At 41.9% G+C, this 72,089-nt stretch overlaps 1 protein-coding gene across 2 annotated transcripts; it reads left to right on the top strand.

Annotated features, from left to right (window-relative positions):
- The first annotated feature begins 18,236 nt into the window (after window positions 1-18,236).
- Window positions 18,237-70,058, top strand: usp54b (ubiquitin specific peptidase 54b). Of its 2 annotated transcripts, XR_015104201.1 has the most exons (20): window positions 18,237-18,826; window positions 28,018-28,110; window positions 38,693-38,827; window positions 40,630-40,743; window positions 42,348-42,430; window positions 44,250-44,355; window positions 48,636-48,782; window positions 52,371-52,520; window positions 53,095-53,287; window positions 53,524-53,706; window positions 54,019-54,238; window positions 55,366-55,761; window positions 56,128-56,255; window positions 56,333-56,491; window positions 61,481-61,628; window positions 64,872-65,689; window positions 67,670-67,797; window positions 67,863-67,994; window positions 68,227-68,372; window positions 69,509-70,058. XR_015104201.1 is itself a non-coding variant. In XM_086139574.1 (19 exons), the coding sequence occupies exons 1-19, from the start codon at window positions 18,671-18,673 to the stop codon at window positions 69,590-69,592; spliced, it is 3,573 nt and encodes a 1,190-aa protein (XP_085995700.1). In that variant the 5' UTR covers window positions 18,237-18,670; the 3' UTR covers window positions 69,593-69,644. The 2 variants fall into 2 exon arrangements, 1 of the variants encoding a protein (XP_085995700.1); XM_086139574.1 differs by lacking the exon at window positions 68,227-68,372 and having other exon boundaries at window positions 69,509-69,644.
- Window positions 70,059-72,089: the final 2,031 nt, after the last annotated feature.

The raw sequence follows: 72,089 nt of genomic DNA, 5'->3' as shown, positions 1-72,089 counted from the left end.
TGAAGGTTAAAAGCTAAATTTAGGAAAAGAAAATTACATCAGATGTTTTCAAGACTAAGAGCTACCAGAAAGGAACTTTATAACAAATATTTTATTTGAAAACTGAGAAGTTCTTGATAAGGATAAGGACATGAGAACACACACATTAGTTTCATGAGTCAGGCTATTAGATGTAGAACTTCATCCCAAGAAATGTTCAAGAATAAATGAAAACAGGGAGAAAACAATCAAAGGGATATTTAAGTGACAGGTGCTTGTTTGACTCAACAATTCTGAGCATTGGGAGAGTGGGATACTCAACTTTGAAGAGTTGAAAAACTATTACCCCTTACGACAATCCATTTGTAATCATAGTTTTGTACATTTATGCAAAACCTTTTCAGAAATACAGATGCGTTGTAGAATTTGAAATATAAGGAGAAATACTTAGCCCTGTTGAGCAGCAGTGGTACATCCAGTTGTACATTCACTTTTTTCACATTCGCTTTTACTGAAATAAGTTATTATGGTAATATTCTAACCCCCCAAGTACAAAAGTAAATCTAAATATCCAGCTTATTTTCATAAAAACATTTACAATTTTAGGTTAACTTCGTACCGAAATACTCAACTCAATATTCAAGTAAAATTAGTGTTACATTTGTGCTTGAGTAAAATAGTGAATATATGTTTATATATATAATATATGTTTATATATTTGTGAGAACTTGTAACACTGAAATAACTGGGTCCTCATCACACTATTTTAGATATGACTCTTGATATTACCTTTCAATGCAGCTCATTTTTTCAGGATGTTGTTAAAAAGTATTTTTCAAAATAAAGACACAAAAGCCCATAAGCTACTTGTTTTAGCGAGCTTGTGTGTCGAATGTTTGCGCTAATGTGTCACATGACCGGAACAAGCCTCTTGATTGACACGTGTCAACCATCAAACCGGATATACTGACCGCGTTTCCTCTCTTTTCTTTTGACGTCCGGTACCGAACGGCGATCGCACCGGTGGCTGGAACAAACACTCGGAACGGCGACGATCGCCTCAAAAATATCGTTTCTCAGTTCTTTTAGATTCCACGGCCACGTCACGCCGAAACAGAACACGTGTGCGCGCATCCGCGGGTCACACAGGTTAGCCGCGGGATGACATCACCGGCATCACGACGAGTTCCGCCCGACGCCCGTTAGGCGGCGGCATCGCGCCGGGCACGCCGTCACACACACACACACACACACACACACACACACACACACGCACACACACTGGAGTAGGGGTGGGAGGGGGTTGGGTGGGGGTGAGGGGGGGCGAGCCGGAGCGGTCGGCTATGGTATCGCGAGAACGGCGTGCCGCGACCGCAGCGCTGGATGGCGCTGGATACGCCCACGGCTCGCCCTCGCTCCCGTTAAATCACACGGTGGGACAGGCGAGCGGACGGAGACCGGCGGGGACGGCGCCCGGGGTGAGTACACGCCTGCACGCCGCCGATCTCGGAGGGGGGTAATGCGCATGTCAGTGTGTGTGTGTGTGTGTGTGTGTGTGTGTGTGTGTGTGTGTGTGTGTGTGTGTGTGTGTGTGTGCGTGTGTGTCGGATGGGGGGGTCAGCCAGATGTGATCCACTCCAGAGGTGTTCGTCTCAGAGGATGTCTCCTCTTCATCATCATCATAATCATCAGCATCAGCGACCCCCCCCACCCACTCCCACGCACCCCCCTGCCGGTTGGCGTGTTCATTTTCAGTGTGTGTGTGTGTGTGTGTGTGTGTGTGTGTGTGTGTGTGTGTGTTCTGTCAGCTGGTCTGGGGTCAGTTAGCGTCCCCTCCCACGCCACGCATCAGCATCCTCCCTGGCAAGTTTTCTCCACCACCATCCCGTCTTGTCACATTATTTATTCCATGCGTGTTTTTTTTTTTTTTTTTGCGGGACAGGGGGTGGGGGGTGCGGGTTTGTTGTGGACTTGTTGACGGACGGCCGAAAGACCGCAGCGTTTTGCCGCGAGACAGATTCACGCTCACGCTGTCAGCGCTCCCGGCGGCCGCTATCGATCTAACGTTGCGGTTTCGATCTGCGTGATCGATGGCTTGTACCTCTCCCGCACGACCATACCGACCTGTGCCTCACGCGTGGACACGGAGGTGAATTCTTAAAAAAGAGCAGGTGTGCACGTGTATAAGTGTGTGCGTGTGCGCGGGGTCAAGGGGTCTTGGCCACGCTGGTCCCTCGGATGACGTCACTTCCTGGAGGTTTGGGTCCCATTGAGAGTATCAGGATGAATTTAACACTTTATGATCCACAGTGAGCAGCTTGTGTCCTATACATGCGCACATGCACGCGCACACGCACCCCTCTGCTGAAATGTCACCTTGACATTTAAGTTGAATTTTTCTTCTCCTCAAACTCAGTTTTTCCTGGATGGAAAAAAGGCAATGAAACCGCGCTTCCTAGTATTGTCGACTGGGCTAAAAGAACATTTTTTGCCATTTTCCACGTCCACTCCAAACCCGGTATGAACATTGAAACTCTTTAGTGAAAATGCAAACAGCATTCATCCAGACAAAAAAAAAAGCCACCCATATGACAAAAAGTCCCCCAAAAATATGTGAAACTAGTCACAGGGTGGTATCATGTGTTTAGAATAGAATTCAGATTTAACAGTGAAAATAATCAGTGTTAGTAAAAGTAAATTTTTCTTTATTTTGTTGAGTAAATGTATTGAATAATATATAGCACATTGATCAAGCAGTTGTCATAAATAATTCTGCTCTTATATGTTGGAGAGCCTGTCAAAATAAAGTTTAGAAAAAAAACTACAAGTTGTAAAAAAAAAGGATAAAAGAACATTAAAGTAGTGACTATTCTATCCTGTGTTGAAAATACACATTTATTTTATTTCATCAAGTAAAATCAAACCTTCTGAATAAAATATAGCAGATTGATTAAGTAGTTGCTATTAATAATTCTGCAATTATCCCAGTCGAAATAAAAGTATCATAAAAGGAAAACAAGTAATAAAAAAATACTTTGAAATATTGTGAAAGTAGTCACAATTGTATCCTGTGTTGAAATAAACTTTAGATTTACAATTAAATAGTCAGTGTTTCTAGAAGCAAATTTGTTTTATTTCGTTAAGTAATAAAAACTTTTAAATAATCTATAGCAGATTGATCAAGTTGTTGATAATAAAAATTTAGCAATTTAAAAACAAAGTTTAAAAAAAAATGTCCCAAAAAAATATAAAAAAAACATGAAAGTAGTCATTATTGTATCCTGTCTTGAAAATACACCAGTAAAAGTAAAATGTGTTTGTATTTCATCAAGTAATATCAAACCTTTTCAGTAATATATAGCAGATCGATCAAGCAGTCTTATTTTTCAACATAAACTGCAATTATTTGTGAAGGATCCTGTCAAAATAAACATTTTACAAAAATAAATAAATAAATAAATAAAATCTGTCGGAGGGAAAATGGTTATTATCAAACCCGTTATGAAAATATTTAATTTATAGTTTCATTCAAATGCTCGAGACAGCTATTGTCCTCAACTCGCTCTAGAATTATAATCCTTTGTTCAAATTCATGCGGGATTGATGATAAAGTTACGACACATGTTGATTCAAAGGGGACAGTTTTCCACTCCAGCGGAGGCGGAAAGTAATTTATTATTACTATTACTGTCAAGAAGTGTTTTGTTCTCCCCTTCTTCATGTTCCCTCGCAGCGCTTACCCTCCGGATTTGAGCAGCACTAGATGTCCTCCCCGACCCCCCCCTTTTTTTTTTTTTGATTTGATGGTAAACAACTGATGACCGCCATTTAATGGACGCAAACAGTCTATATTGGAGTTTAATAATAAAATCAATTCTTAAGTTTCAGTGGATTTAATAGACTCACGGTGTCTTTAGAGGCAGAGCTGATTAAAAACAGAGAGACCTCTGAGTTTGCTGTTATTTCTTCTAGCACAGCAATATATAGAATAGTATTTAATTTAGATAGGGACGATACAATTCAGTTTCATTACGAAGAATGCAACCGATGTCCTGAACAGAGTGTTATAGCTAGTGCTAAAGTTCAACTCTTGACCCCATTTAAATGTATTTGTGTTTTAATTTTTTTTTTATTTTACTGGTTTCAAATGGGTCCTTGGTCTTTGGCACACTTATCTTTTTCAAGTCATTATTTTATTTTAACTTGTTTTTTTTATTTATTTCAATCTTTTTCATAGTTGATGTATAAATAAATATAAAATATGTATATTAAAAAAAAGATCCCCCAAGTTTCGCTTTTGGAGCGGTCCACCAAGGTTTAACCTTTTGAAATAAAAGTTTCAAAAAAAGAAAAAAAATGTAATGAAAAATTTGTGAAAGTAGTCATGTTATTGTATCCTGTGTTGAAAAACACTCAGATTTAAAATATGAATAGATATAAAAAATATAATTTCATTTTTTTTCCCCCCCAAGTATCCCTTTTGAATTTGTTTTCAAATTTTATATTATTCCAACATTGATGCACATTGGTTATTTCTCTAATCCAAATAAAGAGGTGGTGTGTGTGTGTGTGTGTGTGTGTGTGTGTGTGTGTGTGTGTGTGTGTGTGTGTGTGTGTGTGTGTGTGTGTGTGTGTGTGTGTGTGTGTGTGTGTGTGTGTGTGTGTGTGTGTGTGTGTGTGTGTGTGTGTGTGTGTGTGTGTGTGTGTGTGTGTGTGTGTGTGTGTGTGTGTGTGTGTGAGAGGTGGCCAGCTGCTGTCTAAGTGCAGGGCAATAACACCCACACACATACAGAGTTTTGAATGACACGCCTCGATATATACTGCTTGCGTCATTTTGTTTTATCACCTGTCAGTAGAGCTGCGCTGCAATGTTTCCACAACCTTTTTTTTTTCCTGCGTACGGGGAAGGGAGATGCACTGGATGGCAAACTGGCGTGACCTTTACAGGGAACACACTTTGTTCTTTGCCCCTTGAGAAGAACGCGCTGCCAACAATCCCGCCTCCCCTCATCGGGGGCGGGGGGTTTATCCCGTTGCCAGTGGCTTGGGTTTTAAATACCGAACGACCGGTGGAGGCCGTTAATGTTTGGAAAAAAACAAAAACCCGCATGTGACGGGGGCCTCCATCCTCAGGATTGGACCTCGAGGAAGAACGCCGTTTTTAGCTAAGGCTTTGTCCAGCTAGCAGTTATTTTTGCTTGTTTTTTTTATATATACGTAAAAGCAGTAGCTAGAAATGATTGGTGCGGCCTTGACGTTGGAGAGAGCGGTTCATCTCAAGGTGACCCTGCCGCTGTTTGCCGAGATGAACCGTCCGAGCCTTGTTAACGCCTGGTCGCTGCGATTCTCCTGAAAGTCAGTATATTGGCTGGATTCCTCGGAGCCTCCTTCACAAGCGTGGCTCTTCCTGGCCACTGTCTCAGGTCCTGCCTGGGTTTTTGTTGACATTTCAGCCGAGGCGCTCACTCGCCGATCCGTGTTTGGGTGCGTGTGGGATCATAAAGCGGCTGTGGGTTGAGGAAGACCAGATTCGATGGCAGCAAAGATGAAGGCGGAGGAGAGGAAACTAAAGGTGTGCTCATATGTCTCCTTTGACCTTAAGTCTTTTTCTTTTGGAAGTTATCCTCCCTCCTTTCCTTCATTATTTTTTCCTTTTTCTTTCCAAGGTTCGGGGAAGAGCGGACTAAACTACATTTGTCACCTTTGACCTTTAGTCCTTTTTTTTTCTTGGAAGTTATTTCCTTTTCCTTTCCTTCCTTTCCTTTCCTTTCCCCTCCCTTCACCTTACTTTCCTTTTCTTTTACTTTTTCTTTCCATGGTTTCCATGGAAGAGCGGACAAACTACATGCCACCCTTGACCTTTAGTACTTTTTCTTCTCGGAAGTCCTTTCCTTTCCTTTCCTTTCCTTTCCTTTCCTTTCCTTTCCAACAATTCATTCTTGGCATGTACCCTCCTTTTCATCCCCCTTAAAGTCCTCCCCAGTCTCTCACTTTTTCTCTCTCGATCCCCTGACCCGAACCGTAAAAACATCCTCTTGTAACTCCCGGGCCTGCGTTGTAATTTATGATGGTTATGTAATAGCCTAAATATTAAACAAATACTTACACCTTTTTTTATATTTTTCCCCTTAACGGGATTGGATGAGTGCATGCGCCATGGCGATAATGGGCTGCATCTAGTTTATAGCAGGCATGTGTGTGTGTGTGTGTGTGTGTGTGTGTGTGTGTGTGTGTGTGTGTGTGTGTGTGTGTGTGTGTGTGTGTGTGTGTGTGTGTGTATGTGTGTATGTGTGTATGTGTGTATGTGTGTATGTGTGTGTGTGTGTGTGTGTGTGTGTGTGTGTGTGTGTGTGTGTGTGTGTGTCTCGCTTTAGTGTTTTGACGCGTATACTGTAAATCTGTGCAGCACGAGAAGGGAAATGACCTTGAAGGGTGGAAAAAAAAATCTTAATGTGAACACATGCACCTCCATGTGCGCCTACATTGTCCACAAAACACACACTCACACACACACACATGCAAAACACCCTAATATTCAGCGAGTATAACTTGTCCTGGGATGTTAAGTGGGAAAGAGAGGAAACAGTGAGAAGCACTGAGAGAAAGATGAACTCACGGCTCTCCTTATTGTCAACTCAAGGCTATTTGAAGTTACAAATAACCCAGTTAGAGTGGGAAAGCTCTCTTTCTCTATGTGTTTGTGGGTGCGTGCACGTGTGCGCGTGGACAAGGAGGGAAGTTTTTTTGGAAACCGAGTGGAATGAGACAGAGATGAATGGGGGTAAGAAGTGGAGAGTGAATGAGAATGGAAAATAGAGGTCAGTGGAAGAAAGTAGAAAGACAGAGAGCGGGGATGGAGTGAATGGGAGGAGGAATGTGCAGCCGAGAGCAGACTGTCAAAGAAAGGATCAAGTTTTTTTTTTTTCTTTCTTTCTATCTTTCCGGAAGGTATAAATAACACACTTTGCACCTTTATGTTTGCTTGAAAGGGACGGAGACAGTGTGAGAGACGGAGATTGTCCCCGGGGACGCCGTCAGCTCTTTGTTCGGCTCCCCTCACACTGGTGTCACTGTCTCCCGGCCACAGTGACCGTCGGGGAACAAAAACAAAAACAAAACTGTGACACAAACAATGGCCGCGTCTGAAATCGCGCATTACGTCGCCAGGCTTGCTCCTGATCTTACGACCAGCCGCGATGCAAGGCGGGATGTCGACAGCGTTCCCTTGTTACTTGTTCGCGTTTACACCTCCAGCAGTTGTTTGGGGAGAAAAAAAAAAATCGCTGAAATTATTTCAGCTTCTTAACAGAAAGGTCACATATTAAAAAAACAGCAGTTTTTTATCAACTACTTTTTTAAATTTACTATTTATTGCAGGGGCAGTTTGTTCATAAAAACGATCTGGGCCACGCACTGCCAAGCACAGAAAACGGAATTTTTGAAATCTACTGCCATGACAGCAGTTGTGACTATCAAGCATTATGATTTTATAATTCTATGGCAAATAATAATACAAATATAATCATAATGAAATCTACTGGGATAAAATCCGTTCTAAAACAATACTGGTAGTGAAATGTGCTGTGTTGGTATCAGTTGGGTTTCATAGCCTGCTTGCTGTCTGGTTTTCACAGTGAATTTGATATGAGAGAGCTGCAAACAGCTGTGTCTACAAGAAAGTTAATGTTCCTTGGTCTTTTTTTCTGTGAAAAACTTGAAAAGGGTTATTTGGTTATTATTTATTTCATTAATAGTGTTATTTATTTCATTAATAATGTTGTTATTTATTTTCTGTTTTTTTTTTTTTTCTCCTGTCAAGATCTCAGAAAGGGTTAATTTTTGGTTTTCTGGAAAACAATAAATGTTTACGTTTAGACACCTCTGTGATCATCACACTTTTTGTTACAAACTGGCCTGGCCCCCTTCAGTGAAGGGAAAAGTTATTTGGCCCTCGCAGGAAGAAGTTGGGGGACCCCTGGTGTAGCTTATGTAGCTAGAACATCTTTGTATTTATCTTGCCACCTATTGGTCACAAGTGGTACTACTTTGTGATTTTGACAAGACAAATGTAAATTGTGACAATTAGATCGTCACCCGGCAATTTACCTATTTAATGGGTCACCTTAGTTATCATCAAGCCGACGCTAAAATATTTGGGAGTTTAGAGCAATTGGCCCTGTCTGGGATGCGCTAATAGGCTTTTCTTTAAAATTGTTAAATAGCACATAGCTTCAAATCATCCATACTCAGCTGAGAACACCAAACAACAACATGTCTGACATGCAACCTAGTTGAAGTAGTTTGTCGCATCCGGCCTAATTCTAGTTGTATTGGAATCTGCTAGCAGTCCATGAAAAGAGATATTTTCAATTAATAGGAAGATATTTAGAGCCTTTATTTATATGAGATAAATATGTATTGACCTTTTTAGGTAATACTTTATACTTCCATATTTTATTTTATTTTATTTTATTTTTAGCTTGCACTGTTTGTTCCTTGTATTAGTGCTGCTGTTGCTGCCCAATAATTTCCCAGTCCTGGGATCAGTAAAGTACATCTTGTTTTATCTTATATTATCTTATCTTATCTTATATTAAATTGAGGAATATCCTTATCAGATTTTGGCCTTGTGAGTTTTAATTTATTGTTTATAAATATATGTAATATATAATATATACAAACTTCCAGCTATATTTTGCAGGAATTGGATTTTTCCAATTGGATATTTATTCAATACAAATATATTTATTCAATATAAATATATTTATTCAATATATGACATAGTGGCATATAAGCAAAAGAAAAATCCAATTCCTGCAAAATATGGCTGAGAGTTTGCAAATGTCAGTTGTAATAATAAACACCATTAAGTAGGAGGAGAGGCAGAGCAGGAGAGACAAGGGGAAGGGAGGGAGGAGTAAACAACACCAACCAGGAAGTGACCTCAGGAAGCTCACCTTTTTTCTGCTGAGCACGGATCGGAGCGTCAAGGTGCACATTGTGGGGGGGGATAGAGGGAGAAATCAATCCTCCTGCCACAGATTCTGTCCTCGGATGGCCCTTGGAAGTTATGCATGGTGACGGTAGTGAGAAGGGCGAGCTGGAAACGGTGAAAAAAGTAATAGGTGGGAGAAAAATGAAATCAGTGTGAGAAATATCTGGAGCCGGAGAAGCAGTTGGTTTTGAGTCGGGTAGCAGCGGCGGGTGAATTTGTACGTATTTCCATGACTGAGTGTGTGTGTGTGTGTGTGTGTGTGTGTAAGACTCTTCTTGGGACATTAGTGGTAATAATGCAGGGCTAAAAGCAGTTGGAGGAGCTGTGTGCCAGAGCATGAGAGCCACGAAAAAACAGATGTCTGTCCTCGCAACTCCCAGCTGTGCCCTCGCCGGCTCCCATCGATCCACAAGTAATCATCTGCTGTCATCCTGACACGCACACACACACACACACATAAACACAAACACACACACAGGGTCTAGATACAAGATCACCCAAACTCATACTCATCCATGTTAGCATTTTTGTTTGGTCTTAATCTATTTTTTAATTTGTTTTCCTTCCTAATTCCTTCATTTTCCGCTCTCTCTCCGTCTCTCCGCCTATTTAACATTCTTTATGATGGGATGTCATAAAGAATGTGAGTTGATCCTCCCAAGATTTAAAATTTTCCCCGTCGTGACCTAGGTCAGGACCTGCCCAGTTAGTTGCACACTATTTTTCAGGGAGAAGCCGGACGATGAAAAACCTTTTAATCGAAAAGCAGCCTCCGGGTCGCGGCTTCACGCCAGCAGTGAGTCACCCGGTGTGGTGCCAGGGTGGATGAACTTACTCCACATGCTCAGTGGCTTGAATGCTGGTTCTTACTTATTTTAGTATTATTATACTATATTGATGATATCAAAAGAGTCTATTTGTCAATAGAAATTCTGCTAATATTTGTTCAAAGATCCTGTCAAAATATAAATTTACTAAAAGAAAAAATAAAGTGATTTAAATCTGTCAGAGGGAAAAATGTTATGTTCCTCCTCAATGGCCGGTGAGTACAATGAATAGCAAACATATTTAGAAAGGTGGTAGGAAGAATTATAATAGTGATGCTAAGAATAACGACAATAATAATGGTAATAGTTGTATTTAGATAATTCTTCTTCTTCTTTTTCTTCTTGTTTTTGTCATTAAATAATTTAAAATGATCTTTTTTAATATGTAATCATAATTTGGTGACTTACATGAGTTGGGGTCGTTTTGGATTAAGTTTCTTTGTTTTTCTTCCTTCCTACTATCATTCTAAATAAGTTGAATTTTTATTGTCTTTATTTGTAAGGAACCATTTTTTTACTGGGGTAAAGGGAGGTTAATAGTCACAGTTTTCCCCTCAATGGATTTTTTTTGAAAAACTTTTCTTTTGACAAATAATTGTTGAATTTCTGTTGACAAAATAGACTAATACCCATTTCTCAAAAGGGTTAATAACTCATTGAAATATTTTTACAAACAGGTGTCCTAGTTAAAATGTGATTTTAATATTAAACATAGTTCCAGGTGCTTGAAAAATATCAGCGTGTAAGGCAGAAAATACAAATAAAGAGGTTCAAGTCCCCCAAATGTATCTGTCACATTTGAATTTCCCACAGGCACGATGTCGACAGATTTAGAAAGAAAAAAAAAAACAAGACGCAGTTCCAATGAAAATGCTTGACAGCGAGGTCTGAGGATTATCCAGAGTAAACAGGACACTGACTCAACTCCACTGAGTTTGTCAGACGCAAGAATCCCCCCCATCCCCCACCCCCTTGAGTTTTGAGTCTCTCAAAGTAAACAACATCCAGACATCCAAGGCAGACACATCCTGACACTTCGTGTGCTTAATTAATGAATTAATTTAGCTTATATCTATATTTTTTGTGTGCTCTAGCGTACATTCTTGACCTTAAATGTCCGTTTTCATTCGGAATTTGTTGTCGTGCACAGCGCCTGTGGCGTGAATTATACGCCTCACCGTGTTCTGTTTTTTTTTTTTTTGTTTTTTTTTCCACCGTCATAACGTTGTATGAAAGAGTCTGTGTACAAACATCCACAAAACAGAAATATCTACATGGGTAAAACAAATTAGTACTCAGACCCTCAACAGGATGTTATGATTAGCATTTTGCTACTTAGTTAGCGCGACGCATAGCTAATGTCCAGCTGGGTGTGATTTACACTGTGTTTATCTATACAAATCTATCTTTATATAAATAAATAACTCCCTGCCGGATGACAGGTTTCACAACTTTTTATTTTCTTGCAGAACTCAAGGGAAGCCGATCCTCTTACTAAAATATTACTAATAATATACAGTAAAATAAGTGGATGTTACCCACGAGAAATTTCTCTTCATGATGGCGTTGTCTTCTGGCGTCTTATTGTCAACAATGTCATCCCGGGCAAAAATGTTTTGTCGTATATGTGTTTGAGAACTAAACTGTGATTGGTCGGTACATGGAGGTGGGCGGGGCTAAAATTGCGTGTGGGCTGTTGTGTCTTTGTTCCAGCTTGAAGTATGAATAAACCAATGGAAAACATCTTTTAGCCAGGTAAACGCATGTAAAGAGGCCAGTAATTCTTCGTTAATTCTCCGTTGTGCACGAAGGAGGGCTTCCGTCGCAAAAGATGGCAACATACATTTGCGACAAATAAAGAAGAGCGATCTCCATTTTATGAAACATTGCAGCCTGACTCTGAGGCTGCTTTAGGGAAAGAGGAAACCCATTGATAAAGTTCCAAATAAACACAGTCATGTTTGTTCTTTTATATTTTTATTTTATTATTTATATACATTTTAAAGCTTTGTGACCCGCACTTTTATTAACCTTTCTCACACACTTCTTAATCTTTCCCATACTCTTGTAAACACTGTCTTTACTTTGTAAACGGGAAGCGATTGTACGTCGATGTGAAATGGCAAGCAAGATGCTGAATGTACGCTATTTGCAGGCGTCGTAAATAATAATGCGACGATCGGAGTCAATCTAAGTCCATGATACAGAACACCATGCTCTGTTTGGTTGCCACCCTCCAAAATTTTTATTTTACCCCCAAATAATTGAAACAATGAGTATATAAAGATATATGTATACCACAAAAAGCCGTGGTGTCATGAAAAATCCACAATATAACACTTCATTGCGGATTAGGAATCTGGATTTTTAAACCATGATTCTATTTTCTATCTGGCTTTTTCACTGTATCACAGGTTTTTGCAATTTTAAGGTGAATCGGTGGGGACTACTACTACTTTTTGTATTTGTGTGTGTATGTGTATATATATCTATTCAGTATATGGTGTATATGCTCATGCTGCTGAAGTGTAATGCTAAAATTTAGCCTCGCCAGATGGACATTTGCGTCTCAGCCCACAAATGTACAAGTGCTCCATCACCATATTTAGTAACATGGTTGTCAGAATGCACATCAGAGATCGCTGCTGCATAATTCAAGGCTCTAATGACTCAGAATCAGCAACCGACGCCGCAGTTTCTGGATGGATATGAGGATCCGATGAACATTTTTGTTTTTTTCTGCGGCCTCTGCGGGGGCTCCGCCGGCGTCAACATGAAATATTCAGAATTCAGAAGTGATCCCACCCCCTTCCTCCCCGCTCAGTCTGTCTCAAGTGCTGGACCCCGGACCAAGACACACAAAAAATAAAATGGTCGGTGTACAAGCGTTGCTTATTCGGGAAACAAGTATTTCTCCCCTTTCCCCTCCTCAAAAATCAGATTTCAAGCTTCCATTCTTCCATTGTCAAGTCGCTCGCGCACACGTCTAAGCTGCCGTGACTGTCATTATGTACAGCCATTACTCATGGATCCATAAAGTGCTTTTAACGACTATTGATGAAGGCGTATCAATCCGAGATTACATCACTATTATCTGTGACAGCGCCACAAAGGGTCTTTCTCGCAATATCAAATTGACAAATAGGGTCGTGCAAAGTGATGTCGCTAAAATCTCAGAGAAACTGAGGAGGATAATGCGGTGAAGTTGTTTTATTATATATATATTTTAATTTTTTTTATTTATGGATAGAAAGGTTGTTTTTTTTTTTTTTTTTTTTTTTTTTTTTTTTGAAATAGTTGATTCAAAAGACAAGGGGGGGAAAATAACAATGGTTAAGAGATACCCGGGTACCAAGACGTTATTGTCCTGTAGGATCAATTATTTGTACCAGCTACCTAAAAACAATAATAAAAATCTCTCAATATATCTAAATTTGCATAAAATTGTAAATTTTCACTTGTAGGCCGCCATTGTTTATGTTGCAATGCTGTCTGGGTCGTGACATCATGATGTTGAACTGGGATTGGTCCCATTTATTTTACACTACAGTTCAAAATCATTATCTGTGCAACCCTTCCCATTTGGACCATAGAAAGACATGGGTGAGGTGGATTACACTGAAGACAGAAGTCAAAATGTGCCTCAAAATTAAGATGCAAGGGTCGGCAAAGGTTGCTAGTGTTTGTGTGACAACTACGTTGCTATGCTAACCGCAACTTCCTCCGTGATCAGCCTTTGGCTGTCAGACGCTACCTCTGCAGTAGCGAATTGTTGACGTCCTCACAACCAACATCCAGCGTCTCTGTCCGTGGCGTTTTTCCATGTGGGCTTCACTCGTTTCCGAGGACCTTTTGTTTGCTTGTGAAAGAAAACCGTTGGCCTGGCGTTTGGGTTCAGTGCCCTTAAAGTTGCAGCACCTGTGAGCTCTCTCAGCAACTTAGCTCGGCTAAATGTGTCAAATGCATCTGGGGAAAAGTGGCAAGAACGCAGCTGAGAATCCTTAGGAAGTTGTGCACGTCCACGAGCAATTTCCCACTCCTTTCTTTTCTTCTTGACCCTTGCAAAGTTATGTAGACCAGCATCAGTCCCTTTGTTTCCTTTGGACAGGAAATCGCAACCAAAAGCAGCACAATGTGAAATGATTACCGTATATAGCATTCCTAGCAAAAGTTAGCGCTTAGCGGAAACATGAGAACACGAGCAACCGCCATACGTCATCAACCAAGCATACGTTGCGCTAGTAAAACAACAACAGTGCCCCAGGGTTAAAATATCTTATTCATTGTGATTTCTAAAGAAATAACAATTCTTTGTGTTTTTTTTTTTCAAATTCAAGTATGACAGTAAACAGATCTTATGCATGTTAGTCTTCCCTGGTGGGATTCCTTTTAAGCTTTATCCATGTGTGCAGGTGAACGTGTTTATGAAGGTGGGCCTTCACTGTCACCGTCGTGTTAGCGCTGGCTGATCCATGTGTGTTTTCTGCAGGAGGGAAAGCGGGTGACCACTGTCGCTGCCCGGTTGTCCTCACCCAAACACACACACACGTGGGGGAACGTCTGCGCCTGACCGCAGATGTCCACCGCTTTCCTTATGTCTGCCGATGCAGAGGGTCAGAGAGTTTGACTGACTTGTGCCTTGACTCACTCTGGCTTCCAGGAACTCTCCACCATCAATACACATCATCGTCACTTGCCGGCCCCGTGTGCGTGCGTGTTTCTGTGTGTTTCTGTGTGTGTGTGTGTGTTTCTGTGTGTCTCCCCAACCAGTGTCGCTTCTGTGTGTGTTTGTGTGTCTCTGAGTTAAATCACATGGTTCAGATTTTCCCCCCGCGTGCCTGCTGCTTGGCCTATTTCCATGGTAACTAGCTGAAGATGTGGACACACACACATACACAAAAACACACTCACACACAGGCGCAAAAGGACACAAACACACACAAGCCACATAACCAGCGCAATGGCTTGCCAGCGTGATCTCTGCCGTGTTTGTGTGTGTGTGTTTGTGTGTGTGTGTGTGTGTTTGTTTGTGTGTGTGGCTGTAGGGTGCAGTTAGAGAGAGGATGTGTGATCACACACTCAACACAGGCTCAGCGGGACACACACACACACACACATACACATAGACACACTCTTCCACAGACACACATTATGCTGAGACAGAAGCTCAGGATGCTGTTCTGTAGAGGAAAAATGGCAAACGGAGGGACGCCAGCCAAATCTCTTCATAAATCCTCCGGCAATTTGAATTTGTTTGTTTATGGGTGAATGAATATATTGAAGATATTTTATGTATATTTATATATTTTTGTGCTTATTGCAAAGATAATAATTACTAATAATAACACATTTTATTTAATGTGCCGTTCTCCACACTCCTATACATACACAAAATACAGATTTAAAAGTAACAATAAAAATAAAAACAGTATGTGGTAGTAAAAAAAAAGTGTGCAGAAAGATTAGGTTTTATTTTCATACATATGGTCATTAGCATTTAAATGCAAGCTATCTGGTCTTACTTAACATTAGTAATAATAATAATTACAATTAACACATAGCATAACATAATTAACACATTTTATTTAAGGTGATTTCCTTCATACTCATAAGTGATAGTGGTAAAAGAAAAAAAGATGGATATTTCATTCATATTTATGTCATTCGCATTTAAATACAAGCAATCCAGTCTTATGTGATATTAATAATGATAATTAATCATCATTTATTTTCTAGAGAATATTTTAAGACTGATATTTCACAAACTTTCTCACTATTTTCTTGTATTTATCATTTTGTAGTTACATAATGTCTCACCATGCCGTATATCGCCAGATATGCCTGTCACAAGGTCCGACACCTCCATCCCCGCCCCTCGTCGTCCCCACCTTGCCACTCAGATGGTCACCATAGTGACGGCCAAATAGTGGGGGTGTAGTGGCAACGCGACCAGGCAACCAGGCGAGGGGATAAGTGAGGGAGCTATAGGGGAAGTTGGGGGAGGGGAGGGCGGTGGGGGTGAGGGATGGAGGGGAGGCACTGCGGATGTGTTAGCTGCCCCGTGGTGTTATGCAACTTCATGTACACACGCTCAGGCACACATACTATAGGGTGACAAACAGTACACGCACGCGCACACACACACACACACACACACACATGCAGGCTTCCTCTTTTTCTCAGCTGTTCTGATGCTGCGCATAGTGATCCTCAAACCAGCATAAGCTCCAGATAACGTCCCTAAGCACTGATTATGAAATAGCATAACCGTTTTCTCCCAGTGCCCCCCCCCCGTGTCACGTCGCTGATGCAATGTTACCCGAACTGACACGCGCTCGCATGCCGATTCATACGTAAAAAAAAAAAAAAAAAAGGGGTGATGTTTTGAAATCACATCAGTCAGCGGGAGGTAAAGTAACACAATAATAAGCTGACGAATGAAACGGCTAGGAAGATAGCTTTTAAACAGCCGCCTAGGGGAACATGCCAGCAAACATTTGCCTGCTTAAATATCTGGTGTTTTATATTTGGTTTTGCTCCCCCAGGCCCGGTTGGGTCTCATTACCAAACACAGGAAAATAAACACTTGTTACTGGAACTGGGAGATTTTTTTAAAAGCGTGATCACGACACACAACGGCGGTAATAGATAAAAAAGTGCGATGCTCCTTTTTTGTGCTTTTGTTTGCAACGCTCGGTAGATATCTGCCTTTAGTCGTGCATTACCAATCATGCCAAGCAAGTCTCTAATGTCATCAATAATCTTTGCATTGTCATTCCTCAAAAATACTAGTCATCATTTGGTGCGGCCGCACCTTAGTTGGTAGAGTTGGTGGTTCAATTTCGCACACCGAAAAGTGTGCCGAAAAGACATCGAGCAAGACATTGAACTCCAACTTGCTCCTGATGTCCTGGTTAGCGCCTTTCACGACAGTGTTGCCGCGACGTGGACTTTCCGGTGTCGCCAGTTACAGCATGTTTCCATTGTTAAGCCCCGCTCCCTCAATTCAGAACTAGCGGTCGTTAACTTTATTTCATCGGCTACAACGAGACTTTACGATTATCTGATTTTACCGCAGTTGCACGATGAAGCCAACCAGGAAAAGCCCAGATCCCATTTTGCAGATCTTGACAAATCCTTTTTTTACCAGGGGACAGTTACTGACTTCACTCATAAATGGACCAATGGTAGTGGACCATTTTTGGGACCCTGTTACTGCACGTGCACCTTACCAAGCTCAGTAAAGCTCATTTTCTCTAGTTTATATTTTTTCACCAGCAAAAAAACAACTTTCACTTTGTGAGCTTGCACAGTCAGTCTGGAAGATGTGAAAAGGGCGGATTGACATTTTTATTTGTCGAGTTGATATACCTGATTACTTTTCAATTTGGAATTTCCAAATTTGCACACGGATACCGTCATATTTTACTTATTATTCTGGCTTCCAAAGTAAGACTTCATTTTATAATAGAACCTAGGCTTATGAAGTGAACTTGTTGTTTCACATCGCACGTGAACTGAATCAATTTTTCCCATTGAAATCAGTTTAAATCCCATTGTTCTGTTCTCCAGCCCCTAAAAGCACACTGCTCGCTTGCCCACTTAAATATCTGGTGTTTCATGTTTGGTTTTGCTCCCACAGGCCCGGTTCGGTCTCATTACCAAACACGGGAAAATAAACATTTGTTACTGGAACTGGGAGATTTTTTAAAAGTGTGATCATAACACATGACAGCGATAATAAATCAAAATAGTGGGATGTCTCCCTTACATAATAGCTACAATTTCTTCCCTCACTGTAATTCTTAAAATATTCTTAACACTACTAAAAACACAGATGAACAATGTAAACAACGCGTAGTAGCACACATGAGTGCCGCTACGCTAAAACGTCACAACGCGGAAAACCTGTGAGTTTGTTTGTGTGTGATTTCATACACCGAGGCTTGTTTGCAGGTCAGTTCAAAGTTTGATCCGAAACTCGGTTTGTGGGCGAATTTGTTTGTGATGAGTTGCGTGCGTAAGCTGAGGTTCTACCATACAGAGAAAAAAGGATATTACTAATAGGAACTACCAGTATACATTTATAAATTTTTAATGCTAATCAATGGGTTTCATCCATAACAATGGGAAAACCGGTAAATATTTTGATATGCTAAAATTTGACTAAACTGGGTGAAGCCAAAACTTTTGTTTTTTTTGGATTTTTTTTCCTTTTTTTTTTCATTTTGCCATTCCTTCTTGCCTTCAACGGCCGACTGTGTTAAGATAAAAGACGGTTTACTTTTAGCCCAAACCATGGCACCGTAAGGCAATTTTTAATTTTGGTTTTTGGGGAGGAAAATGCCAACGGGTGAGGAATTAATACCGCCCTTGTGACTGTTCTTGACCTGCCTGCTTATGTGGTCTAACAGGTTGGCCTTTGTGTGTTGCAGGGGAAGAAAAGGAGGAGACAAGAACATCTAAAAGAGGGCCCACATGGGAGCGGCACGGCTGACACATCAACATTTAGTTCTCGGTATCTACCAGAGGACGCTTTGGACGCGCTCTCGTGTCCTCAGACTTAAACCCTTAAATCCGAGGAGCTAAAAAAAATAAAAACAAAAACCCAACTTTGGCCCCGGCGGCGAGCGGACAGATTCTAAAGTTAAAGAAGGGCTGGAGAGGGGGAGGGTTGCATGGGTGCCAAATCCCCGTCCGAGACACACCACATCCCCTCGATTTTCCGCCGCCTTCCTCCTTCCATCTACGTCGCCGTTCCCTCATTCTCCCTCTCTCTCGCCCATGGGAGTGACATAGAACCCGTCGCCTCGTCCGCCTCTCCGGCTCCTTCTCACCTCGCCGGCGAAACGGGGGCACCCAGGTAGTGATGTCGTGGAAGAGGAACTACTTTGCGTCAGGCGGCGGAGCAGTAGGAGGGACGCAGGGGCTGGTGACCCCGAGAACCATGACCTCGATCGCGCCCAGCAAAGGCCTGAGCAACGAGCCGGGACAGAACAGCTGCTTCCTGAACAGCGCTCTGCAGGTCAGTCGGTTCGGCGGGGCGAGAATTAGGACGCCGCCGAGTTTTCGGCGCTCCCGGCATCATGTGGTTGTTTTGACCGCCCGCTCCTCGGTCACCTTGACGCTCGCAAGCTTTCAAATGCTTCAAATACATCTTTACATTTTATTCTCTGGTACCATAGAGATTTAAGGAAGACGTATGTTGCTGTCTTTTTTTTTTTCTCAATACTTGCCGAAGACCGGAATTAAATAAAACTCTCAGAGAGTACTGCTGCACTGCAGGTCCGTGGAGTGTCCCTGCGGTGCAAACGCTTAAAGTAATTAAATATATTTATTAGTCACAAAAAAAAGGGTCGGAGTACTTAACAGAAGTTCTAGTAGTAGACTGTGTTGCATTTATGTTATACATTCTTGCGGTCTTTTAAATGAGCTCAGACCTTTTGCCCGACAAGAAGTCGTTTAATAAGTTTAAGGGATTTTACAAGTACGACTGGTAGACTGGTTCAATTCCGACACAGGACCTAAATGCCTCTGAGACATGAATGAAAGGGTGAATGGTTGCACATCTCTATTCGATGTCTGAATGACGGAGTGAATGGTTTCGTGCCTCTATATGACGTGCATGAGAGAGTAAATGGTTGGTTGTCCAACCTTTACCATTCAAAGAGCCATTTGGACCCGTTTCCCCACAGTAAACACAACCGGCGCAAAAGGAATTAACATGGCCTATCATGTTATTTTCTTTTGCCTTTATGCTATAAACAAAATGTGTCGCATTTTTTTAAATCAATGACCCACTGCAGAGAAAATGAAATGCGACAAAACATTTTGACCTCAACATTTTGAAAAAAGGTATCAGGGTGAAGGTTGCTTTTAGGCAAAATACTCTTAATTATCTATTTGAGTCCTTCTTGTATTTATGAAAAAGAGCTGAACTTAAATTATCCAACGGCAGCAAACCAAAAATAACGCCCATTTTCTGTGCGCTGTCATCCTTTTTACTGGCAAGTGCAGTCGAGACAAAAATATTTTAATAGGTTTTTATTTCGATGTTAAAAGATCACCATAATCTTCAAATTTAAAATTACATTTTAAAAATGAACAAACTAAAATAAATGACATTTCAAAAGCCGCAAGGAGCCGCATCGGAGTGATCAAAGAGCCGAATGCGGCTCCGGAGCGGCGGCTTGCCGACCTCTGCGCTATATGATGTGCAAATGAGCGACTGAAAGGTTTTATGTCTCTATATGATATGCAAATGAGCGAGTGAACGGTTGTATGACTATATGACATGAATGTCAAACTAAATTTTTAATGCCTCAATGTGAATGACAGTGAATTGTTGTTTGTCTCTGAATGATGTGTGAATAAGGGAGTGAATGTTTTGTGTCTTTAGTATATGATAATGACAAAGTGAACGGTTGTATATCTATATGTAGTGTGAATGAGAGGGTGAATGGTTGTACATCTTTATATGAGAGGAATGACAGATTAAATGTTTATATTCCTCAATATGATGTATGAATAAGCGCGTGAATGACAAAGTGAATAGTTATATATCTCTATATGTTGTGTGAATGAGAGGGAGAATGGTTTTATATCTTTATATGACGTGTGAATGCGAGAGAAAATGTTTATATGCCTCAATATTACATATGAATGACAGGGTGAATACTTCTGTGTCTCTCCACACTTGTACTTTATTCTGTACGCAACAGGGTGTAAAGAGAGCAAAATTTCCTTTGCATAGGCATCAGCGAATAGTACTTAGATATAAATTACAGTAAAGTGCAGGTGGGTAAAGTGCAAGTGATAGATATATAGTGTATATTAACAACAGTGAACTGCAGCAGTTTGGTGGCAGTGCAGTTATAAAGCAGTGCAAGTTAAATAGCAGCAGTGGGTCGTTTCTACAAAGGGAAAAATTTCACTGTCACAGCAGTGAATATGATTAATAGGTAAATAAATATATAGATATGTGAATGTACAAATGTGCAAAAAAAGGATGAGTGGTTTTTCCTGCAATGTTGTGCAGTATATGGTGTGTGAATGAGAGGACGAATGCTTGCCTGTCTCTAGATGAAGTGTGAATGAAGGTCTTATGGCATGAATGAAATGAAAAGTAAATGGTTACATGTCTCCATATGACATAGAAATGGTTGTTTGTTTCTCCATGTGGTTTTGTGATTGACTGGCGGCGGGTCCAGGGTGTACCCGGGTGTCAAATTCATTTTCACCGAGGGCCACATCAGCATAATGGTTGCCCTCAAAGGGCCGGATGTAATGGTAGCAGTATGATCTAACTGAATGTAACCAAATGTAATGTAAAATGTAACTACTCCTTAATGTTAAATAACATATGCATCACATACGCATTCCCATATTTCTTGAAACAGCCTTCTATCTGCATCAAATTTTCTCTTCCTGGACATTTAGAGATTATTTGTATTTCTCCGTTCGCCTTGTTGGCGGGATGTCGTCACTTCATGGGCTGCATGATTGGCATGAATTGTGGAAAATGTAGTTTATGGTCAGTACACATGTTTGACTTGTTTATTTTAAGACAATCAGACCTTTTAAGATGTTCACACGGACCTTGAGTTTGACACTCAAGGCCCTAGCGGTATAGGAAATGAATGAATGAATGAAGTTTCTGGAAAGAAACTAGGCACTTGGAGTTCCACAGTGCCGCCCCGTGGACGTAAACAAGCCTGCCTTTTGCGCCGAGAACCTGTGTTTTAATCCCCAGCGTGGCAAAATCAAGAGCAAAAATGGGAAAAAAAAAAAAAAAAAAAGCGTCCCAGATGCTTTCCAAAAAATCGCTGTGAAATAAATCAGTAAGTCCGAATCCCCTTTACACATACAAATGGCTTGATTTGATTGCGGTGCTTTATTGTGACAACAGTAATATATTTCATCAGATTTTGTAGGAAAAAAAAAATCCCTTTAGCCCGAATGCTTGTTATTTTGTATTTACAGTGACGCATTTTGTGACCGTGCATTACAGTATTACTTCCCTGTCTCATGCTGATTAATATGTGCGCGCGCACAAACACACACACACACACACACACACACACAAACACACATTAGTGTTGTTTGTCCCCCAATTTCCCCCCTCCCATCCCTTTACAAACACTGCAGTAAACTGACATTTAAGCGTGACAGGGAAGAGATTAGCGCCATATTAATGGGTGTTTGCATGTTTTTGTGGGTTTTGGCACCGATGCTCCTCTGGCCTCAGTGCGCGCGCATGTGCGTGCGATGCTTACACTGCATTGCTACCGCTGCTGCGTCTCTCGCTGAGCACACGCGCACCGACGCACGCCTGCTTTCTTGACTTTCAGCTGGCATTAAGTCACCTACACACACACACATGCAAGATCACAAATGCACGGACACACACATTTACACTTAAATGCCTCCCGACTGCCGCCTGGAAAGAAAGAAAGGAGCGTAGAGGAAGGGTCGATGGGGTAGATACTTAGGAAGCTGCAGAGATTAAAGGGTTGAGAGGAGTAAAAGTTATTGAAGGGAGGAAGGAGAAGATGGGGTGACGATGAGGAGTAACTGGGATAAAGGGGATACTGATCGAACGGCATAGTCGAGTGTAATCAGGTGAGAGAGCGAGAGAAAGAGAGAGAGGGAGAGGAAGGAGACTAAAGAGACTAAAAAGGGACTAAAAAACAAAGCGAAGGGCACAAGGTTTATTTGTTAAATGAAGAAAAGGCTTCAACAAAGAGAAAATGGGCCACTTCAAGGACACACACACACTCACACACACACACATACACAAACAAGCACTGAGGAGAGGAGCTGTTTATTCTACAGGACAAAGATGGGAGAGAATTGACTTTGAGAATGTTGCGATGCTGATATGCTCCTGTGTGTGTGTGTGTGTGTGTGTCTGTTTCTACTGTCATATTGTTGCCTCCTAATATTGTATTGTTTTTATGAGTACCTGCAACTTAAAAGATAACTTTGCGTTTTAATTGTTTATTTATTTATTTGACTCTTATAATTAATGCAAAAATGCTATTCAGCAATCCAATTATCTCCAAAGGCTTTCAGTCTGATATCCACTGAAATGCAATATATTCCCACATGTTTTGAAAATTTTTTGTGAAAAAAAAAAAAAAAAAATCCATCCACATCATTGATGCTAAAATTATTATCAGCTCGTGGTTCTCCTCTCTGCAGAGCCAGGCTTTGTTTGCGAACTGAAATGTTTGCCAACGCTCCACTGGCACAGACTGAAATGTTCACGCTCGCCCCCGAAGGGCCCCTTGAGCAAGGCAGCTCAGGGGGAGGGGGGGGCACCGGTTGGGGATTGGTCGTTGTGTGTGTGTGTGTGTGTGTGTGTGTGTGTGTGTGTGTGTGTGTGTGTGTGTGTGTGTGTGTGTGTGTGTGTGTGTGTGTGTGTGTGTGTGTGTGTGCGCGTGAGTGGTTTAATGAGAGGGAAGAAGGCGCTGTGAGGGAAACGCTCCCCATGAGTTCTTGCTGTGCGGGTAAAAGAAAATTGAAAGAAATAAAATTGGCTTTATTTAGAAGGAGAGATTCATTAGGTGACAGTTATTGAGGAAAGTAAAGTTTAAAAAAAATAAAGCATAATTAATTTTTTGGTTATTTTGTATGTAAGGTAGTTTAATAATGCAATGATATGATGAATGTTTTGGCTATAGTAGGGATGGAATTATCATAATTAACACCGTATCTTAAAAATAATTTCATTGGGAGATTGTATTGTGTACTTTTAATACAAAAAGAGTGGATGAATTATTACGTCCAGACAGTTTTTGTAAATCTTGTGGAAAATGTTAAAATCACCACTTAGATGAGAGACAAACCTTTTAAGCCACAGCATAAAACGACACAAAATATTATTTTTTTTATTCATTCATTCATCCTCTTATCCTGCATTCAGTGTGGGGATGCCGGAGGCCGTCCGAGCACTGATTGGCCGAGAGGCGGGGTTCACCTTGGACCTGTCAGTCACGGGGCCACATAAAGAGTCGTTAGGGCAGTTGAGGTGTCCCCGAAAACATTTCCAATCAAAATATCAATCAGAAAATCCTAGGCTTCGAGATCCCAGCAACGCTCTGGGATCGCATCCTCATCCTCCCTTGCGATCGCAGGATGAGGACATGATGAAGGGTTGGTTGTCATAGTGGGCGTGGAGACACAAACGCCGATGACAGGAGTCAGGAAGCACCTGGGAAAAGTGCGCGGTGGGAGTGTAACCAGTGACAGCCAGCGAAACGCCTGGGGTAAAAATATACAGGGGCCGTTCGCGTCATGACAACAGCATCCCTTTGAATGGAAAAAAAAAAAAAAAAAAAAAAAAAAAAGTCCCAATGGGTTATGAATAACCGCGGTTGAATATGGTGATTAGTGCTGCTCAGCTGAGAGGGGCTTCTGCCGGGGACCGAAACGCTTCGCCGTGACAACAAACGTCCCGTCAGCTCTCTTCAAGAACGACAGCTGCGTCTCTTCTTCGGGACGCTCTTGCAAAAAATAAATAGTCACTTGTAATTTTCTGGCTTTATATAACTTCTCATTTTGTATTTTGTGGACTGAAAATTAATTTATATTATATCTGATAATTTTTACGGCTCCGAAGCAAAAAAAAAAACAAAACAAAAAAAAGTCCCAGTATTTAAAATGGCCCCAGGGTGATGTTTTAATATTATTTAATGTGTTTATAGTTTTAAAATACAATAGACTGTTTAGATGTAAGTCCTGTCTAAATTCCCACTAATTTTTTTCGCAGATTGATTTCGGAAACAGACGAGCTCCGGAGAATTTTTAACTCCCAGCTGACTTTTGAATATATTCCTCGTGTATTATTATTTTTACTCTCCCCCTTCTGGCATCCCCAGTCTTAATTTCAGCAAGATAAAATGAAATAAAATAATAATTTTTGATTTCAATTAAAATAAATTCAATTTGATTTAATTTATATCCTTTTTTGTTATTTTATTTTGTTTTATTTCATTTTAATTTAATTTAATCACCCGTTCCCATTCAGACTCTGTGATATATGTAGTCAAGTCTCAGGCAGAAATTTAATAAAAGGTATTAAGCGTTTTTTTAATCACCGAAGTTTCAAGGTGGAAATCCGAGATCAATGTCACCAAATCATCCCTGTGAAACGTGAAATACGGCCCCCTTTGTGGCCGAGATAAAGTCTGGAAAATGGCACAGAAAGTGTTTTTTTATAATGATGTAAGGATGAGTTTGACCTTTAACATTCTGCATGTAGAACGCCATCCCTCCATTGTATCCCGGCAGACATTTGTGTCATAAACAGAAAATGAATTCTTGATTCATGGCTTTAAAATGTTTGCGCGGTGTAACCGTGACCTTGACCTTTGGCTATTAAATTCAAATCAGTTCATGTTTTATTCCGAGAAGGGGGGATGCTTTATACCTAATTCGGTTGAAATTTACGAGTGGTTCCCTCACAAATGGAATATTCCTGACGGCTGAAAACACACTTAAAACTTTGGTTCGGAACGAGTGCATCGCAGTCGTGACTTTCCGACAAACGAAAATCTGACTTTAACCAGGAGCTTTTTTAGAATTCACTGTTACTGAAACTGCAGCCGCTGTCATTTGTTTGGATAATTTTGAATTTCTGTGCCGTGCTCCGGAAAAAACAGGAGGAGAGAAAACGACCCGGGGGCAAAGATGATTGATGCAATAAATTATGAAAAAATAACTAATAAAAAAATCATGAAAAAAAAAAAATCTCCCCCAAAAAACAATGAAAAAATAAAAAAAATTAAATAAAAAAATGAATAAAACGAATAAAAAAAATTATACCGAACAGAACGACTCGGAAACAAGGGACGAAATCTAAAGTAGCATCCTTTTAAAATATGTAATTTCAATCATTTTAAATAAGTTAAATTTACAGTTTTATTGGAAATGTCCTTATTCACCCCACCCTGCTGTCTTTTCCTGATAACTTTTGTCAGCAATTTCTTGTTTTCAGGTAATTTCGTACCAATTTTCCTGGCCTTTTGGTGCAGACAGACAGATAGATAGAATAATGAGGAGAGATGGGCACAGATAGTGTGCCCTCCTTGTGGCTGCTGCAGTGCTGTGCCGGGAGCCGATTCATCACCGGCAAATAAACTAAAGGGGTGGAGGGGTAGAACGCATACACTGGCGTCAGCATGCAGTCTGTCATCCTCCGCCCCCTCTCTGCTCCACCTATCACTCTCCCCAGTCTCACACAGTGCGGTGCAAAGATTGCAACACATATAAGTTGTGTTTTTGTGCATGCCGGCGCGTTTGCAGACCAACGCGTGTGCGTGGCTTTTCGTAAATGTGATGTTTCCACGGCGCCTTTTCGTATCTGCTGCAACAACACTGCCTCTTACTTTGATTGCACCGCTGAAATGATCTAAAGTAGACTTTTTTGTGTGTGTGTGTGTGTGTGTGTGTGTGTGTGTGTGTGTGTGTGTGTGTGTGTGTGTGTGTGTGTGTGTGTGTGTGTGTGTGTGTGTGTGTGTGTGTGTGTGTGTGTGTGTGTGTGTGTGTGTGTGTGTGTGTGTGTGTGTGGAAAACAATTAGCTGAAAAATGGCTAAAAGCCACAGAGGGGCTGCAAATTCTGAGCAACCAATCGGATTATAGGAGGCCCTTTGATTCGGCGTCGATAGAAGGAGTAATCCTTTTTTTATTTATTTTTTTATTTTTTTATCATTATTATTTCTCGGCTGCAGATGATGATTGAAAATCACATCTGTCCCGGTGATGTAATAGGCTTGGCACCTACCGGGACAAATGGCATTGCAAAAAAAAGGAAAGAAATCAAGAGAGGCTAAAAGGCAATGGCTGCAAGTAAGCAGAAACTACGTTTACGCCGAAACAAGCTAGTTTGTTCTCCGCGCTCTTTATTTTTTTTTTGCTCTACCTCCAATCACAAAGCATTTCTTTGGCTTCTCTCATATTCTACATTTTGTTTTTTCTGTTGTTTGTATAGTTGTTTATATTTTTATATCATTTTATCCAGAGTTTATATTTGATAATATATTTTATAGATTATTATATATGAATATATTGACAATTGAATTTCCCATTCATGGTATCAATAAAGTCTATCTTAGCTTATCCTGCTCTGAAATCTTGGTTACCATGGCAAGATGGAAATCATATGCTCATTTTTAGCACACACACACACACCATAACGATCAGCACCTCCCGATTATCTGTGAATTACAGAAAGAGTTAGCTGAACAGGTCTTCATATTTGAAACAAAAATTCTGGATGATGGTGATGATGTCTCACCGTGGCAACCACTGTTTCCAAGATACGGCTTATTTAAAAAGTATATTGATGTAGCCGTTCTAATGATAATTACTTATTTGCCAAGGCATGACATTGCATTTCTGCACAGAATTCCTGCTTGATTTTATTGAAAAAAAAAGCACATTTTGTGTCAGTAACATCCACAAATACGCACTGGAAATCCCTTTTTTTCCCCAAAACTGTGCCTATAAAGTGACATGAAGTCGTCTTCTTCAGGGTCAGAATTGAACAGCCTCAGAATATTACAGTAATTTCAATGATCTGACATGACGAGGCTAAATGTTTTGGTAGCATGGAGCTCATTTGCTCCCCAAAAAAATCTCAAAATGAGCCGCAACATTGTTTAACTCGCAGTGTTCAAAGCTTGTGAAAAAAGAAGCAGCTCAAGTCTGGAAAGTACAGTACTTCTACTGCGCTATCCGGTATGTGAAATTAAATTTGTAAAAGAATAGAATTAGATATTGTATTTTATTCTATTCTTTTGCTCACTATACAAGGGAGGGAGTAAGTTGGGTAAAAAAAAATAAATAAGAGGGAAAAAATTGGCAGTATATACAAAAACACCAATATGTACAAAAATGTGTAATAGTGGTACACGAGTGCAGGGTGGAAACGAAATGTACAGTATGGGTTTTTTAGTTTTTATTCCTGACACTGACTATCTACAGTTCACCAGTAAACCAATAACATTAGAATGAGTGAATAAATGAATAAATAATAAGTAAAATTTGGGTGCAAATTGGCCAAAAAAATACAACTAGGATATATTTCCAAAGTGTCACTAAATCAGGATTATAACTCATCCTCATGACTGGAGAAACAAATTGCAACGCACAGTGTGTCCCATTCATAATCAACCTACTTTTTTTAAATTCTATTTTTCGTTTCCCCTCAGGTTTTGTGGCATCTCGACATTTTCCGCAGAAGCTTCCGGCAGCTGACCACACACAAATGCATGGAGGACTCCTGCATCTTCTGCGCGTTAAAGGTACTTCTGGTTTTGTTGTCAACGTTTTGGATGAACCTCTGTCACCAGTTACATGATCAAAAGCAGACTCAAGTGAAAAATAGACAATTTTTTTACTATCCAGCCCCGCCCAGAGAAAGTTTTATGGAAAAACGGCTTTCAGGCAAACACGAAATCCAAAGTAGCGTAAGATGGTTTCGTCGAGGACACTTTTGGCTTTTCTGCGTCAGTTCACAGTTCGGCAAAAAGCTTATAAGTCTTCACAGTCGGAAAAGTAGAAACGGGGACGGCGACTCTGAACTGCTCTACAAAAACCCGGCTTTGCCTTGTGTTTCTGTTGACAGGGAGGAAGCCTGGAAGCTCCGGCGTGAAAAAAAACAAAACAAAAAAAAAACGTCGGGCTCGGTCCAAAGTTTAGTTTGGGTGGACTTTGGTGCTTTGGTGCAGACAGCTGGGATGATTCAATGGAAACACTCCAATTCTACTATGTATATGTTTATATATAAATGTTATAACTCAAAAAGATGAAATCCACAAGCTCTCCTCAAATGGTGTGTTGCATTTCTAGGTTTATCAAGTGTGTGTTTAATTTTGTGGTGCGTTTTTTTTTTTTTTTTCGTCCACTGAATCTCCGATGAACTGACAGCTTGGGATTAACCGACGGCTAATGCGGTATCCCTTCAAACGGGCTTGTTTCTTTTTTTTTTTTTTTTTCGCAGCTGATACTGAGCCAGGCTTTGGTAAAAAAAAAAAAAAAAAAAAAAGAACCCCTGACTGATATACATCCAAATGAGGCAACAAAAGAGATAGACAGCTGATTTATTCCGCCAGCACCGCGCACATCTCTACAGTCGAAGCGGACGCCCTTGAAATTTTGGAGAGCGCTCATATTCTGAGCTTTGAAACGGCCCTGGGAGCTGCCAGGGAAACACAGTGACAGCTGATAGACAGAAAAAAAAGAAACGCGTTCAGAAAACGATGGAATCGGAATTGGTCAAGCTGTGGTGAGGCGCGGGTCGCTGCAAACCTCCTGACAGCATTTCAGGGACCGCATTTCCGCGACCATTTCCTGGAGCTCTTTCGGCCGTCAGGGAGAGCTGGCCCCCACCATTAAATTGACCAACACATTTAAGACCAAATACGCTGCCGATTTAACACATCTCCACGCACCATTCAATTTTTTGACCTAGCTTAACGTTAGCCATCAAAGAAAGGATTGACCCCAAGCCATGACCCCTGTTGGGGAAGTCAGATTTTATTTAATGGTGTCAAACCACAACATGATTCTTTCCATTTCGTGCAGGTCTAAGAAAAAAATGTTTTATCGTTATTGATTATTACTGTTTCAACAACATTGCCAGTGCCAACTCAGTAGAACCTTGGGTTCCGAACGCCACCTACAAATCGACCAACACACAGAGTTTTGATCAAATTTTGACCTATTAACCAGTCTTGGTGCACAAACACAAACAAAAAATTTGTCAGCTTTCTGCGTTGTGGCGTTATAAGTGTAGAGACAGTTGAGCTTGGTACTCAGTCTTGTTTACATTGTTCATCATTCTCCTGTAATAATGATTTTTTTCAATTAGTTAGCCCTCACTATGGCTCCCAAAGAAGTTAAGAGTGCTTGCGATAGTGGTGTTGAGAAGTTAACAATTACAGTCGATCTGAAGAAGGAAATAGCTGAACCCTGAATGTGAAAGCAGTTCGTATCCCTACGACACGGCTAAGTCAGCCATCTGTGCAATTCTGAGGGACAAAGATATGCTAAAGACAGTCATGGTGACGATATTAACGAAGCAAAGATCTCAAGTCTTAGAAGAAGCAGAAAAGTTAATGTAGGTTTGGATGAATGAAAGACAACTTGCCGGAGAAAGTGTTCGCAAGGGTCTCATATCCTTGCACTTTTGCTTGAAGAAAACAGAGTACAAGTGCCAACAAGAAGAGAAAGAACACAGAAACATAGTAATCATTCAGGTTATCTTAATTCCTTTCTATATTTTTGCTACAATTAAACTTATAAAAGTGTTTCGAAAGAGTGCAGTATGTATTCTGGAGCAGAGGAACAGATCAATGGGATTTACATTGATTTCAATGGGACTGATTCGGTTTCAGGAACAGTCAAAGAACAAATTTAATTCGTTAGCCAAAGTTCTATTTTATATAAAGTCATATATACCATACTCATGGAAATTATCTGGTGAAACCCCACATTTCCCCCATGAGAGAGTGAGGACAAACTGCCTTTTACTGGTGCTGAGACGTATCTCATGCTAATAATGACAGTAGTGCTAAGTGGGCTCTTGTTAGCTTCACAATGACCCATCTACTAACTGCCTGAGGTTGCAATAGTTGTTGTAAAGAGAACAAAAACACAACCTTGACTCTGACCTCTTTTGCTCTTTGGACGTACTGTATGCTTCTGCAGGGAATGTGAGGCCTCCTCGGATGTGATCGGTTGACAGTAGCTGGAAAGCAAATCTAAACCACCATATTCTCTTTACACACCGCGTCTCCTGGCAAAATGATCACAGGGGGCAACTATTGCAACGATAACTAAGGTGACCCATTAAATTGGTAAATGACGTTTGTCTTGCAATACCAGTTGTAACCAATAGGCGTTGAGATAAACACAAAGATGTACCCTCTAGCTACAGAAGCTACAAGGAAGTAGCATCTAGCTACATTACTAGCAGTCTCTCATTTATCAGGGGGGGGTCACATTCCAGAACCCAGATAAACAAAAATGTATGTAGTAGCTGCTATATTTTTATTTCATTGTTGATGTATATTTTCAAGTTTTATGACCCCCCCCCCCCCCACCCTTTCTCATACTCTTATAAACACTTCATATATAATTCACACAAACACACCGCAACACCTTGTGTAACACAATGAGCAGCGACTGCACGTCGATGTGAAATGGACAAGGCGAGATGCTGAATGCATGCTATGCTCAGGAGATGAATGATGCTACTGTCGCTGAGCCAATCAGAGCCCAGGATACAGAACGCCAAACAAAAATAACAAAAATGCTTATTTTGCCATAAAGATAAGTGAAATAATAAATAGATAAAAATACATGTATACTGCATATTCACATTATTATCCGTGATATGAAATCACTGCAAAAGGTGAGGGATGACTGGAGATTGAAGCCCTTCCCTTGGCCTGAGCAGGTTATGTACCATTAAATACCAAAATATAATTTTTGACACGAGATATTTATACGCAAAGATTTTTTTTTAATCTTTAATTAAATACATACTGTAAATTACAAACAGTGCCTGTAACACGTCTGGTTAAAAAAAAAAAAAACAGTAGCCTTTCAGGAAATATTATTGATCGCTATCTACATCATTATCCTGCGCACTAAAACCACCAAAGTCTCCTTCTTCGATGTTGAAATCAAACATCCTCAGAATTCCTCCGTCATACACTTCCTTTCGTTTTCACTCTCAATGACTGCTGTAAGCATACATGTCTGTTTTTTAGTGTCTGCGTGTATAGCAAGGTCCCCCATAGGGAAAGCATCAAAGTGCCTGTTTTTTGGGGGGGGGGCAATTTCACATGATATTCTCGGGGCGATTTCAACCTGACTGAAAATCTCTCCAAAAAGGGGCGGTTCCCCATGAAGCGCCACTGCATGCTGATTGGACGTCACTTTCAGAGACAGCGATGGTAACGACTGCTGTAACAGCGGTAGAACGGACTGGATTTTAAAAACCCCCTCCTCGGATGCTCTTCAGTGAATCACCCAGATTCCCCTTTCGAACAAACCGCCCATGTTAACACGCCAAATCTATTCACAAGGCCCAACTTTCTATTTGCGGGTTGTTTGGCCCCCTTAAGCATTTTCAAAACCGAAAATCGCCCTCTTGCTCCACTTTTGCAAAAAAGACCCCGAAAGCCCAGACGTTCAAACTCAACAGGAAGTGCGACAACTGGCCTTTTTCTGCGGATATTACAAAAGAATTTGTAAACACACCTCGAGGCAGGAGATTCCCCCTAAAACGTGCCAGTTAGGGTACGCCAGGTGGCCTCCCATTGGACGGGGACCCTCAAATGGTCACGGGTTCAATTGGCGACGTTTCCTCAGAAGATGGAGTCTCATATTGAGCAGGTCTAACGCGTCCCCGTTCGGCCCCATTTGTTGCATCAGTGCTGACAAATGCGTGTCGGAGCGAAGTGTTGCGTGTAACGCGCCGCGGTGTATCATGTGCACGTGTGTACGAGCCGCCGTCGTGTGTGTGTGTGCGTGTCCGACACGCCATTCCGTCTCCGGCGCTTCCTTGTAATTAATTGGGCCTACTGAAAGCGCTGAGGTAGCAGAGCCCACGTCGGGACGCTACACACACACACACAAATCTTCGTTGCACGCAACTCACTTTTACCTCGCCGCACACACACATGGGCCGGCGGTGATACGTACACACAAATCTTTCTTATCACGCTCGGTTGCTACACACACACACAAAGAGCCTGGCGGGTTTGTCGAGCTTGCTTGAGTCATGTCGTTGGTGTATGAATCAAAGGTATTGTCACTGTTTTAAGTGTTCACATTTTCCTGTCAGGTTCCATGAACCCTTCTGTCACTCTCTGTTATTTCAAAAACAAAGGGATGTAATACCCCCCCCCCCGCGTGGAAAGCGAGATGAATTGTTCTTACTAAGTAATAACCATGCTCTGAGTAAACTTTAATTTGTTTTAACCAAACCGCGTGAAGATAAATCAGGCTTGTTCAGTTGCTTTCGTTTAGGATAAAACGTTGTTCCTGTCAAGATTTACGGTTCAACGCGTGTTTACCCGCAGCTGATAAAGACACACACCTTTGTAGTAAACATGGCTACAGAGGCTTGCTCGTGGCTATCCCTGTAGAAATCACCGCAACACTTTATCTCTCTCCACACACACACACACACACACACACACACAGACACGTGCGCGCGCAGGCACGCGAACGTGGATGCGACGGCGACGGTTCGAGGGGGGAGGAGGAGGAAAAGGAAAAGAGGAGGAAGCGGAGGAGAGGGAAGGAGGAAGATGAATGAACGTGGGAGTCGGTGTAGATTGCCCCTGACTTCACAATGAGGCCGCTGAGTGTGTATGTGGCCGGGGCGGACACACACACACACATACAGACACATACACACACACACAGACACGCACTACTATACTCACTTGCCACATCCCTCTCAGTTCTCCTCCCCTCCTCACGCCCTCTCTCTCCTTCCATCCCTCCCTCTCTCTGTAGGGTATATTCCCCCTCCATTCTCCTTGGCGCATTGCTGCAGTCAGAACAGCCACCATAACACCCGCCCACGCACGCTCACGCTGGCACACACACACACACACACACACACACACACGCACACAATTTGACAGACACTCGTGCACATACACGCTCTTACCCTATTGCTCATTTATTTCCTTCCTCATCTCTCTCTCTCTCTCTCTCTCTCTCTCTCTCTCACACACACACACATGCACAGCACACTGTCAGCAGGACTGCATTACCTCTCCCGATGCCAACCCCTAAGCTAGCACACACACACACACACACACACACACATAAAAAGCGTCACATGTTTTTAGCAGTAATAAAAAAAAAATTAAATATGATTATCATAAAAATGCCTCCCACTCGCACTCCCATTTAAAAGTCCCTAATGCATGCAAATAGTTTTCATTTTGAAATTCAAATGGCCCGGGGGAAGCTTTAGGTCCCACGCCGCGTGGCGTGCTTGAACAGCTGTCGTCACGTGATTCGCGCTCGTCAACCCTCGAGACCCTGAAAACATCGGGATCATATATCCCATCATGTGGACTTAAAAACAACTGTTTTGATTTTTCGGCAGCCCCCCGCCTCCAAAAAAAAAAAATCTTCTCCTTTTCCTTTGGGCTGCTCCCTTCAGGAGATCGCCACAGCCAATCATCTGCCTCCGTCTAACCATCTCCCCTGCTGTATTTCAATAATAATATAGTATGATATAATAATATATAATATTTGACCACCTGCTGTTGGAGATGATGAATAGGAACCATGCCTTTTTTTCTTCCCGGGTGAACAAACTATTCTGCTTTCTATGGTGGTTGGGTTGGAGCCCGCTGAGAAGTGTAACTGCTTTTTATGACACTATTAATGAATATATTAGATATATTCATTAATTGATTTATTTATTGTCTATCCTGCTTATCAGGGCTGCAGTGAGGTTGGAGGCATATAGAGGCAAAACCTTGGCGGCAACTTTTGCAATGATAACAGGTGACGCATTGAAATGGTAAATTAACAAATGATAATTCACGTTTATCTTGTTAAAATTGCATAGAAATACCACTTGTAACCAATAAGTCGTGAGAGAAACACAAATATGTTGCCTCGAGCTAAAGAAGCTGCAAGGAAGTAGCATCTAGCTACATCACTTGTAGTCTCTCGTTTACGTGGGTGTTACGATCCAGAACCAATAAACGAAAACCCACGAAGTAGCGCTTATATTTTTATTTCATTATTTATGTATATTTTAAAGATTGAAGACCCTCTGCACACTCTTATTAACCTTTCCCTATACTCTTATAAATACTTCATATATAATTCACACAAGCAGAGTAACACTATGAGCAGCGATCGCACATCATCGTGAAAAAATAATACGATATAAAATTAAATGTATACTGCATATCCATGCTATTATCCGTGATATGAAATCACTGCCAAAGGTGAACCACGATACTGCAGACTGAAGCGATGCCCTTTCTTGTCTGCTTAAATTTGAAAAGAAAAAAAATTGCACGTGCATTATATTATATATCCATTCTGTTATCTGTTCCTATCCTTGTAATTGTCTTCGTCCTTTTAATTGTCTCTTCTATTTATATTCCTATTTATTGTTATTGTTGCGCTGCTGTGACAAACGAATTTCCCCCCATGGGGATCAATCTTATCTTATCTTATCTTATCTTATCTTATCTTATCTTATCTTATAAGGGCTGCACTTGCCAATAAGCTGCAAGTGTCCATTTGTGACATGAGATAATTACACAGGAAGATTTTTTAACTTTTAATTAAATACGTATTGTAACTGCTTTTTTTTGAACAGTGCCTGTAACACGTCTCATTAAAAAAAATAAACAATACAGTAGCCTACCAGGAAAGGTCATTGATCTCTATCTTCATCTTTATCCTGTGCGCTAAAACCACCAAAGTTTTCTTCAGTGTTGGAATAAAAAAGCCTCAGAATTCCTCTGTCACACACTTCCTTAGTATTGTTTTGCACGCTATGCACAGGAGACGCAGAGAACGATGCTGCCGTCGCTGAGCCAATCAGAGCGCAGGATACAGAACACCACGTTCTGTTTGGTGGCCACCCTAGAAAATGCTTATTTTGTCATAAATCAACTGAAATAATAAATATATTTAAAAGTATTTTAAATACGATATATGATACATTCGCCCATTCACTTGCTCCCTCCAAGACAATAAACGCTGGTATCAGATCATGATGGTGAAACTCATAGCCGCTGTGACTTCCTGGGTGATGTTTACCATTTTAGTGCTCGTCCTCCCTGACGCCCTCACGCTCGCTCTGTGCCGGACGCCAGCATTTGCTGATTTTTTTTTTTTTTTTCACCGATCATATTATCATGCGGTGTGTTTATTACCGGCTTGGAAAAAAAAAAAAAAAAAGGGTCTGCCCTGTTTTGCTTGCTCCGGCTGAGAATAGTTACTAACTTCTAAAAAAAGAAAAAAAAAAAAAAACAGAAAGAAAAAAATAGGTCAATTTTATCCTTTGGCAATCCGAAGAGAGTCATCCATGCTTTTATCTTTTTGGGAGGCGAACAGCTCTCAGGCCGGGCTTTGTCCCTCAGTGACTCCACTGAAGACCTGCTGGAGCTCTATCTATCTATCTATCTATCTATCTATCTATCTATCTATCTATCTATCTATCTATCTATCTATCTATCTATCTATCTATCTATCTATCTATCTATCTATCTATCTATCTATCTATCTATCTATCTATCTATCTATCTATCTATCTATCTATCTATCTATCTATCTATCTATCTATCTATCTATCTATCTATCTATCTATCTATCTATCTATCTATCTATCTATCTATCTATCTATCTATCTATCTATCTATCTATCTATCTATCTATCTATCTATCTATCTATCTATCTATCTATCTATCTATCTATCTATCTATCTATCTATCTATCTATCTATCTATCTATCTATCTATCTATCTATCTATCTATCTATCTATCTATCTATCTATCTATCTATCTATCTATCTATCTATCTATCTATCTATCTATCTATCTATCTATCTATCTATCTATCTATCTATCTATCTATCTATCTATCTATCTATCTATCTATCTATCTATCTATCTATCTATCTATCTATCTATCTATCTATCTATCTATCTATCTATCTATCTATCTATCTATCTATCTATCTATCTATCTATCTATCTATCTATCTATCTATCTATCTATCTATCTATCTATCTATCTATCTATCTATCTATCTATCTATCTATCTATCTATCTATCTATCTATCTATCTATCTATCTATCTATCTATCTATCTATCTATCTATCTATCTATCTATCTATCTATCTATCTATCTATCTATCTATCTATCTATCTATCTATCTATCTATCTATCTATCTATCTATCTATCTATCTATCTATCTATCTATCTATCTATCTATCTATCTATCTATCTATCTATCTATCTATCTATCTATCTATCTATCTATCTATCTATCTATCTATCTATCTATCTATCTATCTATCTATCTATCTATCTATCTATCTATCTATCTATCTATCTATCTATCTATCTATCTATCTATCTATCTATCTATCTATCTATCTATCTATCTATCTCAATCACAATCACGCTGGAATTGTTTAAAAAAAAAATTACAATTAAATTATATTTCCATTTTCCAGTAATGCTATTTCAAAGAACCTTAAAAAAATAAAAACTTGAGTTCAAATCTAATAAATGCATTTAAAAAAAATCTTACATTATTTTACAACCAACACAGTAAAAATCAATCTGGGTTCTGATCAGTACACTTTAAATCTAATTACATCAATGCTGAAAAAAATGGATAGAATATCTTTTCTGGAAAAGTATAAACACAAGCGATCAATGGTTTTTGCAGGTAATATTCGGATGAATCAGTCTTATAGACTTGGTAATGTCAGGAAACCGTGACGAATGTTGATCCACGTCTACTCAGTAGACGAGTTTCAGCGGCTCGCGCCACTTTGGCTCTGAGACCTCAACGCTGGCTTTCTGTCTCTACGGGGGGTTGATTTTAAAAAATACTCCTGTTGGTTTAAAAAGCGGTGAATGGTTCGGGGCCAAAATACATTTTGGATCTGCTGCTCCCTTATGAGACCCCTCAGGTCTTGCTCTCTGTCCCCTGAGTCTGAAGCGAGCACGCAGGGGCAGCGCTGGCTTTTTAACGCTCCACATATCTGGAACAAACCGCAGGTCGGCTTCCGCTCCCGTCTTCCGAATCACAGGCTGGAAACATCGTCCCCGCCACGGGTTTGCTTAGCTGCAACCACGTTTAAATATCTATTCGTTCATTCACTTATTATATACTCTGCATAGGGATGTCATTGGGCGAGAGGCGGGCTCACCCCGAATTCGTCAATTGCAGGGCCACATATAGGGACATGCAATCCATTCATGTATCTTGGGTGGGATAAATCACTCATCCTCTCATTCACTCCTCAAACAGGCATTCATCCTCTCATTTTCTCATCATATAGAGCCATAAAATCATTCACTTGTTCATTTACACTGTCTGTTGACTGCGGGAGGAAAAAGTGCTAAAACGCTGCCATATTCAAGTATCCATCCCTCAAATTGAAGTCTTTTCATATCGGATACGTTTAGCTATAAATATTTTGAACCTGTTTTTTTTGTTTGTTTTTTGAATTATATCCCCTAAATTTCCGAGGAGCAGCCTCGGTGTTAGGACGCCATAGCGTTTCCGATCAGTTTTGGGGAACGAGCTCGACGCAAAAATAAAGACAAATCCCCTCCAAGGGTTGAGAAAAACATTGATTTTTCTTTTTGGCAGAGTGTGACCGAAGCCGACCCCGATCAGAACACTATGACAAGGTTAAGCACGGATGTAAATAAAACAACTGAGCAAATATTGAACGTAACCTGGTTCTTCTCTTCCTCCGAATGCTAACCTGAAAACGCACTTCGTGGTCCTTCCGTCTCCTCGTAGCCCGCCGACCCATCGCAACAGTTTCGATTCGGTTTGTGTTTTACAACCACAAAGCGCAAAGGCCGTGGCCGTTTGGAGAAAAGTGCTCTACAAATACCATTTATTATTGATACGCGCTGATATCGAGGCCGCCCGCGCTGCGAGGAGGCCTCTCCGGTATTTTATGGGTCAGTTGACGGAACATCGCGGTTTTCTTTTGTCGCGTCTACGAGGAAAGAAGTGAACGCGAACATGAATCCGTGCACTCAGGGTAAAAAAAGGCAGACTGGGTTATATTTCAGCAAATAAAGAATTAATGTATATCTGTGTGTGTGTGTGTGTTTTCAGAGTATCTTTGCCCAGTTCCAGTTCAGCAGTGAGCGCGTGCTGCCGTCGGACGCGCTGCGGAGCGCCTTGGCCAAGACTTTCCAGGACGAGCAGCGCTTCCAGCTCGGCATCATGGACGACGCTGCCGAGTGCTTTGTGAGTCTCACACACACACACACACACACACGCACACACACACACACATGCACACGCACAAAACCACGCAGGTGTGTGTATGTGTGTGGGAACTCAGATTGCTTTGCGAGTGTCTCAAGAGCTTACCTAAAGTGGCCTTGCAAGAAACTAAATGTTTTATGTATTCTTTTAATGCACCCTGCATGTGTTTATTACTAGTTTATTACTATGGATGATGTCATGAGTCATTCCTTGTTTCTACAACCTCGTTATTTTTCAAGATGATATCACACAAGAGCTAAATCGTGACCCGAAGTAATTCGATCTACTCGCTAATGTGTTTTTTAAGGTTAATGGTATTTTCAGTGTGGAAATCACATTTAATTCATTATTATCATTAATAATATTTACTTCAGTTTCCTGAAGTGCATTTTAATAAACCGCATTTTTTCCCCCCTCACAGTCATTCACAAGTTTGATCCTCAGACAGCAGCATGAACTTAATCTCATATTAGTTGTTGATTGCATTTTTTTTTCTTTTTTTTTTTATCCCCCACTGTGAAATGCTGATTAAATGAAGGCCATTTTATCATTTTCAGCTGCTACGGGCTGCACTTTAATAGTCCCTAATGGGGTTTAAATAAATTAATTTGGCCAGATACGATCCCGGGATGCCGTAGTTCGGGGGATTCCAATATCTGACCATTACGGATCTAATGCTATTATTTCTAATGCCGAATTTCTCGGGACGCAAACTTAATAAACCGAGCGATGCCTCTTTCCCTCATCCGAGCTCCCGACGCCCGGCCGTGCTCTTTTGTCATTTGAGCTGACGACGCACAAAAACTAGCTTATAGCGCTGCTTTCAGGGACCTGGAACTGAAATCAGAATTCTCATCGCTGGCATGCTGTCAGAGGCAGGAGAAAAAAAAAAGGGAGGAGACGGAGGGAAAGAGGAGGCTGTTTCAGCTGCTGTAACTCCAAGCATGGCTTGATGGTCACATGTGATGAAAGGAACAGTAAAAGAAAATATTTTTTCTCATTTTTTCGTGACCACCTACTATATAAAAATGAAAATGTGTTTTATATTATATTTTTTTTCACCAGGAGACACTAATTCAAGGTTGGCCGCCAGCAAAGTGTGGCCACAATTTGCGGAAATGAAGTGATTTTTGATGATGATCTGACAGATAATGATTATATATGTGAAATAAATGTGTTATACAGGCCTAGATTTTTTTACACAAACGTGTGTTTGGTTTGAAATGTACTTAAGCGACGTCCTCACATTCTTTTTGTTCAACTCGCCCTGATTGCTTTCTGGCCTCCACTTTTTTTTTCTTTATCGCCTCTTTCTTTGTGTCTTGAAGGCCCCGCCATGCATGCAGTTTATGTGTGTGTCCATGCGTGTGTGTGTGTGTGTGTGTGTGTGCGCGCGTGCACGCCCAAGAGGCGCTTTCTGATTGATTGGTAGTAAACACATTCAGTCAGGTAGTCCGTTGGCTTCTTATGAAATATAGATGCTGCTCCCACGCCAGATTAGCAAGAACACCAGCGGAGTGGAACCCCTCAAAAGCGCATGAGGACACGATCAAACACACACACACACACACACACACGCACACATGGTTTATACATTTGTTCACATACATTATAAAATAAAACATTTACAAAACTCCTGGCTGATCCATTCTCACCCATTTCTCTTTGCCCCTATATCACACGCACACACAAACACATACACACACACACACACACGCACGCACACACTCTCACATGCAATCTAACGCGTCCACCGCTTTGCCTCCCTGCACGCTCCTCAGGAGAACCTCCTGATGCGCATCCATTTCCACATCAGTGCCGAGAGCAGAGAAGACATCTGCACCGCCAAACACTGCATACCGCACCAGAAGTTTGCCATGACCCTGTTTGAACAGGTGAGCCACGTGCACACACACACACACATACACGTACACATACATACACGCACACACACACACATACACACACGCACGCACTCCAAGCAAAGTATCTACATCATTCCATTGTCTTCAATGCAATCACCATTTCCTGTACAATAACCCTGACCTTGTGACTTTACTTGTAATATAGGTTACATATATTATTACATTTTAATTTTAATTTTTATTTATTTCTTCTGGTCATTACCGTTTTTATTTTATTTTTATATTTTATATTTTATTCTTTCTGTTTATATAGAGTTTTTATTTTTGATTCTTCTCCACTTTATTGTGTGAGCAGGAGCTGCTTCCAACAAAAACGATTTCTCCCTTGGGGATCAATAAAGTTTTCTGATTCTGATTCTGATACACACTTTGTTCTCGTATAAATCAGGGTTTCTGTGGGTCATTATATCGATTTTGCCGAAATGAAAGCCTTAAATAACATAACAATAGCATTCAATTCCATGTCTGGAGGTATTCAAAATTTAAATACACTTGATTGGGAAAAAACATGATTATTCGCAATTAATTTCGATCAGACTTCATAAACATTTAATAATGTTGATTGGAAAAGTGTGATGATTAGTTTGACCCTTTAATTGGCTATTGCTTACGGCGACGACTCTGACGGTGCAAAAAGTTACAACACCAGAGTTGGAGAAAAAAGGAAACAAGATAAGATAAACTGTATTGATCACCATAGGGGAAATTCCTAAAAAAAAAAGAAATATGCACTAATAATCATACATAAAACTAAATCCATGTGATGCTTTAGTTCCATTGTTACTCAGTTGGTCATTGCCAAATCTCTTCCAGATGTAAATGATTGCCATTACTATAAATAAATATATCTGCAGTCGGACGTTGGCATTAAATTTATTACAAGTGGCATTGAAAAGGGCATTATAAAGCATTAAATTAGATCAGCTGATACCTGCAGAAACCCTGTAATTGTATCCAAAAAGCAAACAGATGTCGCCCATCGGATCATTTTGACACTGATGTCTAAAACCGCGGGGCCTTTTGGAGCCATCAATAATGCACAGCGAGCGGAGCGACGGGCATAAGTGCTTTTTATTGGTGGCGATTAATGGATATAAATCAGATGAACAACACACAAGCGTCTTGTCAGTAGCCTGTAAATCGATCACTTTGCGGATTCCCAATCATTATCATCTCCCGTTAGCGACTCTTAAGATAAGGGGTTTGCGGGTCGTCAATGTTGCTGTCTCAACGCAGTGCTTTTTTTTCCGGATAGAAAGGTTTTTTTTTACGATCATCTCAAAAACAACAAGATCTTCAATGTGAATCATCAAGGAATCCATTGGAGACGCAAGTGTTCAGGAAATGTGTTTATACGGTAGCGGGTGACTTTTCAGTGCGTAAACAAGCGATGCTGCTGTTTAAAACCTTGGAAACTAGCGTCAACTGCAGATGCCGCTCCGTGCAGGGTGTCATCTCGGCTGCAGGGGAGGAGTTGGAAAGTTATTCAGCGCCTAAATGTCTAGTTTTGTGCTGTGCGTGGATAAAATGTACTGTACTACGAAGAATCTGAGTGTATGTATTCATGTTTGCAGTGTGTTTGTAACAGCTGTGGGGCCACATCAGACCCCCTGCCCTTCATTCAGATGGTTCATTACATCTCCACTACATCCCTCTGGTAAGACCACGTGCATGCACACACACACACACACACACACACACACACACACACACACACACACACACAGGCAAATAGATACCGCAGTAAATCTACAACAAGCTAGGTGACAGTTAAGACAGTGTGTTCTCTCCCATTCTGCGGGAGTCCTTTTCATTTGCCATTGAATGTCCCAATTCACACACACATACACACACACACACACACACACGCATGTGTACGTTCACCAACGTGCTAGAGAAGCTGAGGCTTAGTACAAGATCCCTCCCCCAACCCTGCAGGTAAATTGTCAAACCCGCTCAGGCAGGTAGCACAGTAAAAAGTATATATACACATGTGTGTTTGCGAGTGTGTGTGTGTGTTTGTGTGTTTTGAGAGCCGTTACATAAAAATTGCACCCAATGAAATAAGGTACAGGACAGTCATCAATCAGCTGTTTGATCCAGCCGGACCCTGAGGGGCCACCATAAATCCACACGCGGGCCCTGTTAGCATAGCCAGGCTATTTTTATTTTTATATATATATACATTCTATACCCCGCACAACCCCTGGTGCAAGTTTCTTGTTAAAGCGGAGGTAGCCAAATACGTGCTGGTCAGAGATGTATTTAACTAAAAGTGAAAAAAAAAAATCAGAGGGCAACGAACCCCAAAACAACAACAAAAAAAAAAAAAGAAAAAAAATGAAATTCAACAAGAAGTCAGACGTTCAGCAAAAAGAATGCAGGATTTCTTTTCTAGCTTTCCGGAGAGTCTGGAAAAGACAAGGCAGCACAAGGGGGTGGAAGTTGTGTGAAAGGGTTGAGGGAAAGGTTCGTCTTGTGCAAAAGGATTGGGGAGATTTTTGTCAAAAAAAATAAGAAATGCTGATTCACAAAACCCCCACGCGTGGCTCCGAGCTGCAGAAACGCAGCTGTCGTGCTCGCCGCAGACAATAACGCACGTTTGTGTTTGAGCCTCGAACGAAGGGCGTCATATGTTTTGTTTGTGTTAAGCTTTCAATTTCACAAGAGGAGTTTTGTTAATCTGCAATTTTATACACAATAGTTAGAGACGACATAGTCAATACATAAAGAAGACGACTCGTCGAAATCTATCATCTCACACCCGCTCACATCTAAGGACTAGTTTTTTGAGTTTTAATTCACAGCCCGGTCACAAATTGAGATTTACAGATTGTAAATCTTACAAGGTCGCTATTTACAATTTTTTTCCCCACCATGCAGTGTTTTCCCGGGGTTTTTGCAGAGCCTCTGCTATTTCAGTCCATCGCTTTTCCCTTTCTGAGAATTGACGTCGTCCACCGTTCATCCTTTACAGCAAACCACCACCAAAACCGCTCTGACAATTATTTGTCCTCCAGGTTAACGGTGTTTGGGGTTTCGTTGGAACTCATCTATTGGTTGTTTGTTGTGTTACGTCATGGCAACAACTGAAAAACTCTTGATACTGTCGCAAGCCCGAGAAAAATCAGAAAAAGACAATCTAATATACTTTTCTTATATTTCACGTTAGTGTGCCGTGACTCCAGTAAGACTCCTAAGATTTCCTCCCGACTTTTAGCTTAAGTCTGCGACTGTGAAAAACGCTGCGAAAGACAGAGATCGGTTTTAAATTGTGTGTTACTACTTGGGGGATTTAAACATTGGTATCAAAAACAGAGAAAGAGAGCGCATCTGACAGACGGGTGGCATTTGCAGACATTTGAGATGGTTTTGTTTATTTTGTAAAGCAAAAAAAAAAAATGTAGAGAGCAAACGCATTTCCTGGCTTGATGTAATTGGTGTGTGTGTGTGTGTGTGTGTGTGTGTGTAACCAGTAACCAAGCTGTGAGGATGCTGGAGTGCAGAGAAAAACCCACACCGGACATGTTTGGCGAACTTCTCCGCAACGCCAGCAACATGGGTGATCTGCGCAACTGTCCTGTGAGTACACGCGTACACACACACACACACACACACACACACACACACTCACGGACAAAATTCTGTGTCCACTGTTATTTGTCCCTTCTTTAGTACGCTGTTGAATATTTAATATTTTTTTAAAAATGTCATCGGGTGAGAATAAAGGCGATGAAATATATTTTAACGGTATGAAGAAAACATATTAAATAATACAGATATTGTTATTATATAACCTCTGCTGATGGTTTTACCCTGTCTGTATTTTCAGCTTCTGTATTACATAATCAGCAACTCATTTACATTTTAACCCACCTCCCTTTTCCCCTTTTTTTTTTTTTTTTTATTACCGGAAGGTTTTTTTTTTTTTTTCTAAACCGTCCTCGTTGACCTCCTTTACAATAAAACCACGGCGATAATCGTCTTCACGCAGTGGAGATCTGGAGATTTGGGGGGTGAAAATTGGTTTAAACCAAAAATGCTTTGGATAAAGATTTGGAACAACGAAAATAACCGGACCTGTAAGCGGGCATTAGCGGGGTCCAAACCCCACCCCGGTCACGCCAAGTGGTCGGCAACCTTCTTCGCTCAAAGAGCCATTTGGACCCCATTTCCCATTAAAAAAAAATAAAAATCCATTTTCACATCTAAAATGAAATTAACGCTGCACATATATTTTTTTCCCTTTATGCCATGAATAAAAAAAAAAAAAAATCTGCATGCAAATAAAGATATTTTCAAACTTAAAAAAAAAAAAGGGTCAAAGGTCCTTGTAAAATACTCGAATAAACTACTCAGACAGAGGAGTATTTCACTGGTCAGTACAAAATATATATTTGCAGATGAAATAGCTCATTAAAAAGTTTTTTTTACCTGGTTAATGTGATTTTTTTTTGTCCTGAACTTCAGCAAACTTTTCAGTGCGTCACGGCTGTCAAGCTAAAAAAGAAATGGCATTGCTGGGACATATTAAAAATGATAATTAAAATTAAAATTGTTTTTTTGTTGTTTTCATGTTACAAGATCACCATAATCTTCCAATTCAGAATTATGATTCTGAAAATAATTAGCTAAAGTAAAATTGATTTAGATTAAATACTCTTGATATCATATAATACTACATAAAGACATTCTACATGAAAAATTAATATTTTCAAAAGCTGAAGGGAGCCGCAACACACACACACATACTGCCATTTCCAAACAGACCTCAGAAAAAATACTTTTATTTATTTTTCATTTGCATCCCAAACAATTTGGTGATATAAATTCCCGATTATGGCTTACAGGGGGTTTCAGTGTGCTAACTGGCCCGGGATATTTGGTATATGAAAATTAATGACCCAAGTATCGTGTTAACAGGTTTAACTGTTGTCATGACATGCCCTATTTGCTGATTCGACCGTTAAAAAATATTGCCAGCCGACTGGTAAAGCAAGGAAAACCTCATGTCACGTCCTTTTCAAAAGAGAATGAGAATAAATACGTTAAAGGACGAGTAAAAGGAAATAGACTGAAGTAGGTAGTTGATTGGACAAAGTGTTTGATTTCTTAGTTCTGCAGGATTTTGCAATTTGTGCCGCCACATGGGAAAAAGCGCTGTCGCTGAATAGATTGCGCCCAAGCTTCGGCCCCAAGCTTCTCTCCCCCCGTCTCCTTCCTCGCGGATCTTTTGTAAAAAGATCACCGCCCCGCGCATTTGCTCGAACAAAGTGCTGGCAAAATTTTTCAAAAAAATCCAGAGATTCATGTAAAAAGTCGGTCTTTATGTGCAAAAATCCATGCATGATTGAAAGTCAAATAAAAAAAAATGATAAAGAATTGGCCAAAACAGTTTAATACATGACACCATTTGAAATATACAGTATATATATATGTAGTATATGAGTATAAATAATAAATGTATATGTGATAAATATAATATATGTGTACATATATAGGCTGCATTTGTCTGCACAGGTGTCAATGTTGTACACATATTTTTTGTTTTCACTTTTAATTAAATACATACCAGTAACATCCACAAATATGTACTGGAAATGCTTATTTTCCTAACGGTACCTGTTACACGGCTTATTGAAAAGATGAATAATGAATGATACAAGCAAAAGTCCATACATTTATCGATTTTCTAGCTCTCCAACTGATTGCTATCTTCGTCTTCCTCGTGCGCACTAAAGTTATTACAGTCGTCTTATTCGGCGGCAAACTTGAACAGCCTCAAAATTTCACGGTAATTTCATTGGTCTGATGTGACGAGGCTAAATGTTTTGTTTTGTTAGACCAAAAAAATAATAAACTATGTCTGTATACATACATACATCAATGCGGGCGGCCTTCTGCCTCGACTAGGTGAGGTTGAAAGCGACCCAAGGCTTGAGAAAGAAGAAGAGGAGCAAGAAAGCAAGAATGTGATAAAGACTGAGTGACAGAATGAGCTCAAAATAATAATAACATGGCAGATACACTGTGATAGCTGCCATGATACAGTAATAGTTTTAATAGTAACAATGGTCGCCGCAGTAGATTAAGCCACATCCCTTGGGAACCCGTGACATGAGAACATATTAGGTTGCTATAGTGGATAGGATAGGGGCTAGCTTAGCATTAACCGCTTGCTTAGAATGAAACGAAAGGCCTTTCGGTATCCGAAAAAATACAAAAAACAAACAAAAAAAAACCCGGTCCATTTGTACTCGTCGCATGCTTTCTTTGCATCCGAAATCCGCTTAAGATTGCAAATAATCACTTGCTACCTTCGTGTGAGTAAACACATGTTATTATGTCTGCCCCTTTTTTCAGGAAGCGCAATTTCTTAACATTTCCCTAAAGTCGTTTTGTTTCGGTTTTTTTTCCTCTTGAAAAACGGCATCATCAGCATTCTGCAGAACCACCAGCCAGTCCTTTGTCCGGCAGCGCTGTTATATAACCGGCGCTCTCTCAGAGAGGCCCCCGCAGAGCCGCGGCCACGGCAGAGTGTAAAGACGACGGCGAGAGAAAATAAAAATCTTTGCATATGAAAAAGACACGGATGACACGGTTTATTATCAGGCATCAGGCCGAAGCTGTTTGCGCGGTCGTTTTGATGAAGGATGTCGTCGCTTGCGTCCCCTTCCTTCAACGAAACTAGCAAAGCATCCAAAGCTGCCTGACGCCCGCATAAAAATAAGGGGGGCTTTTGTTTGTGTGTGTGTGTGTTTGGTGTGCGTGGATTGCGTTTGGCAAAGAGTCTGGTTGCCGGGGTGCTCTCAGGCTGTTTCTGAGCATCGTTCTGCCAGCGCTGCGTGCACGCTTACGTGCGTGTGCGTTTGTGTGTGTTTGTTAGGGCTCGTGTTTGTGCACCGGTGGGTCATGACTCAAAGGAAGGATCCGGGACACACGGTCCTGAACTCAACAGAAGGCTCGGAGGGGGGACAAACGCAACTCGACGTTTTTTTTGTTGTTTTTTTTTTTTATTCCTCCGTCATCCTGTCCTCGACCCTTTTTTTCCGTCCGTTCTCTCGCCTTTTTTTGTCTCGTTGGGATTGGACGGACGGTCCTGGAGATCTGAGTCCACTGGCCTGTTGGGTAATACAGGCAAATCCTGTAAAATTGGGCAAATAATTAAAAAAAAAAAAAAAAAAAAGTATAAAAAATATTAAAACTAGTTAGTAAATGTATTATTACATTATCTAATCTCTATCTATCCATCTATACATCTATCCATCCATCCATCCATCCATCCATCCATCCATCCATCCATCATAATCCTGCTGGAATTGCTTAAAAAAGTCTAAAAATGACAAATAAATTATGTGTCAATTTTTCATAAATGCACTTTCATATGACCAGAAAATAAAAAAAAAACTTGAATTGAAATCTACTAAATGCATTTAAAAAAGTCTTACATTATTTTACGACCAACACAATAAAAATCAATCTGGGTTCTGATCAATACACTTTGAATTCAGTTCCATCTATCTATCATCCATCTGCCCATCATCCATCCATCCAAGTTGGAAGCCTTTACTGTATTACTATTACTATCATTTATTTACTTTTTAAAAAGATTTTTATTGAATGATAAGGGTAAACATATTGTATTGCATTTTTTTGTCTTTTATTTCATTTGTTAAGCATGTAAACCAGGTAAGGTGTTTATTTTGTACATTGATTTGTAAGCATATGTGAACGGCCGATGGAGTGGCGAGGAGGAGGCGCTGTATAAAATCTCGCTAAGGGTTCCACATTTAACCATTAACAAGGATGAATAAAACGAAAAAAAACAACTCGATCACGCTCTGTTTTCCGCTCCGTCACAGAGTAACTGCGGGGAGGTGTTACGCATCCGCCGGGTGTTGATGAACTCGCCCGAGATCGTGTCCATCGGACTGGTGTGGGACTCGGACCACTCCGACCTGGCGGAGGACGTCATCCACAGCCTGGGGACCTGCCTACGCCTGGGAGATGTAAGCTGACGCCAGGGTTCGGCCGTGACCTCTGTGCCCCCCTACCCGCCCCGGTGTGTGTCAGATGAGGTCGTAACAAAGCCGGGAGCCAAAAGTTTGAGTAAATGAAACCGGCAGTTTGAATGAGAGGAGCATGAAAAACACAGACCAAAGTAGCGTAACTGAGCGCGGGTAACCGAGCTAACAGGAAACGCAGATACCTTATTTGATCGTGAGAAGACGGACCGTCGTGAGCTCAGGAAGCTGTTTCTGTGCAAATTTCATCCCGTTTTAAACATTTCTACCAAAGGAAACGGGACTTTTTGCGTCTTCTCCTTTCGGGTATGGCCAATCACATGCCTCCATCTACCCCTCTCCTCTGCATCCTCTTCTCCCACACCAGCTCATTTCCCGTTCTTTTTCACCCCATCCATTAATGTCCTCGCCGGTCCTCCTCTAGAGGCAGTTCCAACCCGAGCATACCAGATCTTCACTTCCCTCCTCCACTCCTTCGTCCATGTCCAAACCATCTCAGCCTGACTTTATCCCCAGAAAACATCTAACATGTGCTCTCCCTCTGATGGACGCATTCCTGATCCTATCCGTCTTCCTCACTCCCAAGGAGACCCTCAACAGCTTCATCTCTGCTTCCTCCAGTTCCACGACACGTCTTTTCCTCTGCGTCTCTAAAGCAGGGGCCTCAGACTCGAGGCCCTCGGATCAATATTTTGTGGCCCCCTTACTGAAATCAAATCTTTGTGTCAGTGCGGCCCGCGCGTTTTTTCTGACATGCATCTGGGGGTTTTATACAGTGGGTTTAAAAAAAAAAAAAAAAAACACTGAAAAAAAACTGAAAAAGTAACTTTGCAATGTTTTTTTTTGCTTCAAAATATGAAAACAAAATGATTTTTTTGATGAAAAAATATCTCGTGGCATTGTAGAAACGATCTTTTCTTTCCTTATTTCTATAAAAAAAACGCAAAAGTGATAGCAAAAAAAAAAACAGACAAAATTATAAAATTTGATGTTTACCCAGAATAACATAATAATATGCTCCCTATCAATTTTCTAATAAATTCTAGTGGCAAATTTTCCCACGGTGACAAGATTTTCTCTTTTAACCCAACAATATTTTTAGGGTGTAATTTCATCAATTCTTTTTTTAATATTCATTTCTAATTGTAATTTGTCATGTATTTTAGAGGAACAGTTCATTACATATAAAGATTTTTGTAATTTACCTGTTTACCTCCTTTACACTAAATACATACAACATTGCTGCTCTCCCCACTGCCTTCCATTCTGGACGGTACCGTCACACTTTTCTCCAAACTTCTTGACCGTGTTCCTTCATCTCCTTTTGCATTCTAGTATACTTTTTTTGCGTCAGCTAACATTCAGAGTATTATTGGAATTGAAAAATAGCCCCAAATTTTATCCCCTTATTGTTGCTACATTCATACAGCATTTAGTAGTGTACCATACATAACTTCCCATTATGTCACCTTTTCGACTACTTTTTTGGAGGGAAGGGGGATGATGTCGTGCCTTTTCAAGATTGGTGTCAAGTATCCCGCTCCAACCGATGCCCTTGCGGTCTCATATTCCGGGATGCGACCGCTCGCCGATCCCATCAAACAACGGATTTGTCACCGGCGAGTTTGACCAGGTCGTTCCTCTCGGGGTAGCGTCTTTGTGGGTATAAAATGGCACAAAAACAGAAGTAAAACCCCTTTCTGTTCTAAAGTAATATCTACGTAGACTACCTTTTGACTGGCTTCGCGGGGCACGGTATTTATACCCTTACCGAAGAAGTGTCGCCCAAAGGCTTGAAAAAAAAGGATGTTCTGGAGCCAGAGCTGACAGTCCTCTGCCCCCGAATACTGCGAGACAAAAGTTGGCAGCGAAGGGCACGATGCATTTCCTGACAAGCTCGGAGGCCATGTGCCAGTTTTAACAATGCCAGAGGCGGGGTTCTGTGACCCTGTCATACGTTTGATCCAGCATTTCTGCTGCAGACTGATAATGACTGGTTTTATGGACTAATTTAGAGTCTGGGGAGAAAAAAAAAGATAATTTTTGCTCTGAATTTTGTCTTATGGCCACCTTAATAACGCTAACCAGTCACTGAATTTGGGTTCTGACCCAGACTTGTAGGCACAGGGACTCGATAAAGTGCAGAGTTAAGAGGGGAACGTCACCCATTCATGTGTTTCTGCTGGGCAGCCATGTGGGAAGTTTGCATTTTGAAGAAAATTTGCCTCTCGCAGATATCAAACAACAAAAGTCTTTTTGTTGTTTAGAAATCATTTAGGAAACCCTCGCGTTCATCGTTTCCGGGGGGGTCGGGGGTGAGACGATTATTCTACAGAACCTGTTTTCAGGAACGCTAAATGAATTCGTAAGAGGAACGGAGTCGACGGGGGGGCAGGGGGAATTTGGAATCGACGCGTTTCTCAAAAACAAAAAACAACAGCATATGTTGCGTCTGAAGTTTCCCGGGGAATATTTATTTACCAAGTGAGGAGAACAGACTCTTCTGCCAAACACTTTGAAGACCTGTGTTTATAATGATCGCAAATCATATATATATAAATTCATTTTTTCTTTTGAGAACAGCTCTCATTTGGGACCAATCGTTTTCTTTTTTCCTTTTTTTATGTGCGAGGCAAATATTTAGACATAGAATTAGTACTGTGAATTGCCATACACCATGCAATACGGTGACCGAGTACACAAATGTGTGCGTCCAGTGTGCTTGGCAACCGCAAACCTATTTAAACCCGGCTGCTTTCACACTTTGTACACGTGTGCGACCCCTCACACCCCCCCCTGCGAATAACGTCAGAGCGTTTTAATGCCACTGTAACATCTCCAGACACGCACCCGAGTGATATCTATGAATAATGGATCGGAGGAATATGAATGTTACAGTGAGTAAAGTCAAGTACCCCCTCCCTCCATCCTTCCCAAAACCCCTTTCTCTATCTCCTCACCCCCCCAAACCTGGTGTGAGATGCAGCTAGTTGTTAGATACAAATCGAGGGGTGGTGGGGGGGAAGGGGGGGTTAATGTATTTCCTGCTTTTTGTGTCATTATGTCAGGAAGGGGGGAAAAAAAAAAAAAAGTGGATGCATCTGCCTCCTCCTGCTTCCCCCCCCCCACCGTTTCCGTCGCTTTCTTTTCTGTCTAGCCCCCTCCAGCTTTCATTAGGTTACATTGTGCCGGTGCTGACGTGCTTTTTTTGTCTTTTAAAATAGCTCAAAATGTCAGCGTCGGAATAACATAAAGACGGGATGCAAAAAAAAAAAAAAAAAAAAAAATTAAAATGGCCTGACAACCATCACGTGCACGGGAATGGAAATAGCGGCCGCAGCGGCTGACCTTCCTGCTGCATCACCGTCAGGTTTATGCATCTTTTTTTTTTTTTTTTATCGCCAGAGAGGCGATGCGGGTCGAAGGATTACTGCATACTAGGTGTGCGAAAAATGTGCTAGTAGTCACATTAACTCTCTCTTCCTCCTGCTGCTGCACACCTCTCCCTCTCTTCCCTGCATCTCTCCCTCCCTCCCTCCTTCCCTCCCTCTCTCTCTCTCTCTCTCTCTGTAGTTGTTCTACCGTGTGACAGAGGAGAGGGCTCGCCAGGCAGAGCTCTACTTGGTGGGCATGGTGTGCTACTACGGCAAACACTACTCCACCTTCTTCTTCCAGACCAAGATACGCAAATGGATGTACTTCGATGACGCCCACGTCAAAGAGGTGAGAGTCAGTTTAGCGTCCGGATGCTGCAGAGCGGAGGGGTGGGGGGGAGGAGGGGGTTACAGTACAGTACTGCACAGTACGTGCTGCATCTCTACTTGTGCAGGAGCCGGGGGCGAGGGGGGGCGGGGGGGTTCTGCCGTAGCTCAGTTCAAGTACTGCATGGTCAGTTCTTCTCCTTCTTCTTCTTCGCCGAATGTCAAAAAGAAAATCCCTCGAGGTGAAATGATTGTTTTGAGAGCGTTGCTTTTTTTTCCGGTCAAAGTGCGGTGCAAAGTGAGTGTGTGTGTGTGTGTGTGTGTGTGTGTGTGTGTGTGTGTGTGTGTGTTTGTGTGTGTGCAATGGGCCAAGTCAGGTGTTCATTTGATGAAAAAGGTGGAATTGTGTGACATAATAGGGGACGCGCGGCAGCAGAAGATGCGTTTGACCTTCTGCTTCTGATGAAATTGTCTAACATTGCAGCTTAATAAGGACAGACTTGGGTCTGTGTGTGTGAGCGTGTGACAGCCTTGTGTTTTTTTTTTTTTTTTTTCACATATGTGTGTGTTTGTGTGTGTTTCCCTCTCGCTTACAGATTGGCCCGAAGTGGAAGGACGTGGTGTCTCGCTGTATCAAAGGCCACTATCAGCCCCTGTTGCTGCTCTACGCTGACCCCCGTGGGACACCGGTGATACTGCAGGAGAGCTCCAACCCCTGTACCGGCTCCAACCCGCAGCTGGAGCTCCAGCACTGCAGCAGCAAGGCTGGTTACGACAGTGAGGACTCTGGTACGGCGAGGAGGACGCACTCTGCCACCGATGTTTATCATCAAGGGGGGTTGGATGGAGGAGGAGGAGGAGGAGGAGGAGGAGGAAGGGTCACACCTACAAAGCCTCTGACCTTCAACCCGATAATCCAGCTAGTGTATTCTGCAGAGCCGAGAACTTGTTTTTTTTCTGCGTACGGAGTTTCGGATTTTACAAAAAAAAAAAAAGCGTCGTTCATCCTGTTTTCTCCCTTCCAGGTCGTGAGCCGTCCATATCCAGCGACACTCGGACGGACTCTTCGACGGACAGCTCCAGCCACCGGACGTCCCGTAGCCGGCCCCTCCACCAGTCCACGGGCAGCCACCTCTCCAGCGAGTCCCAGACCACGGTGGTCTGCAATTACGACGCGGGCACGCCGCCGCGCGGTGCTGACGGCAGAGGTAAAAAAAAAAAAAGCAAGCGAAAGCCACGGGCGCTATGAGCGTTGCGAAGAACCGCGAGGAAAAAAACAAAAAGAGTGGGGGGGGGCGAGCGCCGGGCCGTGCTCCTCGGCGGTTCAATTAGGGGAGGAAAAAAGATCAATTTTTAGTGGGAATATGTGAAATCGTTCTTTTTGAAGCCTCTTCAGGTTATGCGTCTCATTAGTGGCTATTCTCATATTTACCCGACGTAATTGCTCCCCGTGGGATAGCGGTTATTGGATTTACTTCCTCGCTCTTACTCGACCCCCTTCTTCTTCCCCGGCGTTTCAGAGACAGCGGTGGAGGGTCCTCCCCGTCCTCCCTCTCCTCCGTTGCAGGAGTACAAAGAGACGGCCGTCTTCCTCCTCTCCTCACGCCGGCCGCTCACCTCGTCCTCGTCCTCCTCCCGTCCCCTGTCTTCCTCGTCTTCGTCAGGAGTCGGGGGCTGCGAAGGCGGGGCCGGGGGGCCTCACTGGGAGGATGAAAGCACCAGCAGCGAGAGCAAGTCCAGGTAGCGCGTCTCATTCGAAACCTGTGTTTTCACAACTTTAGCTAATTGGTTGTTTATTTTTTTTTTTTCCACATCCTACGGAGGCGCAAACGCTTTCAAAACTTTCACGCGATCTCAGAGCCTTTCGGTGTTAATTTAGCGGCATAACAGTTGCACGGGCGAAGAGCCTCTTGTAGCTAACTTATTCCAAACTGGATTTACAGTCGCCGTAACTGTTTCAAGCATCTGGGTAATAAGTAACTCAGCTCACGCAGCGGCCAATCGAATTGCTCGTTACACGTCGGGTGACGGGGTCCAGCTGCCGCCAGCGCTCGAGGGCCGTTAGAGTTCGATGGATTTCAGCTTCCCTCTGCTTCTCGACCAGATTGAGAAAACGATAAAACGGATGATGGTCTCTCGGAGGCCTCGCAAAAGCCGTGGCGTGAAATTCAAAAATTGGCGATCCTTGAGGTTTTTTTTTTTGTATTGTTTTTTTTTTTTTTTTTTTTTTTTTGTTTGTTTCCAAAACAGCCGAGCCGTTCCACGAGCAGGGGTTTGACGAAGCTGGTGGGATTCCAGGAAAACGAGCGCGATTGTTATTTTGCCGCAACAGGGCCCGAAAACAGAGCTTGCTGGGCTATTGGGCGATATCGGCTAATGTTATAGGTGTCATGGCCACCAGGGGGCGCCAGAAATCTGCACCCATATTCTTATAATATTAAAAGTAGTTTTGACTATGAACTCATAAAATGGAAATAATACCAAATAAACCCAAGTAATTTATTACTATTATTATTATTTATTCACTTATGAACAACATTTTTGTTCCTTGACAAGGGTATTTTGTATGTCAGATTTTTTTGTTTTTAGATTTATTTGCAACTTTTCAAGCATGTAAATTGTGTGACACATTATCTTATGAATTAAAGATGACGGTAAAAACAGCGCGGGTGTGATTTCCAAAGAAAAGCATCGCCCAACACGTTTTAAAGATCTAAATTGTATTGTTTTTGAAACGGCTTCATGTAATTTCATGGGACAAACTGGTTGTCAAAGAAGCATCAGTAGTTTGAGATTGAAATTACACTTATTTTAGCGCGGTGGTAATTAAACATCCGGTGTATTTGCTATTGTCATCGGTCACCCAGTTCCTCTGGAGGCTGCTACCGGCCAACCTGGAGACCCAGGAGAGAGGCCTTGAACATCGACAGCATCTTCTCCCACCAGAGCCAGAGAGGCTGCCCTCCCGCCTACCACACTCTGCCCGGCCCCTCTCACCCTCCGGAGGCCTTGGAGGCCTTCCCCCCGCCGCAGCCCGCCACCCCTCCGCAGCCGGGGCTGCAAGAGGCGGAGGGGAGGGAGGCGGCCGCGTCGGAGGCTGGCTTCGGGCCGCTCGGGCAGCCCAGGCCTCTGGGCGGCGGCGGGCGGACGATGGGTCTCCCCGCTCCGCCGCCTCTGAGAGGGGTGGAGCACCAGCCGCGTCTGATCCAGAGGATGGAGAGCGGCTACGAGAGCAGCGAGCGGAACAGCAGCAGCCCCGACAGGTAGAGAGAAAACCCACCAATCACAACCTCTGGCTTAGGCGGCACTTCCTGTTTCGTTTCCATGGCCCATACAGTGAATGGGACATTAAAAATAAGGCTTAATACATCAGTTGTGGACATTTAATGGACAAATATCTCTCGTAGGAGCCGGGATAGAAGAGGGAAATTAAATATTTTGCTGCTTTTTCACAATTCGTCACAGGAGCGAGGAACATTTGTCTTCGCACGAGTTTGGAATCACGCATTATTGTGTTTCCACTATTTTCCTTTAAGTTGTATTCAGTAAATTACGGTAAATGTATAAAGGACATTCATCGACAAGGTATTGTTTAATGGTCTGACTTTTATTCCGAACCGTCCTCACAGGGAGGTGGGGCAACAGAAACGGGTGCTCATGTCAGGACCCTCATGGCGTTCCGTGCCCAAGTCAAAGAGCAGCGGCGCCATCCTCCAGGAGCTGCCCTCTCCCAGCTGGGGCGGCGCCGTCAACATCGGTGCGTTTTCGGCCCGGCGTTTGCACACTCCCCTTTCATGAGTAAACCCATAATCGTAATTATTTCTTTATTCCCAGGCTCGGGGCGCAGTGAGCTGGATGAACTGCAGGAGGAAGTGGCGAGGAGAGCGCGCCAGCAGGAGCAGCAGAAGCGGAGGGAGGCGGAGCAGGAAGCGGCCATGGGATTCAACCCCAAGCCCAGCAAATACATGGACCTGGACCAGCTCCAACACCAGGGTACGCTCGGCGACGACGACAACTTACACGTTCGCACGCGTTAGATAGGTTTTAACCCTCATATTATGTAAAGGGTCAATTTGACCTTTTCACCCATTGACCCAATGGGTCAAATTGACCCTTAACATAATATGAGGGTTAATGTCTCCTCTTGAATACAACGGCAAAATAGGAATTTTAAGAGGAACTGGTTATTTAACAGTAAATTTGTCTGATAAATGCTCATTACTCACATCATCACAGATAGTGTTTTATTAGTTATGAAGTTTATTCATCTTATATCTTTGCTGTTGGTGAAGCATTTCAATGTTACTGCAGAGGAGATAGACCAACCTTTTGGACCAGGATGGTTCTCATATTGGAAACTCTTACCTGCCGATACTGGATTTATCTGTAATATTGATATCAGCCAATATATTGGTCCGGCTTTACTGTTTACCCGTGGCGTGCGGTGAGGTTCATGGCTGGTGAGGCAGACTTATAATTTTAAGAACTCAAAAAAAGTATTTTATTCCCATTTCAATTGGCAGCGTGCATACTGACTACGTTCCTCACACACACACTCACACGTCAACGTAAACATATACATACGAACATATTTGATTCAGAAAGAACGTCAGGAGACAACGGATAGAGGAAATGTGCGATGCACCCTCCATGTGTTCCAAATAATTCATATTCATTGTAAAGAAATAAAAGTATATAGTGGTTCATTTCAATTTTAACTCTCAGTTAAATTTTTTATTGTTAAAACTCTGTTGCTTTAATCAGTTTTGATACAGGCTGCTCATCCAGAGGATAACAAGAAAAAAAAAGATAATAAAATCACATGAGACCAATTTTTTTCCAAATTCTTGTATTTTTTTACTTACTCGCATCAAGTGAAAACAATTTGTGGTCTTACCTTTATTTTTATACCAAGTCCATTGCGGCTATCCAACTCCGCAAAATGCTCCTTTCGTAAAAATTAACTGTATTTTATTTTATTTATCTTATTCATTTTATCCTCTGTTGCTTACAGAGGGATGGCAGCAACAAGCACCTGCTAGCTGATATACACCCCCTTTAGGTGAGGCACGGTACTGCCTGCCTCACCTTGTGACTTTTCTCAGCGGTTTATTTTCTGATCAGCCAGAACATATACATGATAGAACAGAACATGGTAAAACACATCAGCGACATGCTGGGAAATAGAAACAAACAGGCGTGCAGAGGTGAGGCTCACTTTGGATTTCTGCTCTGGATTTAATAGGTAATGCACAACTTCAATAACTTTTACAAACGGAAATGTAAAAAAAAAGTTTGAAATTATTGAAAACACATAGAAAATACATCTATAATACAAATAAGAGAATAAACATTGATATTTATTTTAGGTTTTCATTATTAGCTTTTTTTCTGATGACAGGTGAGGCAGAGCCTCACCTGCCTCCCCTGAACCGCACGCCACTAGTGTTGATGGTGAACTATGAACTTCACTTCTTTTATAGAACTGTGTGTGTTTTGACCTTTTGCTATATTTTTTCATTTATTTAAAAAGAAGGATTCAATGCTGTTGAAAGGGATGGGACATTTTGCTGAATTGTCATGTTGTGAGATGTGTTTTCACCTGGTCACAACGACCGGTGTGTCCACATTTTGTTTTTTGACCTGATCTCTGTCCTCATTCGTCTTTCCGTCTGTCTCTCCATCTGTGTCTTCCCACCCCGATTTTTTTTTATTGAACTTTTATCAGTTCATCGTACTTTCCTCTTAAACCCTTCCTTTTCGTGTTGTACTGTGTGACAGCATGTGTGCGAGCTGAAGCCTTTTTTTTTCCACTTTCCTGAAATCTTCTGTGAGCTGTTTACTGACCACCAAAGGTGGGGAAAAACCAAAACCCAAAAGCCCCTTGTATAAGATCTGAACTTTAACCTCACCCCCAAAATTCAGGGGAGTCTAAAAGAATACTCATTTTATTTGGTTTATCAATATTTATATATGTATCAAATGTATGTGTAATGAGGCTTTGGGAATTTATTTTTTCAATACTGAAAAAAGCGTGTCACAAGCGACCTTGCGGGTTGCTTTTAAAAATTTAAACACCAGCTAAATTCACTAATGAATGAAAACGAAAGCGCTCCCCATTATGCGACACATTATTTTCAGATTTCATTATATATATTGATACCAAAAAAGGAGGGATGGGTGAAAATAATTTTTTACATTTTTGTTGATATAGTTTTTTTGTTTTTTTTTTGTTGATATGGTCTTGTTTTGTAGTCCGCGCGCACGTGAATATGCTTCCCACCGGCTTCCACAGCCGTAGAAACCAAGACTCCATCGGGTCTCAGTATCTGAGCTGCGCTGGGTATTTTCCCGGGACACATTGAGGTTATTTTCTCGACATTGCCTGTTTGGCATCTTGATGACTCACTGTGCACCACAGCGGGTGGAGAGGGAGCGTTCGACGCTGACAGCCTCTCCTTTACCCAGCGAATCTCTTTTGAGCCCCCCTCCCCCTTCCTCCCTGAAGGTGGTACGTATCAGTCCCCCCCTGCAGGCTCCCGATGTCCGTTTCGCTGCACCAAATACCAGACCGTCGAAGTATTCCTGCAGGAACTCAGTGCCAATAGGTCTTACGGGCCGGAAACAAAGACGACAGGCTGAGCTCCAACCATTATTTTGAATTCCTCAACAAGTTCATAAAGGATAAGTGTAGAAATATGAAGAGCCCATAGGGGGAATTATATTGAATTGGTTTAACCCGTTTCCTCTCAATGATGCTCATAGGAAACACCAAACAGACTGAACTTACCGTCAAAAAGTTATGTGAATATATAAATATATGAAAATGGTGTATGTATATAAAAAAAAATGGAATTTGGAGTTATAGGAAAAATTCTTTGTCCCCCCCATCTAATTTTACAACTTTAGATTATCTGCAAATGCGTTTTTTAGACAGCTGATGGCTGAGAAAGCAGAGCTTACAAATGCTGCTTAAGATGCTAAGCGATTCCCGAACTTTGGTGACAATCCTGCTCACGGTGGGAAGACTTCCCTTGAGAAAAACATCGACCGTACCAATCGGCCGGGATGGCACGGCCCTTCCGCAATCGCCCCATGCTCCAAATTCCCTATAAATAGCCACAAAATCCCTTTATTTTCATTTAAAATACATTAGGTGTTGTTTTCTTTTCCCCAATGGATGGGACAAAGGCATACTAAGTTAAAAGCTAGTTTTCGTCCGTTTACCGCATAAACCACCGAGGACCCCGTTAGGGTCACACCCGTTACGATGCAAACGAGACGAGGCAAATCGCGATCCATGTTGCCACGGTGATGTCGGAATTCGCACCCTCGGCGTCACCTCTTGCCATATTGCTTTCTCTTGAACGTTCACATGACGCGCCAATGAAAAAGATTTCAAATATGAGGTAAAATAGAAATAATGACATTTAGTCGGCCACCACAGGACTCAAGAATCACACTCTGCTTTCTCCCCTGTGTGTGTGTGTGTTTGTGTGTGTGTGTTTGTGTGACATGCATCCACCTGAGAGCGCCCTTAATTAACTGCAGGTGTGCAGGTCTTCCCCTGCCGTAAGCGCTAACTCAATCTATATCAGGGATTATTACATTGCGTCCTGTCCGTCCTACTGTGTTTGCTTCAGTGTTACTCGCCTCATGAAACAGACACACACACACACACACACGAAAGGACAACTTATGAACGGACAGATGGCTTCGCTATGAGAGAGAATTACGTATCTTACGTAACCTCCATTTGTATCGATGGTTTCCTACGGGCTCCGAATTATTATTTTTTTTTTTTTTGGAGGATAGTTTGGGGAACAACAGAGCCACCGTTAACCTTCTTCGAAATTCGCCCTTTAGTCTAAGAAACTCCGGCCAAATTGGGTGACGGCTGCTCTTTTGTTTTCCTGTTTAGCATCTTCTTTAATGAACTAACACATTCCGGGGTGCGTTCACAAGGCAAAAAAAAAAAAAAAAAAAAAAAAAAAAGCTTGGTCTTGCGGGAAAGGTGAACTTTCCCCGTCTTTGCCTTCTTGAATGTTACCCCGATGTTGCTAACCTTGAGTATTTGACTCACTGAGTACGGGACAGCTACATGTTAATGCATTTAATCATGTGTTGCAAAGTGGGAGGAGGTTTTTCAGCACTTTTTATTGGTGTAACTACAATTTGGGACAGTCACGACTCACCAGTGACTGAAAAGTGACGTTTACAAAGATAAAGCAACAAAGTTGTTTTCTCATACAGTTACATATCATGCTGTTTTAAACCCTTTCATAGATCTTTTTTTTTTCATTTGATTTTATATCATCAAATTGATACTGCAACCCATCGTGTAACCAAGGGGTTGAGAAATGCACTTTTTTTTTTGGTTTTGTGGTTAATTCTATTTATGACTTTGGCCTAAAACGTGATCAAAACAATCACAAGTTGTAAGATTGCAATTTTTTTTCAGTATTCAACTTAATGTTTAATTGACAACAAGAAGTAAAGACATGATTCGATTTCAGATTTACAAATGATTCAATTCACATTTTACGCTTTACTAGGATGCGTGTGGCGAATTATTCCTTTGGCAAGAATGTATTTATTTTCTCACTCAGGTGCGAACGCTCAGCAGATCCCGGTCGATTTAAAGCGCGGCCCGGCGTAAAAAGACTCCACGGGGATCACGAACGCTCCTGAGAGGACCGTGTATTTGTAACAGCACTTCAGCTGTTTGCAGAATGGAAAAAAAAAATTGAAAACAACTCCTCCAACTTTGCAACCCTATAAATGACTTACTTCTATCCACACAGATGTAGAGCAGAGGAGCGTTGTGCATGTGCCCCCCCCCCTCACACCTTCATAACCACTCCTTCTGCTCTGCTTCTCTTCCCTCTTTCCACTCCTTTCCATCCTCATCACCTCTTTTCTCCCTTTCACTTCTGTCATTATATCTCTTTTTATCTCCCGCTCTGTTGTTAACATCCTCAGCTGTGCTCAGACCCCTGCATGAGGCTAACGCTCATAGCGGATTGGCTGTAGCCGCGTGCATGAGGAACACTGGGGGTCCAATCAAACGCAGGCAGGAACAGGAAACGGAACAGGAATCAGGAAGCGGCCGCCCGCAGGGGCAACGCAGGTACCACCACTGTCCGCCCCCCACCTTATGTGTCCGCAAAAATCCGCAAATCCACCTCGGACCCCGACCCTCCCCCCCACCTCCGCTTCCTCACTTGGTGTGTGTTCTTCCGCTCAACCCACGGCGAGACTCTCCGTGTGGGTGCTGGCTGTCCTGGGAGAAAAAAAAAACAAAACAAAAAAATAAACCTCATGTGTCTGTCTTCAGCTCTGGCTGCGTAACCCCCCTCCTCCCCTCCTATTTTTGTAATCCTCAAAGCGGTGCACATCCTGGAGAATGCGTCAAGTGTGCGTCCGTGTGTGTGTCTGTGTCTGTGTGTGTGTGTGTGTGTGTGTGTGTGTGTCACACTTGACAGTGTACAGTAGCGTTTTCATCCCCCTTCATGTTTGTGTGTTCGTTGCAGTGCAGTAGAAAATCTACTTCGCCGGGCTCTGTGTGCGAAAACGAGAGACAGAGTCGTTCTATCTCTCTTTTTTGTGTTTTTCTTTTTTTATTTGGGCTTTGCCGCTTCCTCTCATTGTTGATGTGAGTTTCTCTGTATCTGCGTGCTGCCAAAGCTTCCCACTGCTCTTTGTTCGCTGCTGATCTGTCCCTCTTTGCACTGTAAAGCTGCGGCCCAGCGAATGCATCTGTTTCTGTGTGTGTGCCGCTGTGCGTCTGCAGCCACACATCCTGTGCTGCAGTTTGTTTTGGGCTTTATTTTTTATTTTCTATTTTTTTTTTTTTGTGCAGCTGTTGTCATGAATTTTAGGAAGTCATTCTGTTTGGTAGGAGGGCGGGATTGAGATTCACCGGTGGAGTTTTGATGCACTTTTACAAATACAGACCTCATATTTAAAATGACTTGTTTGGCACATCCACAATACAAATTACTGTGTTCAGTCCTCTTTTTAAAGTCATCTATTATAAACCCAGTAAAAGGGGTTTTCAATAGAAATTAAAATTGATTGGAATCTGACATTTAAACAAAGAAAAATATAAAGAGTATTTAGGAATAAGTAGTGAAAAATGAAAACACAAAAAATAAATGGGGAAAAAGCATAATAATAAAGAAGAAAATATAGAATGGATGGAATTAAACGTGAAAGATAAAAAAGTAAATTTGCCGGTTTAAAAATAAAATCAAGACTAGCATTCAATTATTTTTTGCTGCTGTATTTGTAAAATTTCAAAGTTAGTCTGTTGGATAGGAGGGCAGGATTGAGATTCACCAGTGGAGTTTTGATGTTATTTAACAAGTACAGACCTCATATTTGAAATTTATTTGGCTCATCCAAAATCCAAATAACTGTGTTCAATCCCCCATTTGCATTAATATAATATAAATACAATAATAAGGATTGTCAATAGAAATTAAAATTGCTTCCTCAAAAAAGAAGAAAACTCGAAATACAAAATGTATGTATAAATAAGTACTAAAAATATAACAAAAAACAATATAAATTGGAAAAAAAAATCCTAATAATTAAGAAGCAAAACTGTGATGGATAAAAAATTAGACAATTAGACAAAAAATTAAATTGGCCTGTTTAAAAGTAAATTGACTCTTTTTTTGCCGCTGTATTTGTGATCTATTACAAATTTGCCATCTACTGTAAATACAGTAATTGGGGTTATAAATAGAAATAAAAATTGCTCAGAAGCTGATATTAAAACAAATAAAATCCCAAATATCCAGGGGATTAAAAAAAAAAGAAAAAATTAAAATAAATCAAAAAATGGATGGATGGAATTAGGACATAAAAAGGTAAAATCAAAGCGAGCATTCAATTCCCTTTTTTTGTATTTGTGAATTTTAGGAAGTCAGTCTGTTTGTTAGGGGAGGATTGAGATCTACCAGTGGAGTTGTGATGCATTTTTACAAATACAGACCTCCTATTTAAAATGATAACTGCCATAATCCCCTATTGACAGCAATGTAATTTGAAATTGAAATTGCTCAGAAGCTGACATTAAAACAAAGAAACCCCCAAAGATAAAGTGTATGCAGAAATTCGTATCAAAAAAATGAAAAATAAATACAATATAGAATGGAAAAAAAACATAATAAAGAAGCAAATATAGGATAGATTGAATTAGGACATGAAAGAGAAATAAGTTAATTCACCTGTTTAAAAATAGAATCAAAACTAGCATTTAATGACTTCCCTAGATGACTGGCCAGCCTGATGCTCGGAATTGACCGGTCGACTAACTAGGGCTTCATGCTTTTGGATCAGGCTAATTGCTGGTTCAGGCCTCTGCAGGAGTTGGAGTGGTGCAATCATGTAGAAAAGAAGTGATTAGAATCCTAAATGAATGAATTCAAGGTTTAAAATCTGGATTAAAAAAACGCAGAAGAGAATGTAAACATAACATCGGGGCTGAGAGATGGGAGTAAACCCACAGCCTCTTTTTTTTTTTTTCTCGTCTTACTTTCCTCCTCTCCTCTCTATTGATCAGCGTGAGCCTCTGATTTATAGCTCGCCGCTGCAAAGCCTGCTGGGTAATTACTGAGGCTGAAAAGAGACAGGAGAGTTAACGTTGGGGGGAACGGGAGGGGGGGGACGCCGGCGCGTTTACACAAAACTCAGATGCACGCAAACTCGCTCACAGACTCCAACACACGCATTATTAGTCACTGAAGACACACGACGCGCTCACACACACACACACAATAGTGCATCTCTGCAGATAGGATCCACTAATGCTCAGCATATATCATACCCTTACATATCAATGTATGTAAATCAATAAAGTAATATAGTGGCTCTCAGAGCGGATTACCGTAGAGGCGACATTTATTTTCGCCGTTGATATACTACGGCGTCGCCCGGCCGCCGTAAAGGATGGATTGCTGTTTTGAAAGTCAGATTAGGGGGGCGGCGGTTGGGGGTGCGCAAAGGGAAAAAAGTTGGGTGAATCGGCGACGATCGGCGACGCTGCGCTTGTGCCTGACTGGAACAGCATGGCCGTGAAACCCCCCGGCATACGTTAAACACAGGCACGCTTGCGTAAGGCTGGATCACCGTGTGCTCGCACTTATTGTGTGTGTGTGTGCGTGTGTGTGCGTGTGTGTGCGTGTGTGTGTGTGTGTGTGTGTGTGTGTGTGTGTGTGTGTGTGTGTGTGTGTTCTCTGCTTGTTTACCCTGGTATGTGACCTTCCCTCAATGCAGTAACTCACCTGACGTCAGAACATTTTTTTTTCCTGCTGCTGACTCCCTCCCTCCCTCCCTCCCTCCCTTCCCTCCCCGTGTCCTCCAGTGAACAGCCTGGCCCGGTCCAAGTACTGCTGACACCCAATCCGGAGGAGGAAGAGGACCAGGCAACGCCCAACCAGGACGGTGCTCTGGGCCCAGACCCGCCCCCTCCAAACTATTGCCCCTCTCACCCTCGACCCCCGCTCACCCTCAGCATCGCCCACCCTTTCGCCCCCTCCGGCCGGGGGAGCGAAGAGCAGCAGAGTGGATGCGCGGGGCGGCGGGGGCTGGACGGGGAAGACGGGCGGGAGGGCGCGGGGGTGAGGCTGTGCGAGTTGCTGCAGGCGGGGAGAGTGAGTGTCCGACCCCTGGGGAAGCACTTAGCTATCTCTTTGCCCTCGCTTCCTCTGCGTTTCTGGGATACACACGGCACACACAACGCGCACGCGGCGCACCTTGAACCCCCCCAAAGACGTCCTCCTCCCCCGCCCTCTCCCCCGTCTCCCCCTCCGGAAGCCTCCGGGCAAAGGAAGCCTATTACTCCTCTCTGGCAGTCCCCCCAGCCGCATTCCCCTGCCAGCACCGCTCAGCCTTGGCAGAGGCACGAGGTGCCGTTCGACGGCACCCGCCATTGGTCCTCCTGGAGTTTGGACCGCCCCGACGCCGTGGTGACACCATACGACACCCCCCCGGACCGCTGCGTTCCCATCAGGCCACAGCCGGCCTGGCAGATTCATGGCTGCAGTTGCCAGTCCTCTCCGGGGCACTACGCTTCCCAGCGTGCCGCGGGGCAGCACGCCGATCCCGGCTGTGACCACGCAGAGGCTGAGCTGTCAGAGCTCGACTCCCTTTACCAGGCCAGTCTGCTGGCTGGAAAGACAGGTACACGGAAACTCGTGCATGCCCAAATACACACTCACACACACACACACACACATATACACCACACACAGGACACAGCCTCACATTGTTGACATTATGATCCACTGAGATGACTGAAAGTCAGTTGAACACCGTTCGGCCTTTAGCATTTATGTTAATATAAAATCCACAATCCACTTTCATAGATCATGTATATGTATATATAAAAGATATAAGGATATAGCACCGCAAAATTCTTTTGCGGTCAATGTGTGTCATTTGAAAATGTGTGTGGAAAATCTATTTCATGATGCAGAAAAATTACTAAAAAATTACCTATTTATTGCTATCGGTCACAAGAGTAGCTGACAGATTTAACTTCATCAATTATAATAATAATAACAATAGCAACAATGATAATAACACTACTGTAGAAACAACAATAATAGTAATAATCATAATACCTCAAGTCATAAAAATATTTACAAAAATAAAACATATTAATTAGAAGGTACTAAAAAGAATAGCTGACACTAATCTTTATCATCTTATCATTTTTGTTATTATTATTACTTATTTCTTATTAATTTATCATGTTATTACAAAAATGTTCTTATTCATTGTATAATAATAATAATAATAATAACAAATCAACAACAAAAATGAAAATGAAAATAAAATGCAACTACTATGTAATACAGTTTATTGTGTTGCCCGGACGCAACACAAGAACCTGATATGACAACTGACACCCGTCCTCTTCCTGCCGGCTGGGCTGAACTCCAACCCCTGCATCATTTTTGCAGAATGCTAAAAAAATAGAAAAAAAAAATGGTAGGCTGCTGGGAAGGCAGGAAAGGCTCTGTGACCTAATCTTTTTATTTATTTATTTTTTATTTTTTTCACCTTCAGAGTATCCTGAATTGCAAATTGTGTGGTTTACAGCTGCACCAAGTGTTTACAGGGCGCAGGCAGATTTCAAAAATGCTCAGTACAATGCGAGGGGTCTCTTACACCTGTGCAGTCGAGGCAGAAGCCCGCAGAAAGTAGCAAAATGCTAAAAAATGCTAAATTAAAACCAAACTAATCAGAGTGCAGTCACTCTCTCCCCGCCAGTAGACAGGGAAGATTGCGTACCGTATCAAAGTCTTTTAAAATTTTTGAAGCAAACGCTCTGTGTCAAAACAAAATGTGATGATTGATAATAAAGTACTTCCTTATAATAAAGTAAGATCAGATATTTATTTTCATTTTATTCCTCTGTAAGCATGATTTCTCAGTGAGAGGTCAGTGTATATGTAGTATTTGCACAACATTGTTGGATGGTAGGGACGTCAATTTTGTTTGGTTTTGTTTCTGTGTGTGGAAAATGTTAAGTTGGTCGGTCTAAATCTATTTCAGGTTTCAGAAAAACAACAAAAAATGTACCCAATTATTGCTATCAGTCAAAAAAGTAGCTGATAGATATATCTTCATCAATTATAATTAAAATAAAAACAACAAAAACATAGTAATACTACAGAAACAACATAATAATGATAATAATACTAAAGTCATAAAATTATATACAAAATAAAAACATTTAAATGTATAAAACGTACTAATATTTGACCCGTTATTATTTTTATTATTTATTTCAGACAAAAAAATTGCTGACACTTATATCGATTATTATTATTATCGTTGTTGTTGTTTTTATTATAAAATATATAGATATATTTGTTATTATTGGTTGTAGCATAATAATAATAATAATAATAGTGATAATAATAATAATAGTAATAATCATAATAGTAATGATAATCATAATAATAATAGTGATAATAATAATAATAATAATAATAGTGATAATAATAATAATAATAATAGTGATAATAATAACAATAATAATAATTATAATAATAATAAGGATAATATCAACAAGAACAACAACAACAGTAGTATTTGCACAACGTTGTTGGATACTCAGGACATCATTTTTTTTTTTGCTTTTGTTTCTAGGCTGCAGCCCGTCAGAGAGGCTCATATCCAGGGTGGGAGGGCAGGCTCGCTCCAAGACCCCCAATGCAGACATGGAGAGGAGCGTGTACGGGGCAGACGGCACCAGCACCCCCACCTACCTCAACAAGGTAACGTTCAGCAAAAATCGTCCGTCCACGTCCGAGCCACCTGACCGACATTTGTGTCCTTGCAGCCAATGACGTTGAAGGATCTACATTTCCGGGCGGAGCCCGACAACGGCGATGACCTGAGGCGAATCGGACGCAGCCTGAGCGGCACGGTCGTGACCTTGCGCCGCGGCCGCCTGACTGCGACCCGCAGCTTTGTGAGTGAGACCCGCCTCGCTCTGCTGCCCCCGTGTGGTCGTGCAGCGGAACTGCAACACCCGAACCTTTGCACTTAACGCATGGCTTCCCCTCCCTGTGCACCCCCTCCTTCCCCACTACTATTTTCTCTCGGTATTTTGTCCTGCTTTTTTTCCAATCTGTCCTCTCGCTCTTTCTGCTTCCGCTCCCCTTTTCTCTTTCCGCCTTTCCTCTCTTGTGTCTCTTTCAAAGGTGAAGCAGGCTGATGTCAGTGTCTCTCCTTGCTTACTTCCTCTCTCCTGAGTCCCTGTCGCTCTTCTCCGCCGCCATCATCTTCTCCATCCTCCTCATCTTCCAACACCTCCTCCTCATCACCACCTCCCTTCACTGCTTCACAGGTAAAAAAAAAAAAAAAAGCGCTCACGTGTCGTTTTCTCTCGGGACAAACCCCAGCATCCTCTGCGCTGCGCCGACTTTTTAGCTCCAGATGTCCTCACATGGGTTTTGTACATAAGGCCAGAGCAGCAATCACTCGAATATCAGTCGCGTCCGATGTTTTATCGACAATCCAGGGAACATTTGACTTTCCAGACCTATTTGGAGACCAAAGTAGGGTAAGCCCCTATTTACTCACACACACAGCTCCATCCAGAGGGAGGCGCAGTGATTTTTGGATAAACGTGGAGAGCCAAGGGTGACGCCCTGTATAACTGACGCGGGTCAAATGCATTTTAAAGCTGCGGCTAATGTCGTGAAGCTAAAAAAACAAAAACAAATGTGCGTTCGGTAAGGGGCAAATTAAAAAACGATGAAATAAGTTGTTGTTGCGTGTCCAAAAAAATGGAAAAGGCCTGTCAAACAGACAATTTTTTTTTTTTTTCTTACACTCCAGTGCCTTCTGATCCATAATGGTTTGCATAATAATAACTTGAAAATTATGCAGTTTCTTAAAGGAAAATGATAATTCGCAACGTAAGGGGGAATATTTTGAACGGAACACAAAGTTTGATATAAAAAAAAGTACATTAAAAAGATGAGGCTGAGAAAGTGAAACTTTAAAATTTATGTTAGATGTTATGTAAAATTGAGGGGTGAATTATACTGTGATGTTACATCAGTTGTGTATTATTATGAAATAAAGTAGACCAACCAGCGTCACTCGGGTAAAGATGTATTCAACTGAATTTGCGTTTCACATTTATAGCAAGTGCGAATTTTATTGTAACTGAGAAGGGTTCACATGGTATTTATTAAAACCCGCCACCTGCGGCAGCGCCATGGTAACGCCATCTGTATTGGCTGTAAAGGTGGAAATTCAAAAATCCTGCCGTTGGGTGACCGATCACGGATGTCTGACCCGGACGCGTTACTCACTGCCTGATTTCACAAAAATCTTCCAAGTATAAACAAATCAATAATCCATCTCTCAGCATCCGAGGACCTTGTTTTCATGTAAATTCACGACGCGAGTCATTTTTTAACCAGCATAATCCGATTTCCTCTCTCTCTCTTGTTTTGTCCGTCTCCTGTCCAGGAGCTGTCAGGCAACGCGGGGAGCTTCTGGCTGTGTCTGACGGGGGTCAAGCTGTCTGACCGGAGTCCCTCCCAACCTCGCTAATGCATCGCCGCTTCCGTGGGGGCGGTTGTGGGGTTGAGGGGGGCGTGGCGTGGCGGAGGTTGGGCGGGGGGAGCGGCGGCACCTCGGCGGGAGCGGCGGGGAGCCGGCGGGAGGAGGGGTTGCATCGCCCGGTCGGAAAAAAAAACGGAAGAAGGCCGCGTGAAGATCGGCTCCTTGTCCCCCCCCCCCCCCACCTGACCCCGCCCCCGCCCCCCACCCCCGTGTCGCCCAAATGCAAAACACATGCACGCACACACATGCACATCCGCGCTGACGTAGAGCCTCCCTCGACGCCTGCAGCAACCCCGCTTAGCCAGCGCATCCTCCAACGATCGAGGACGGGTTCCGCTTCGCCCTTCCTCGACGCCCCCCTCCACCCCCGACCCACTATTCTGTCTATGCAGTCGCTCTGACCTGACCCCCCCCCCCCCAAAAAAAAAAATTAGAACCTCACCCCACCCGACCCTCTACCCCTCGCCCCTTCTCCATGCAGCCTGCCTGGCAAGCATGCCGCTTTTAGTGGTGTGGTCCGGGGGGCCGGCTCGGTCAGCGCCCCTCCCCCTGCCACCCCAGCCGGATCCTCAGCTCAGGGGGGGTAGGCTCCAAGTAGCCACGCCTCTTCCTCCCTTTTTTCACGGGCATTTCCTGTTGGACGCACATGTAGCCGAACTGGGTCTGTTTTATGACGGCCAGCCATATATATATGTGTGTGTATATATATATATGTATATATACATATATATACATATATATATATATATATATTCTTTTTTTTTCTTTTTGTTTGTTTTCAGGATTTATTTCATTATTTTAATCTTTTTTTTTTTGTTTTGTTTTTTTTGCGTTGTCGTTGTGTGCGTGCACAATAAATCTGCCCGAAGCTGAACTCTCTAATAACTAAAAAAGTCATGTACAGAAAAAAAAAAAACAAAAAAAAAAATACTCATGTATGAAAACCTGTATGTTAATTAATAGGACCTTATGGAATGTTGATAATGATAATTAATGAATATTGACAAACTTAAAGTGGTACTTCCTCATGTCTGCATTTCAATAGAAGTGGAGTGCACTTCACAAGTGTCTAGCTGGAGTTTCCGCTCCCCCCCGATTTCCCCCTTCCTCCGCCAAAAACCTCCCACCGACCCCAATGACAGCTCTCCCGTTTCTACCGGGAGATTGAGTAAGAAAAGCGCTTCCTGTTTTTTTTTTTTGTTTTTTGTGTTTGTTTTAACCTCTTTCCTTCTTCTCCCTCTTGTTCTTTTCCAATTTTTTTTTTCACTTGATTCTCCCTCACGAAATTGGGAAAAAAAAAGGCGAGAGAAAGGCCAGCGGTGGTGGTGGTGTTGGTGGTGGGGGATTCAAAGAATGTAAGTTTTTAAGGAAAACAGAGATTTTTAAGCTGTGACTCTAGTGCACTTTCTAAGGTTACCCTGAGGAAGTGCTCTGCGACGGGCGCCGCCGCTGGGGAGAGAGAGGGGTCACTGACGTTTGGCGTAAACGTAAAAGGTCTCAGGTCTTAATCCGCCTGTTCTCCCGTCCCCTTCAACTGGCTTTGGAGACCTCGGGTATGAACGGAAAAAACTTCACTTTTTCAGCCGGATGCAGCCTGACATATCCATGATTATACTATGTATGTAGATGTGTGTGTGTGTGAGTGAGTGTGTGTGTGTGTGTGTGAGAGCATGTGTGTTTATTAAAGGGTATATTTTCTGCCAGCGATGTCAACCGTTCCTCAGTTGTAACACGATTATAAATATACAGACATGAACACTAATATCTTAATTCAGTCCCTCTTTGCTGAGTAGCATTCTGACATGTGTAGAGTACATTTATTATATGCTTTATTCTATTTAATATCATATGAAAAGAAGATAATCGTTACGGGAACACCGGCCAGTTCAAGGTTCCTTCTAGAATTTATTGATGACGATCGATCGGTGTAACGAAACCAAAGGTTGGCACTTAACTCAGAGAGCGTATTTAACATTGCTATGTTTATTTTGAAGTTTTCAGTTGACCTGTTTGTTCGTTTTTGTTTTTTTTTTGTCTTTTTGGGGAGACGGGAGGGGAGGGGGGGGGGTTCCGGATGTGGGAGAATGTAGCCAATTGTAGCGCATGAGTCCGCTATGCAAAATCGACCTTCCCTCACGATCCCGTATCGGTTCGGGAGGCAGACGCACACCCGCCATCACCCCCCGCGCCCCCCCCTCGTCCCCCGCCACCCCCCCCTCCTCTCCGTCCGGCCCGCTATGGGGGTTCGGGGGCGGGGGACAAGGGAAGGGGGGGACGGCGTCTCTCACGGACTCTTGCAGAGACACGGGGGGGTCGGGGAGCGAGGGAGGGCGGAGGGAGATCTCATGTTTAATGCTGCTGGTGAACTTTGTCGTTCTGCATCCACCACCGCGTGTCCAAACCTGAAGAGGGAGCAACGAGGAAGAAAGACAGAGGGAATGAATGTAAACTATAAAAAAACAAAACAAAACGAAAAAAAAATAGG

Source organism: Fistularia commersonii, chromosome 32 (genome assembly GCF_037954325.1).
Source record: "Fistularia commersonii isolate RoL2024-O1a breed Wild chromosome 32, RoL_Fcom_v1.0, whole genome shotgun sequence".
In the NCBI taxonomy this organism is placed as follows: Eukaryota; Metazoa; Chordata; class Actinopteri; order Syngnathiformes; family Fistulariidae; genus Fistularia; species Fistularia commersonii.
This window is presented reverse-complemented; position numbering and strand designations above follow the sequence as displayed.

What these genes read in the sequence shown, in the direction of transcription:
- usp54b (XM_086139574.1), top strand. Translation starts at nt 18,671, where the DNA reads ATGTCGTGGAAGAGGAACTACTTTGCGTCAGGCGGCGGAGCAGTAGGA. An exon ending in GCATCTTCTGCGCGTTAAAG is followed by an intron (nt 28,111 to 38,692) that starts GTACTTCTGGTT and finishes GTGTGTTTTCAG; the next exon opens with AGTATCTTTGCCCAGTTCCA. An exon ending in CCCCCACCTACCTCAACAAG is followed by an intron (nt 67,798 to 67,862) that starts GTAACGTTCAGC and finishes GTGTCCTTGCAG; the next exon opens with CCAATGACGTTGAAGGATCT.